General features: G+C 39.6%; 1 long non-coding RNA gene across 2 annotated transcripts; it reads left to right on the top strand.

The window, feature by feature from the left end:
- The first annotated feature begins 24,261 nt into the window (after window positions 1-24,261).
- On the top strand, window positions 24,262-56,937 carry LOC128150544 (uncharacterized). 2 transcript variants are annotated; one of them, XR_008238085.1, is made up of 6 exons: window positions 24,262-24,438; window positions 29,829-29,915; window positions 45,462-45,574; window positions 53,109-53,313; window positions 54,059-55,309; window positions 55,414-56,937. It is a non-coding gene; the product is annotated as an uncharacterized LOC128150544 (long non-coding RNA). The 2 variants fall into 2 exon arrangements; XR_008238084.1 differs by lacking the exon at window positions 54,059-55,309 and having other exon boundaries at window positions 55,481-56,937.
- The last annotated feature ends 15,152 nt before the right edge of the window (window positions 56,938-72,089 follow it).

The raw sequence follows: 72,089 nt of genomic DNA, 5'->3' as shown, positions 1-72,089 counted from the left end.
TTTGTAGAATTCACCATTCAGTGCTTGCTTAATCAATACTGGTGAGTAGTAACCAGTACACCTTGTAATCAAGAAGGGCTTCAAGATTACCTAGCAATTTTTATATAGTACTGACTCTATAATAGACAACACAACACTTGGAACAATGTACCACAGTCTGCTTCCTTGTTTCTTTTCTGTTAAATGTTAGTGACCATTTCAACAGTTTTAAAATCAGAACAGGTAGCATTTGCCTGTAACAAAGATTATAGATTTCCCCACTTACTGCTTTAGACTGGATACTTTCAACGCTTCTAGCCATTCATTTCATCTGTTAATGTCCTTTGCAGCAGATGGAACATATTAAGTCTATCATTTGGTGAATATGTTTGATTAGCAGCTAAGCAATTTCTATTATTTTCTTTACACTTATGATCTCTTCTTTCAGTACAATATATACATCCTTAAAACATGTTTTAGCAAATATGCCAGGCTTCCTGCTTTTTGTGGTAGCCTATTGGTTTGAATGGTGATCTAGTTTACGATAGATATCCAGAAGTCCTGAGCAGGCTTGATGACAAGATCTCTGTGTGCTCTGATTTACTGGCACATTCTGACCTTTTGCGCCCATGTTGGCTTTCCATGGGCAGCAGATTCAAAACTCCATGTGGTCCACAAAGCTTGGCTGAGACAAACAAGTATTTTTGAATTCTTGCACTCTACATCACTTTGTAATCCTTACTTTCTGAGTATTAATAATAACATTTGTTTATATAACAGCTGCAGGTATATGAAGGAAGAGAACATCTGTTTGGCTGTGCTTTATGAGTTTTTGTTTATGATGATGTAGAGATTCATGATAATTCTATGGAGCTTTCACTGTAATTTTCATCAACAGCAATCTCCTGAGGCTACCAGATGTTTTGATGCCAGATCTTATCTGTGAAGACACCTTAACTTTATCTTAGTTCCTATTTCCATTCTGGGCTTCACATTCCAGTGCTTTTAATGAAACAAAGTTTTTGCATACCACAGTGTTTCAGTTGTATACAGTAAATTTTTACATAAAGGAAGCAATTGGAAACTGTCCTCCTTTTAACAGTGACTAAATAATTCTTCCTCCTTTTAAGAAGTACTTTGTGGCTTTCTCATGAAAGGTGCTACCTATGTGACAGCAATAGACAGCAAGGTACCTGAGAAGCACTTGATACAGGTTTTGAAATTTTCATGGTGTTGTTACAAGCAGGTACGCACCCAGTTTCCCCAAAGTGTTGAAGATAGAGGGACAGATAATAAGCTTTTGTAAATTTTTCCTAACAAATGCAGTGTTCTATACATTTTCAAACATATGCTGAAGACTAAGAACAAATCTAAATGAGGGGATCAGCGGGGGGATAGGGGCCGGTGTCTCGGGCAGCAGCTGCTGGAGCCCTTTGGCAGAAGAGGGTGGCTGAGGCAGGGCTGGGGACAGGGATGTAGGTGGTTGGAGAAGGTGGGAGCCCTTGGCTGCGTTTCTCCCTGCACTGGGGGAAATTGTGGTGATTAAAGACAGTAAGGAGGAACCTGGAGTTTGCATGGGCTCCTTCAGATGCTGCTTTCTGTTATACCTATGCTCCTTCCCAGTCATAAATATCCTTAAGCAGCTCCACGCTCTGACCATCCCAGCTGCCTCCCTTTGGGCACCACCCTCTCTGCTCCTAGTGGCTTCTTGACAGCGTGGTTTGCCCCTGATATATTTTATAGTATTGTAAGTCCTCCTATCTACCAACAGAGACTCTGGTCTGCTGGTGTTATGTCAGACAGAGCCTAAAGTGAGATGCAGGATGACTTAAACCAAAGGAAGCTTACCTGAGGCTCAGGAAGGTATATTTGGAGCCTGGTGCCAATGGAGCTGGTTTTATTTATCTTTTTGAAATAATTGAGAAGCTACTCACACAGTAAAGCACATCTACTGCTGCCTTACAGTCAAAGACATTCAGTCTATCAAGAAGACATTCAGTATAGAAACATATCTTGTCCTGTGGAACTTATATAGTTATTTTCATAAATGTATTCATTTATCATAATGGTAACACAACACCTTGAGGAAATGACAGTACACATACATTTGTACTGCTCAGCAGAAGATCAGAGGTATTGGTATAAATCAATAATTTTTAGAATGTAAAGCAATCAGATTGCATTTTACTACTAATGAAAGGTCTGCAGACATGATCAAGAGAGTAATAGAAACCTAAATTTAAATGTGGGGTGATTTTAAAAATTGCTGTGTAGTTGCTGTGTTGTCCTCATTTTACTGCTGTGCTCTATACTTGTCTGTCTTTTTAGCAGTTTGATCCATCATTATTCCACACCCACTGTAAGCTAAATAGAGATAAAAATACTGAATCTGTGCAAAAGTTGGGTTTTTTTCTGTCAGAAAAGCTAGCAATAACTGCAAGAATATTCATCAATTTTGTACCTTCTTTTGTAATTTGAAATGTCACCCAAAACTTTACTTATTTTCAGAAATGTGAGGGATTTGGGGAAAACTTCTGTTATTTTCTTCTGTCAAATGTAACAAATTGAAAAGTGAAGCAAAAAAAAGTCATTTTTGTTCATTATAAAAGTTAACTATTGTAACTGTCTTAACTACCTGGCAATGCATGTAAATTTATTTATAATAGGTATGAGCTAGAAATAATTAAAATCTAAAAGTACTTTGAGCAATTTCATAAAACATAACGGTTGCTAAGAGAACAAGTTCTTTAAAGTAACACATTTGTATTACTTTAGATAGGAAATGACTGGGAGTAAGAATTTGTGGCAAAGGAAGTTAAAAGACCTGAACTGTAAATGTAGCTCTGTTGTTTAGTACATGATGATTACATTTTACTGCAACATCTCCAGCTGAAAAAACAAGACTATTAAATCCGCACATAAATTGAAGACCTTCAAGATTGCAAATAGCAGTGCCTAAATAATTAAAGGATATTGGTATCACTATGCACCTGCATACCTTGAATTCTAGGGTGAGAACAAACTGTGAAATCTTCCTTCCAAATTTCACCTGTTAAAGGTAGATCTAGCAGAGGGTCAGTGTTGTGAAAAGACAGGTCTGATCTAGAAACTTAAATTTTTAGTTAATATGTTACTAACTAACACAAGGTGTTTTGAAATAATATCAGATTTCCTTCTGACTTAGTCCAAAAACTGGTACATTGTCCTCAGTTTTTGTCCTCACAGAAAGCTAAATTTGGAAAGTGAATCACCTGTTTCAGGAGGAAGTGATTATTTGTCAGAGACTGTGTGTGTTCCTTGAGATACAGCTAGATGCTTCACATTGATCTAAATGCATTTATCAGTGAAGGTATCATCTATAGCACTTCTACCTGTGCAAATGGTGTGGAAAAACCTTTTCCTTTTCAAGCTCAATAATTTTCCACAGGCAGTGTCAGAAACTTCCTGTAATTTCACAGTTTTCCCCAGTGGCCAGGATTTACTGACTCTGCTGAAAAGGGAGACTCAGAAACCACGACAGCAACGTGTCATGCCAATGAGCTAACATGACACCAAGTTCTCTGTATCAAAACGGAGGTGAGGTAGTACAGATATGTGCGCCGAAGATTAAGAGATGGTAATGGACAATATAATAAAAATTTGACTGGAACAAATAATCCAATTTTTTAACTAGTCAAGACTAACCTAGAGATATCAAAGCTTTCAAGTGCAGCTTGGGGTTTGGGGACTGACTGATTTCCAGGGACCTTCTGTTTTGTTTTGTAGCTCTCTCGCTGATGAGGCGCATTATTCATCTTTGTCAGTGTCAAAATCTGTATCAGCCTCTGCAGTGATCAGGCCGTGCTTGTTGCAAACTCGATGGAGAGTCACCTCCACCTACAAAGCTGGTAACGTCCTAAGCTAAGCAGTAGTTTTGCAATGAAATTACACACATTGTAAGGCAGTAGGTGCCCTCAGATGTACAGCCTTCCCTCTGTTTCTGCTCACAAAACAGGAAACAACTGGTATGTTCAGAGGCAAAATAACAAAATTCATTAAAATTGTCTGTAAAAAATAGAATTGTACTCTAAAAATACGGTTAATGGAAGTGAATGAGCTCTTTAGCTCAGAGGCCGAGTTTTTCTAGCGTGTCATTTGTACAGGGTCTTCTGTATGAAATTAAATGCCCGACTTACATTGCTTTTTCATTGCACTTCTTTAAGATGTCAAATAGGAAAAATAAAGGGCAATTTTGAAATCTGTTCATCTTTAAATGTTTAGTAGGGTTCCACTCCCCATAATGTAATTGAATGTCCAAATATAGGTAGGAAGGAGGTAAAGATTGTTACTCTATAGCTTAAAAATAAAGATGGAAAATGCAATAGCAGTTTTGCTAAAGTCTAAACTTTTACAATGAGAAAATAAAAAGGACTGTTTTGTTTCAACCCAGATCCAAAGACTTTGATTTGGTTAGTTAATTGAAAATGCTTAACATCAAATGTTATTTCCTTGCAATTCCCAGGGTGTTGTTTGGGAGTGTACTCTTCCCTGTGAGCTGAACTCCCCAGAGGACTACACAGCTCAGGACATAATGAAGAATTCCCCTCTGAACAATGTGGTGTTATATGCTCTGAGATGAGCATAATTATGGAGAGAGAGTTTGATGAGGTGGCTTGCACTTCAATTCCTGTAAAGCATTACAATTTAACATACTTAAAATGAAATGTTGTGTATCAGCCCTGGACTGAACTGGAAGCTTTCTTTTGCTCAGCACTTTTGAAATGAAACATTTCAGCATACGTGAACTAAAACTATTGGAATTTTTTACTGTGTGAAAATATTTGATATTCGAAATTTTGTCTAGGCAAAGAGCAAGTGTTGAAATACACAGCTTCTCCTGGGCTGGAAATTTGAAATTTGGTTAATGTTAGGTTGGGAGGAAATTCTTGCTGGGATATAGTCTGAGCTTTAGCGATCCTACAAAGTGACTAAAATGTCTGCTGCAACATGTCTGTATTTGTACTTCTCACTGTCGTACAGGGCAAAGGAGGGGAGTACTATTCAACGTTAATGAGATTATGTTCCTCAGGAAAAGGCATTGCTGGCTCTGGGCTCAAACGTTGATGGGGCTAAATGCAGCATTTCTTTAAGCCCATAGGTGGAAGGGCGAAAGCCAAATTTTTAGGATGAACTGTTAGGCTGGTGCTGAATATTCCCTGCAATATGCAAGACTTCCCTCAGACCTGTCCTTTGGAGCAACCCTGAGAGGATAAAGTCATTTTGGAAATGTAAAAAACTGAGTCAGCATCAGAATTAAGAACTGACCCCAAGGATATCAGATTCTCATTGGCTATAGTCACCACTAAACTGTGCACTGGCCTCATCAGAAGAGGCCATGACTGCTAAATATTAATAGAGTCCCAGGCACTAGAGCAACTGAGATTATGGCAAGCAATATCTTGCCTTTATAAACTGGAACAATTATATTCTAAAGTATCAAGAAAAGTACCCTTGTTTAAACTGTCCTCAGGAATACCACTATATGTTTCAGTAACTTGATTTGTGATCCGTACAACCAAGAAGCAATGTTCTGATTTATACGTGTCGAAAACAAATTGTATTAATAAAATGACGCTTTCTACTGCAAACGTAGCTGGTTCCAATGCGTTGGTAAATGCCAGTTGCTCCAGTCTCAAATGATGCAAGTGAGCATAAGGCCATTGATTTCAATGAAGTTATGCTAATTTATATCAGCTTAGTAATTTGGTCCCATATATTCCATAGTTAGAGAAAAAGAATACAGATTTGTGGAATTATTTTCTTTCATATCTCCTCAATTGCTCTTCTTTGCTGGATTTATGAGAAATTGACTCATAAACCAGTCTGAATTAAATTAAACGTAATTACTGAGTACTACCTTTGCATCTGCAGCTCAGAGATTGTTTTAATGAATTATTCTGCTGGTTTTTCAGTGTAAGTCTACCAGATGCATCATCATCTGTGAACCTCTCTGTTTCTTCCCACACATGAACAAATGGATTTGGGAACACTGTGTTGTAATAAATGGGCCCTAAACCCCCAAATTCTCCACTGGAAGGCATGGGCAACCAGGTACATTGTTCACCAGTAGAATTATTAGAACGTGCTATCACTGACTTAGAGACAGCTGCCCAAATGAGCAGGAGGAATAATCCTACTTCAGTAAATACCAACGTCAAATGCAATAACTGTTATTTACTTAGGATAATCACTTTTTTTTTTCTTGTGTGAATATAAAAATGGTCAGCCAGAAGTTGAATCTTGGATACATGCTGAAGCAATTTTTTTTTATGATCTGTTCACTGTAAAAAAATGACTGCAACTAAAAAAGATTGGACACCATAAATCTCTGCAAAGCATTTTTTTCATGAGCTATATATTCAGTCATTCAGTATTTGGAAAGTTTCAGAATAGTCTTGATGCTATCACATTTAGTTTAAAATATGCCTCAAGACAGACCTGGCTTCATTTCACGTAGGAAAAATATTCCATAGATGCAGAGAGTTTCCATAGATTCAGAGAGTTTACTCTCAGATAGATTTACCCAAATATTCAACCTCCATGGACCTTCTCCAAGCTTCATCCCAATTATTTGGATTATAATTTTGGTTATTACAAATTTAAATACTCAATTCCAAGTCGACTTTTGAAACAAAAATGGAAATAAGACATATAACTGAATTTTAAAATATGAGGTGCTGAAAAAGTACTTACCTTTTTTCATGATTGGATCATAGATATTCAAGCACTCAAAATCAGGTTTTTACAGGTTTTTGCCTTACGTTTGCTACCATGGTAGCTCATCATACTGTATGTTGTAGAGTTTCACCTGCCCTAACTTGTGAGCTGAGCTGCACTTGCAAGCCTTTACAGAACTCGTATGCTATTATAAAAACTGGGCTACATTTAAATTATAGTGTCAGTTGGACTGGTCAAGAATAGCTTACCAAATCGCTGTCTTTAAGCCAACAAGCTTTGTAAAATTATATTGTTAAAATCTGTGGCGAACAAAAGGTTGCATGGCATTTATTTAATGGATGAGCTGTTCAGCAGAACCACCTCTCTTTGGGTGAACAACCTGGCCTGTATTAGTTTCGCAGCTTTACTATAATTACATTATTGGCTGTAATACAGAGTTCAGCAAAGCAAGTGAAAAACAAAATCGCATCAAAAGAGAACGTTTAAACTAGAAGGCAGTCTTTGTATTAGAAGTTACATTCATTTCCTTTGGCTAAATAATTCTTTTGTGATAGTCAGTTACATATAAAAATAGCCTAACAGAGTAAGCTGTATGAATTGTGGAAGCTGCACAAATGTTATCACTAGACAATAAATAATTCCCAGAGAATGTACCAAGACAAGATAATTCACAGTTCTACAATTTTGACATATTTTGCTAAAAGGGTGTTTTGTAGTAAAAGTTCACTGTAGTCTTGCTCATTTTAAAAGAGCATTTTTACAAAGCTAGACTCATTTAAGTTTTAAAAATGGTGGAAGATAAAATAGTCACAGAATTAAAAAAAAATATTTGCTACGTAATAACACAATGAAGACAGATTATGTTCATATTTTTATTGATTCTTCTACTCATTTTTCTGTGAATCTGAGAAGTGTTTTCTATCTGATGAAGCTGCTATCCCAATGTGTTGCAACATAGCACGCCAGAAACAAGCAGCAAAAAGTGAAGCGACCCCAAAACTACTATCCCCAACCTGCTAAAGACATGCAAAGATATTGAAAAAAAGGAAGAAGCTTTGTTTTGTTCTCTCTTTTTCTACTGGTGAGAATAAAATGAAATAACTTTCACAGTTGTGTTATATGTCAGAAACTCAAGCCAGATTTTGGAAAGGCTTAGAAGGTACGCAACAGAATATAGTTTGGAATAGATGTGGCATATTCAGTGACTGTGATCACACAGATAGATAGATAAAAAATGCTCCCTCATTTTCCAGACAGCTTAAGCAACTACATTTCACTGAACGACAGTCACTAATCACGTAAGTGAGAAAGAACAGTCTAGAACTATTTTACAGTTAGGGTAACATGGTAATATTTCTTTCACATGCAAGTCTACGAAAACACATCATGATCAAAATAACTTTAGAATAAGTAGATGCCAGTGCATTTCTTGAAGATTGTATGGTGTCTGGATTTTTTTTTCCTAACAAATGCATGACGAAAATTCACACTGGTATCAAGAGCTGAGGGAAGCAGCTCTCCTTTGGAGGCAATCAACTATATATCAGCTCATACTTGGACTGCCTCTTTTGCAGTGTTTTAAGGATAAAAGAGAGGTCACACAAAACGTGAATGATGACATGCATAGGTTTTGTAGGTATAGGTTTTGTATATCAAATAATGTTTACACAAAGGCTGCCCCGACTCATTTAGTACCTTTGGTGAAAGGACGTGAAGAACTGTTTCCCCTTCTCTGGCTTGTTATTTTTTTTCTGTCAGTATTTTTTTCATATGCATTTGAAATGCTGGTTTATCTACAATGCTTTAAGAGAATTAAAATTCTCTGAATAGCTTGTTTTCCAGGGATGCCGTATGATGCATCAAGTTACGACTGTAACAACATCCTCTCCATAATGCAAGACTACACAGGATCTGTGTTGGATGATTCAGTAAGAGGTTTATTTATTTGTTTTTATCAAAGTAATGACTGACATATAATCCATCCCTAAGTGTCACTGTTGGATGTTGGTTGTGGAAGTGGGTTAACTGAGGTACAGTCAAAAGCATCCACAAGTAAGAAGTGTCTGGTCTTAATCTAGTGAAGTGTGTCCATTAATTTATCTGGCTTGGGATTCAATCTCTGTAAGCAGAAACAATATTGCAACACCATGATTAATTGCAAGTATGCTTGGGATAATCATCATCTTTATGTAAGACTTTTGCTTACCCTCTGCACATTAAAGGCCTTGCATAGGCCTTATTTTCATCCTCTTCATGAGAATCCCACCCCACCTGGCACTTCTAGCCTGTGTATTTCAGGAAAGTAAAGAGTCAAAGCTTTGTGAAGATGCCCAGTGCTCTGGGTTGCCTCTCTTGTGCATCTGCAGATAATCTTTCGCATGATGACCGAAAGAAATGATGATCAAGTAAGTCTTTGCACAGACCAAATCCTGGCAAATTTGAGCAAACTGAGATTACCAGCTAAGGTCTTTCCGATAGCAGACCCACCATGAAAGACCAAGCGTGATGCATATCTTACTAAGACACTTGAAGATGGGGATGTGAAACTTGTTAAGTCAGCAATTGAAACTTGAATAGGTGATCGGGAGAAAGCAGTGGATATATATTATTAGAGGACAGAAACTTACAAGATTTTTGTGTTATTAAGTGATAAAGAATGTATTTAATACAACAAAATGTATGTGATCAAATGTATGTGATCCTAAGTCCAGGTCATTGGATTAAGGTTGGCAGTAATAAGAAAAATTCCTTTGTTTGAAGGACTGGAAAATTTTTGTTGAACATTGTGTCTGAAATTGGGGAAGTTGTGTATCTGACACAGCTTTAAAGTAAAGAAACATGATTCTTCAGAGAAAGAAGAATTCTCTCCTTGCTCTTGAATTAGCAATTGCTTTAATTAATATTTTAAATTTCTTCTTTTACTTCTGCTTGATTTTCATGGTAATATTAATTGTGAAAACAATTCCTTTTTCTACAGATTTGCAGTTCGTATAATGGAAGTGTGATCTGGAAAGACTTTTGGAATGCGGGATGTGCCACCCACCTCCTCTATGAACATGTTGGTAGTCTCCAGAGAGGATAAATGAGAAAAAAAAGTAGCTACTTCCACTTGCTGCTCATAGAGGCCAGATGGCCAGATGTCTCAGTCACTGTTTGTGGTGGACAGTTAATTTGAGTCAGTGACATGCTGTGCTAGAGCTGGGTAGGATTTAATAGCCTTGTTTCTCCAGGGAAAAAGGATCTGTGACCCCATCTCTTCTGTGCGTGCCAGGGTCTAGTAGAGGAAGAGCTATGGCTGAGCACTGATGTGCTTTGGTAACCTAAGCACAAAACAGAAAAGAAATAATGTTTTTGGGTAGTGACTTACAGAAACCCTGATGTCCTGGTTTCAGCTGGGATAGAGTTAACTGTCTTCCTAGTAGCTGGTACAGTGCTATGTTTTGAGTTCAGAGCGAAGAATGTTGATAACACTGATGTTTTCAGTTGTTGCTCAGTAGTGTTTAGACTAATGTCAAGGATTTTTCAGCTTCTTATGCCCAGCCAGTGAGAAAGCTGGAGGGGCACAAGAAGTTGGCACAGGACACAGCTAGGGCACCTGACCCAAACTGGCCAACGGGGTATTCCATACCATGGGACGTCCCATCCAGTATAGGAATGGGGAAGTGGGGGGCAGGGATTCGCCGCTCGGGGACTGGCTGGGTGTCGGTCGGCGGGTGGTGAGCAATTGCACTGCGCATCATTTGTACATTCCAATCCTTTTATTATTGCTGTTGTCATTTTATTAGTGTTATCATTATCATTATTAGTTTCTTCTTTTCTGTTCTATTAAACCGTTCTTATCTCAACCCATGAATTTTACTTCTTTTTCCAATTTTCTCCCCCATCCCACTGGGTGGGGGGGAGTGAGTGAGCAGCTGCGTGGTGTTTAGTTGCTGGCTGGGGTTAAACCACGACACCTGATCACGAGACCCCTGAGCTAAGAGAAACCACTTGCCTACTGCAAACCATGGCTGTGCTGCTTCCCAGCTGGTTATGTTCAAACAGTGAGTGTCCCCACACTTAGCTCATGGGTCTAAAAGCACAACTTATTTAATGCAGAAAGAGTACAAGCAAATCTCATTGTTTTATTTTTTGAGTTGTTCTTGGCCTCCTTCACAATTTACATCTTTTCTGTACAAAGTCAGGGTGGGATCCAGCTGCTCCACGGACAAGCTGTTGTATGGCTGGCAGCACAAAGCACCAGGGGCCATGCTGGTAAAGAAAATTTCTAGCTGGTTCTCCCTGGTTATCCTGGCAGGCTGCGCATTTGCCTCTTTCAGTAAGTTCAAGTTCTTTAAATATTTACTTGGCTTTTTTCTTTCCTATTAGAAAATGGTGGGGCAGTTTGTTTCTAATATCTGCCAGGATTTCTTCAGCTTGTGATGTTACCTTTCCTTAAATTACTAAGCACAATCTTTATGGAAAGAGATGAGGAAGAGGTCACATTGGTGTCAGGCTGAACCAGAACCTCAGGTCAAACATCACCATGTTGGCGTTGAAGCTACAGGGCCATCACGAGGTCGTAGTTTAAAAGTGTCTCTGAGGAGTTACACTCTTAAATCCCATTAAAAATTAACAGCTCTTTAAGCATCTATCTTTCTGTGGTATTTTGGAAACTGTAGTGTTTTGCAACAGGAAAGGGAGCTATGTCCTTCCTGCGCGAAGGACAGGGCCAGTCGGGGGGCTAGTGGGGAGAGCAGGAAGAAGATGGCCAGCACCATCACAGCTGAAATCCTGCCCCCCTAAAAGAAGGTTGCTGCTTCTGGGAAAGGGATATGGCGTTGTGAGCTCCCAGGAAGAGAAGGAGCCCAGAAACAGCTGGGAAGAAAAAGCAGGGATGGTGGCAATGTGGGATGATAACTGAAACCGTAGGAAAGTGGGAGGGGGGAATGGCAGAGGTGTCCAAAATGAATGGTGAACAAGTGGAGCACAGGAAATTAAGTTGGATGCTTCCTGGGCAGAAGTAAACTTTTGATGATCTACTCTGAGTAGTATTAGACTAGCTGTCAGTCATTACTGCAAAAGTTCTGAAGACTACAGGTTGAAAAGGCATTAGTGCTAATTTTATTTTGTGCACTTAGAAGATTTTAAATATATATATATAAATGCAAAGACACAAAGAATGCATATATCTGTTTGCCAGATGTTTATGCTTCAACAGTACAGTCAAGCTATTGAAACCTTGATCTCCTTGACCACACTAATTGAAAAATGCTTAAGCTATGATTTTGAGTCTTTGTTCATTATATTAATGTCAAATGCTTCTTCAGTAATCACACAACTACGTGGGAGATGGGGGAATTCAGACATATGAGGTTCAATGATTCCTGTGAAGAAAAGAAAATAGTTTTTCTGGTGCAGATGTGACCAAAGATTAAAAAGTACCACAGCACATGCAAAATTATGATGTTCTGTATTTATGGCTGGGTTAGTCTTGGCAAATAGAAAATAATACCTCACTGAGAGCAGACCAAGTACTGGGATCAGATTCATCGGTATGCTCTGGCGGCTCGGTGCTCCATCGAAGTGTACAGCTGGTTTTGTGTTGTCGGAGCAACAGAAAGCAGCCAGGAGTTACAAGAGAAACTGAGCCAGCGTGCGCTTTTTAATTATTATTTTTAAAGGTAAAATTAAAAAAACAAAACAATGTCAAGCATCACAAAGCTGACACCTGCTCTGTAGTCAATTTGACATGACAGACTGACTTCTCAGAGGCTGCTACGGTTATTTCAAACCAAGCTGCTCTTGAGCATAATTACTGTAACAAGTGTCCAGCCACAGGCCATATGCAGGGCTGTTGTTCACCGCCTCTCTGCTAGCAGCCAGAGGCAAGCGAAGCCTGACTTACGGCCAGGAAAGGAGCAGTTTAATCCCTGGATTCAGTAAGGCAATTTCGGGCTACAGTCCCTGCTGTTATTCTGCCCTTTCTGTGCTGCTTGAGGGAGTTCCACCAGCGTGGGGCAATTCAGGGATACATCTAAGTGCTCTGCCAGTCCCCAAAATGCTGATTTAATGGGTACTGAAACCATGGCTGGGAAGGGGTTAGCTGCTTTGAAAGTACTGACCTTGGTGACCTGCTGAGGTGAAGGTGGCACCTCGGTCGCAGCTTTGGTCTCCTGCATCCCACATGCATGCTCTAAAGGCAATTTGTGATTATTTGTGGTTATTTACAGCTGATTATATAAATTAAAACCTGTGATAATATTATAGCCAATGTTACTGCCTTAGCTGCTCAGGTTTTCTCTCAGAAATCACTGTTGCCTCACCTGCCAGTGGAGATCCTTGTGTGTTTGCTCAAACTTGCTCCAATTCAAGTGACTTTGCCTGCATACGTACTGTGTTTTGACTGGATAAAGCAACCTAACTCATTTTGACTAAAACAAATTACAGACTGATTGCCTCAGGGAGGTCGGTCAGCAGCTGTGACTGAAAAATGTCTTCCAACTGAGGTCAGTCGAGAGCTTTAGCATCTTTAACTGGCACACTGGCCAGAAGACAATGTGTGTACAGTGGCTTGGCAAGCCTTCTGGGGCACAGGCTGTTATCTGGTCATCTGCACTGTGCCAGCCGCCAGCCTCTGCTTGGGATTCAAAGCCTGGCTCCAACAGAAGTAAAGGCAAAGGACGTGGTTCCAATCATCAAGCAAGAATCTGCCTGTGATTAGTTCTTACTTTGTCATCCCTTCAATATTAACTTACCTCCACACAGAGAAGAGCCAAAGAGAACATTGCCAAACTGCACTGAAAAAATGCAGTAATGGGAGCTGTTGGTAACTGTATTAGGACTGGGGGAGCAAGAGAGCCTAGAACCACTGCAAAGCAAATCCCCAGAACAGGAACTTTAGTTTGATCACCACAGCAGTAATGTCATCTCCTGTAACAGATACCTGAGTATATGTTTAAGGGCTTTTATGAATTTTTTTTTTTTCCTAGTTAGTTGGATCCTTTTGTTTAGTTCTTAGATTTACAAGGAGAAGTACACATTTAAGAGCCCGACTTTCTTTACCCCTGTAAAGTTCATAGACCCAGTTTTATAGTGCACTCAGTACCACCCTCATTAGGTGAGACCTACCATGGACATTGAAGAAGTGATCACACTGTAAATCAGGCCCTGTAAAGCTGGCAAATAGAGAAAATCTGGTTCTCTCTCTTGCAGTTAACACTAGAATAACAAGGATACTGATATGGGTTGATATTTTTATAGGCATGCAGACAAGAATGTTAAATCCCTCATTTTATTTTTCATTTCATTCTCACTGATTAGTGAAAATGGAGGGTAGATATGACCTAGTGAGGCTTCAGATCGGATCAGTAATTGAGACAAATTCCAGACATGAAAGGACAGCCTGATGTTTAGAAATTATTAAGGGCTGAAAAATTCATGCTGTGAGGGAGCTGGAATAATACAGTTCTCTGGAAAATAAACAAAAACATGAGAAACTGCTTTCAGAAGTTCTGCTGTGAGGTTGATTGTGCAACTGCCAGTTTTGTAAACATTTAAGTTGTTTGAATGAGTGTCTTGACCAAGGCAAACGGGCAGCAAAGGGCAACTGATCTTGCTTCCAGCTGTGTGCTGTTCAGTGACTTATTAATTGGCTTTGTAAAATTTAAATTTGGGGGTTATTTTTAACTAAGCAGATTGGAGTTATTGCTGGTATTACTACATAATGTATGCAAATGAACAAACATTACCTTTCACTGTATACAATTTGTGAGTGGTTTCGTTGGTATTTTATGATTAATTCTTCTAGTACCAGTGTATGCAGAAAGTCATGCCTAAGAGGGGTCCCTTTATTTTGGGTTTTGCTTTCTGTTTTCTTTTGTTTTTCCGTAGTTAAGCTGAGGGAGGGGAAGTCAGGCTCCACACCAAGCCCTGGTGAAAATGAGTTGACAGTGTATTTATTCTTTGATGCACTTCAGAGAAACATCAACAGGAGCACTTTACTCGGGGAGAGCACCTTAGCAGAGCTTCTGCAAAGCAAAAGTGTTGCAGTTCTCAAGGGAGACGATTAAACGGGGGGCATTAATCTCTTTCAGAAACAGAAAGCACTTGATATACTGCAGCAGCTAAGGTTGCTGAGACGTTTCTGCCTCTTCCCTGCTGCAGGTTTTTTCCTTAGTTCCCTCACGTAGTAAAAATACCCACCGCCTTTCGGCAGGTGCAATTGAGCCTGGGAGAGCTAGAAGTTCAGCTGTGTTGGCCAAACAGAGGGGCTGGTAACCTGCAATGGCAAAGCAGGTCATCTGGTTGGTGGCCACTTGGCTTCCGCACCATCAGGTGCAGCGTGGTGCCTGTTTGCAGAGCACGGGGTGCTGCAGTAAGCGGCACTCTTCTGCTTCTCTGCTTCCTGACAGGTGTTACCTGGGAAAGGGCTAAGACAACAAGTCTCAATACACGTGCTAGCTGCCTCTCTGTTGCCATGTGAGACTGAGTCTCGCTGTTCAGCTCATAGTGTGTTAAATCTTATTTCTCTGGAAATACCATTCTTCCGGGATCAGGAGAGAAAGCAGCACTAATAAAACATTTTTCTTTAGCCTTACCCCTTCTCTTTCACTTCTACTACCTTCTTTGAAGTGTTACAGTTTGTCTAGGGCCTCTTTATAACTTGTTTCTTAATAGGAAAAGCAAATCTCTGCATAATGCTGTTCCTATTTCTCTAACAATCAGAAATCTTCTAGCCTTCCCGACACTACAACGCAGATCTCCATCATAATTACAATGACTTCCAAAAGTGTTCTCCTGCTGCATTACATCAGGGTGTAACGGTTTAAGGAATATAGAAGATAGATTATTTAGCCTTTTTGCACAAGGGTTGTATGACCTGTAGAAGATACAGGAACTGAACTGAGACCTTCATGATCCACCTCCTAGTAATATTTTCTTTCTCGCAGGGCTCTGAGAGATACTGTCAAGGAGAGATACTGTGGGAGATGTGCTGGCTTAAATTTTGCTACAGTACATGTTTAGTTCATTTCTCAGCATGTTGCTGCTCTGGACTGTGGCAAAGACCCAGACCTTGTACTCCAGAGCAGTCCGGAGAGGGAAAGGCAGATACAGGACCTTAGCCATTTGGTTGAGGGGGCAGTCAGATCACTTTTCTTGATTCACTCTTGTCGTCAGGCTTATCAATCTACTTCATGATATAGCACTAATACCTCCCTAGCATTTTTAATAATTAACTTACAAAGTTCATCTACATGCCTAAAATCATGCAAGTAGGTATTTAAGAAAGATTCTTGCCTGCTGTGAAACTGCAATTTAATAGAAACAAAGAAACTGCAGCACAGCCAGCTACTGGTAACCACGGGCAGCTTATGCTGTAGGCACTGGGAAAGTCAGGGGTTGCCTTAAAACAACAAGCTGCCTGGGAGGGCAAAATGATCACACGTATGGATTCAAATACCCCAAATTCATCCTACTAAATTATAAACTTCAGAGGTTAAAGAAGTTTATGAATATGAATTGAATATCATACAATAAGTGGAAATACGGTATAACACCAGTCTCTGAAGCTAGTGCAGACTATTGAATATGTTTTCCGTCTTTGGAGGCTGAATTATTAGCTTGTTTTTATCCTGATGACATGATGACTGACAGATGGAGTGAACATAGCTAAAATACTTCCACAGTTACTAGATTACAATGAATTCTGTTCATCCACCTTCACATTAACTTTGGGTTTGTTTCTCACAAACTTTCAGCTCTTGCAGTTTCCTGAGAAAATGTTTCCAGACAATGGATTTCAAAACACATTTCTGTAATTTGCCTGAAAGTGCCCATGCACTCTTCTCCCTGGGTACCCAGACAGCATTGTGCCTGCATGCCTTGCTCAGGGCCAGCCTAGCAGGGAGGAAGAGAAGGCCATGAGTAGAAAAGAGACTCAGGAGCCAGACTGGATAATCAGCTGGGCATGGGAATATAATGCCCATTTACAGTGGGAAAGAAATGTGATAGGTTTCTCTAGTCTGTAAAGCAAAGACAGGAGGGTGTAATTGTACAACAGTGGTGCTCTCTGGCTTTACTGCCTCTGAACCTGAGCAGCTGGGTGAAGTTCAGGATGCCGTGATCAATCCATATTGTAGAGATCTAAAAGATAACCAAATCAAAATATATTTGATGCCATCACATCATGAGTGCAGGAAAGATCTAAACTGAAGAGTACCTCCATGTATTAATGGTGCATTAATGCTCACCTCTTGTTTTACTTGCAGGAATCCAGTCTGTCATCTCTGCTTGTAAGCATATTTCCACATTTTTGAAGTGAAGCCTAAAAAAGGTTCAAAATTACCGAGTTTTTCAAATAAAAAAGTGTGCTAGAGGTACTTAGTACCTATTTTCATTTATGCTCTGTTTTTCATCTGTGCTTTGATAAGCAGAGCTAACACTTAAAAGTGACAGTGGCCAATCCCATTTCCTTGAAAATCAATACCGCAAGCCCTGTTGCAGTAACGTGAATTCAGGGTCAGGGTTTTAAATTCCATAAACCCCAAAAGGGCTTCTATGTTTAATTTAAATGGTTAAAATGGTAGGATTCAAAGTTTTATTTCTTGTAGCACCACCAAGTTCTGATCAGACATTATAAATTGTCCATAAAAACCTGGTTAGGTGTTTGTAACTAAATTGAAATGTGCTTCCATCTTCTCCCCACAGGTCTTTGTCACTTTCCTCTGAAACTCCCTGCTGAAGTAAATTTTTACTTCATACAGAGAGAATGAATGGAAGCATCTGTTATACTATTATGTTCATTATCTGCATACATATTTATATTTAAAATATTTTAAGAGGAAAAAAAGCCTAGCAATTCTTTCATTAGCTCAAATGGTGCCACTTATTCTTTCAGAAGTGACTAGCACCCATTCAGCCACAAAATGGGTGCGTCCTTTGGTGACAGCCAAGGGATATCCTTGTCAGTGAGTGCTTTGGGGACAATCTGACTCAAGAAATTCTTTTGCCAAAGGCGAACCAGGCCATTCTTATTGCAAACATTTCTCAGACATGGAGCTGGTCCTGGAGAGGATTTCACTGACATCCCAAGTGAAAGGGGATTGAAAAAAAGGAGGTTTTGACTGCACCAGAAAAGGACGCCAGGCTAAAGGTTGCAGTGAGAGGAGGAAATGAAAGTTCTTTGTCTTCAGTTCATCCTTAAACCTCTCATGAATTGTCTGCTGGCAAGCAGCTGCACCTACCCTGAACTACCTGGGCCATCTCCATGAAACACGCAAACCTACCTCCTGTTATATTCTAGATGTACACCTGTAACAAGCAATTGGTAATTTTAGACTATGGTGGAAGTAATGGATTTAGGATGCCTTACAGGAAAGCTTTGCATCACTTAAACATAAAAGCCCTGCAAAGTTCATATTTGCTATCTTCCTCTACTACATCTCTTTCACCTGACTGCATAAATCCTGCTGCTTGTCCAGGGGCCAGGAAGCATTAGGATTCCAGATCACAGCATGTAGCACACCATATATTCACATAATCACGGTTGTATATGAGGATGCAATCCCATTCTGATAATATCCAATGTCTGTAACGTTTAGATTCGTTTACTTTTTCATCTTTTCATTTTGAGATTCTTTTAAATAAATTCATGTAAGTCACCTGGAAATGGAGTACACTGAATTATTTAGCTCAATGCATTAAATGTTTTAGTCTGGATGAATTTATTAATCACTGTTAGTCCCTATGAAATACTTGACAATTGTAGCAAATAAAGATGTATTATGCAAGTAACTGAAGCTGAAGTAAAAAATATTGTTTGGTTTTGTAACAATTGTACCAAGGGATAATTCATTGTTGACGTCATAAATAAGGGCAGATTGTTGTTTTATGTCAAAATGATGCTAAAGTTGTTTTGCTATAGCTGTGTTCTTCATTGCCATATCTATCTCCTTTTCTATCTCACCATCCAATTACTATGTAGTAGTTGTAATACCAAGAGAAACAGAACCTCTATTGTACCCTGTCACACTACTCTTCAGCTCCTACTGGGAAGAAAATGAAATGGGGTAATATTAAAGCATAGTAGTATTTTTATTTTCCAAGTAGTTCAGCGGGACTATTCTTGCTTTCTGGCTCCTGTTCTACAACAAAGTCAAGAAAACCTCTGTTGTGTTCTCATTTCTAATTGCAACTCTCTCCACTCTCTACCTTCTCCCAGTGGTGACTGCAAAACCTTTCCGTGGCATTTTACAAATGTTCACAAAGAAGAGCAATATTTAGAGAGTCTTTAATAAATTTTTCCTTTTTCAACCCTGCCGTCTCCCTTGGTACAATTGACCTGTGCTAGGGCTGTTACTGGGGGATCAGGCTGTATTGGCTTTTTGTGGCAAGGTTTTGGTAGCGGGGGGGTTACAGGGCTGGCTTCTGTAAGAAGCTGGTGGAAGCTTCCCCTGTGTTCGAGAGAGCCCATACCAGCCGGCTCTGAGACGGACCCGCCGTTGGCCAAGGCTGAGCCAATCAGCGATAGTGGTAACGCCTCTGTGATAACATTTTTAAGAAGGAAAAAAAAGTTGGGACAGATGGTAAAACGGCAGCCGAAGAGAGGAGTGAGAACATGTAAGAGAAACAACCCTGCGGACACCAAAGTCAGTGAAGAAGGAGGGGAGGAGGTGCTCCAGGCGCCGGAGCAGAGATTCCCCTGCAGCCCGTGGGGAAGACCATGGTGAGGCAGGCTGTCCCCCTGCAGTCCATGGAGGTCCACGGTGGAGCAGATATCCACCTGCAGCCTGTGGAGGACCCCATGCCGGAGCAGGTGGGTTCCCGAAGGAGGCTGTGACCCCGTGGGAACCCCGCGCTGGAGCAGGCTCCTGGCAGGACCTGCGGATCTGTGGAGAGAGGAGCCCACGGAGCAGGTTTTCTGGCAGGACTTGTGACCCCGTGGGGGACCCATGCTGGAGCAGTCTGTGCCTGAAGGACTGCACACCGTGGAAAGGACCCATGCTGGAGCAGTTTGTGAAGAACAGCAGCCCATGGGAAGGACCCATGTTGGAGAAGTTCGTGGAGGACTGTCTCCCGTGGGTGGGACCCCACGTTGGAGCAGGGGAAGAGTGTGAGGAGTCCTCCCCCTGAGGAGGATGAAGTGGCAGAAAATAACATGTGATGAACTGACCGTAAACCCCATCCCCGTCCCCCTGTGCCGCTGGGGGGCTGGTAGAGAATCCAGGAGTGAAGTTGTGCCTGGGAAGAAGGGAGGGGTGGAGGAAAGGTGTTTTAAGATTTGGTTTTATTTCTCATTACCCTGCTCTGGTTGGGTAGCCAAAAAGGACTGTAGTGTGTTGACCCTGGCTGGATGCCAGGTGCCCACCAAAGCCGCTCTATCACTCCCCCTTCTCAGCTGGACAAGGGGGAGAAAATATAACAAAAGGCTCGTGGGTCAAGATAAGGACAGTTTAATAAAGTGAAAGCAAAGGTCGCGCACGAAAGCAAAGAAAAACAAATGATATTATTCACTACTTCCCATCAGCAGGTGATGTCTAGCCACTTCCCGGGAAGCAGGGCTTCAGTACGCGTAGTGGTTGCTCCGGAAGACAAAAATGCCCCCCTTCCGTCTCCCTTTACTTAGCTTTTATATCTGAGCTGACGTCATATGGTATGGAATATCTGTTTGGTTAGTTTAGGTCAGCTGTCCTGGTTATGTCCCCTCCCGAGATCTTGCCCTGCCCCAGCCTGCCATTGAGGGGGGGGCAAAAATGTTGGAGAGACAGCCTTGATTCTGTGCCAGCACTGCTCAGCAGTAGCCAAAACACTGGTGTGTTATCAACACCTTTCTAGATACTGATGCAGAGCACAGTGCTATGAGGGCTGCTATGGGGAGTATTAACTCCATCTCAGCCAGACCCAATACACAGGCTCAGCTGCAGAACCCAAAGAGAAGTTAAAGGAAGGGGACGGGGCACGTGGAGTCATTTTTGCTATCTTGGTACCCTTGCTGCCATGAGGTTAGTATGGTTTTCCTCAGGCAGAGCATGAGATATCTGTGGAAGCTGTTGCTTTTGTGAGGCAATCTACTTTTTTTTGAGGAAAATTTGCTAATTTTATAATTTCTATCCTTGGATTGCAATAACAGATGGTGAGGAAAAGAAATATTGCAGTTCTTAGCATGCCAAGCTAAGGCTGATCTTGGCTCTGCTCAGCTTGCTTTATCTCAAAACCACCTGAGAAGTGGCAGTAAGGGAAAGAAATCATGAATATGTACACTTGAAAACATTTTTATATCACAACCACTAGGGATCACCCAGGATGTACAGTCAGAAAAAATTGGTGGTATACAAAATACTCACTCTTACATAGACACTGATACCAAAACACACAAAACCCCATGGACTGCTACATAAAGCTTACTCAAGGCTTTCTTTGAGGCCCAAGCTCCTTCTAAACAGCATCTTTACTTTTTACAACAGGAAGGCAATCCTGGTAAGGCAAAGCTTCTTTCAGCCATGGAGTCTGTAAAACCTCTTGATTTTCTGTGTCTCACTGACACCCACTTCACCCTTTCAGGTTGAATGGCTTTGCCTGAAGGAGCTGGGGGAGAAGGAAGGGCTACACAGTCCATGAGGAGGGGTGGAGAGATGGTCTCTGGGTAGACCTGAACACCTGTCACTCTTTTCTTACACCAAAGAAAGACCATGAAAGGGAATCAGCATAAAACAAAAAAGCAAGAAAGAAAACTGCAGAGGACTTGTTTCTCATGTTTCTCTTGCAAATTCTCATACAGAATGAGAAACTATAAAAAAGCCAAGCTCTTGTGGTAGGCACTGCTTCTCACTGTCTATCCAGGTCCAGCTCCCAAGCCTAGCAAGAGCTGGGGAGGTTTTAAAGTGGTGTCTACTCTGCTGTCCCAGAAGCATGCTATTGCTTATGCTCAGCAAGAACATTTGAACGGGCTAAAATACACCCAGAACACCACAGATACCCCAGACCTGCTTCTGGGTGTTTTTCTTATTCAATATGGTACAGCCGCTCACGGAGAGAGTTCAGAGGTGCTAAGGCTGAGGAGAAATAAATCTGTACTGATACAGTGTAATTCACCTTGGACACGTGGAGTTTTTTCAGCACATCTTGGTTTCTATTTTTAGGTATAAGCTCAGAAACTACAATTGGTAAATTAGGTTAGTCAAAATATGCAAGAGAGAAAGAAGGACAAAAGAAGCCAATCTTATTTTAGACTCTGTGTTCTTTTTTTCCCATTTCATACACATTTATGATTATCATTTTACAAGTATTATAATATATTCTTAATGGCTTACTAAAAGGGATAAACTTGTCCTATTTTGGAGGTAGGATATATATTCAGGGGGAGCACAAAAAAATCTTGTTCTACTGCTATTCAACTTATTTTTGCTGCTGAGCTCCCCTGCTGTATCTGAGAAGGAGACTTTTCAAATGAATTCACTCAGATTTCCCTATAATCAAAAGAACAGCATGGTATTTATTTCATGCTAATCATTTCTATGACTTACACATGGAGCTAATTTATTTGCAGAGAGTGACATGTTCTTAAAGCCTTTTTGAATACAGGCAACGTGGAGAAAAGATTAACTAGGTCTGTGGCAAGAAAAATTTCTGTAAATATTTCGGTGAAGGTATGTGGCAAGGAAGGTATTTCTTATGTTGTTTAAAATAATTGTAAACTGTTAGTCTTCCTTATATATCTCTTGAGCAGGACTGTTTATATTCATGGACTTCTAAAAATATGTTGTACAGTTTCAGTACATTTGAAGCTACAGGAAGAAATTTGCTCTAGGATGTATTGTAATTTAGTATAAATTGCTATCAGTATGGAATGGTCTTTTATTATTAGCATAACTATACTGAATCAAAGCTGCTTTTTTTTCCCTCTTAACTTGGGGTAGATATCTATTAAAATCAAAGTGTGATATGCTCCTTTATGCTTGCTGCTTTACGTCATGTTTAGCAGTAGTTTCCTGGAATAAAATGAGCTCTTCCCAGCCAGGCAAAAGCATTGTTACTGAGAATGATTGCAATGCTGAATTTTGTATACAGAGGAAACTCACTGAGGTGAGAGAAACCAGTTTAGTGCCTGTGCCTTCAGCCCCATGTCGAGATGGACTGTAAGGGGCTCAGTCAGTGTCAGCTATAGCTCTTTTACCCATGCAGTTCACACTTCCCTGAGTCTGTTGGGCAGTGGGAAACTGGTACGGGTGGAGTGTGGATTTTCATTCTTGATGTGGCTATCTTTCCACTCATGGAGTATTTCGAGCTGTATCGTTGTGAAGAGAATGTGGCTGCAGGTGCTGTTAACTACTCCCCCGTGCACCGAGGTGGCAGAGGTTGGGCTCGGAGCCTCCGCCTTGAGCAGTGGCTGCTGCCCCACGACTCGTCACGTAGCATTCCAAAATGTGCAAGCACTTGGTTGCATAGCTAGCACTTTTAGATGAAAATGTTTGGATCTGCATTAAAAATAGCATCTCTTCTGCCCAAATGAGTAGAGTTTTTCCTAACTCACAGGGGAGCATGTTAAGGTTAAGCCTGTTGTGACCGGCAAGAATGCAGCGGAAGTACAACCAGAGATGATAAAGCTGAACTTGCCAAAATGGTGACTCTTCCAAAATGTCTTCCTATCCTCCTGGAAAGAGGAAAAATATCATGCCACTTCTATTGCTTGTTGATGTACTAATTTTCCCAACGTGTTGGCCCTATTTCTTTTACATTTTTTGTTCGTCTATCAACTCTACCATCATCTTGAAGGTAAGGTACTATGTTTGTGCCGGGGTTTGAAACTTGAATGTATAATACTGGCACAGCTATCTGTACTGGAGTATTTCTAACTCCTAGTGCAGTGCAGAATAATAATTCATTGAACTAACTTTATGACAGCCACAAAGAAACACAGATGCTCTGTGTTGCTTTCTTAGGAAGCATTTAAAGATCCTACAGGGCTTTGCAAATTCTAGCTTCAGCCTCACATTGTAAGCTAAACTCAACTTTTGAAGAAGTGTTTTTGTTTGTACTCTTTCCAACTAAAACACTCCCCCCACACACACACTTTCATTGCTGTTAGCAGCTGTTGTATTTTTTAGCATGTGCTCCAATCTTTCAGAAGAAACAGAATTTGTGAAATTCTGCCATGTGAGATGAGACATTAGGAAACGAGCAAGTAACTCCAATGGGGATGGAAATGAGAGGGATTATACAACTTTAATTATGGCTTCTTCACCAACTGACCAGTAAAATATTGATATTAAAACATAAGTATGAGCTGCTTCACAGGTTTAGCCATTGTGTTCAGTTTGCCTGCTGTCTATGGTGTCTGGCCTGCTGTGAGGCAGCATCATGGCAGCATATTGCTTTGAGAGAAAAAATTCTTTTGTTTAAGCTGGTATCAGAAAGTGGCTGAAGATGTATGCTGCTTCCATCTGTTTCAAACTTCTCAGATTGGACAGGCACCATTTCAAATGACAGCAGATGTCCTAGCTAGCAAAAGAATATTTAAAATTATGAATTATGCCACGTAACCAGGATTACATAACTAACATAAAATCACACAGATCTTAAATCAGCCATCACTTATCACAGACACATGTGCTTCTTCATTAGATGACTTGTTCCATGAAACAAAGAGAAATACTCCATTTCATGGATTATAACGTCACTGGTATATAACCTCTCTTTCTAATGCTTTCTGTGAAATCTCCTATTCAACATTTTCCTCATTCTATTCTGATTTTTCTAGCTCAGGTAAGTCAGATTTGGCTTTCTGGGGTATGAAGTAAGCTCTTGTTCAGATGCTGGATCTATGACTTTCATTTTCCTAGCTTTCACAGGTTTGTTTTGTGGTGTTGCTATGTTGGTGTCAGAAATACATAGGTATTAAATTGAAGCTTCACAAAATCTCCAGGAGTGCATGCTAGATTGATTTCAAGTAATTCTGAGTTTCCCTCTTTATTAGTTTTTTATATCCCTCAATTTGGCTTCAATTCAGGGAAGCACTCAGGCAAGTGCTTAACTCTGAGAATGTGTTTAAATCCAGCTTTTTTTTTCAGTGGAAACATAGGCTCATGCTAAATGCTTTGCAAAGCAAGAAATTTTGCCATTTTCCCACAGGGTGTCCCCCATATTTTAGCTGTGTGCTTGCCTGTTACTTTAGGTTAAGGATTTCTGCATTTCTAGAAGAAATGCAGCAAATAAGTCTATAAGTAGACTGGATGAATTAAAACCTGTTGTCCTATCTTTACTCATAACTTTTATTCCTGTAAAGTAAATAAATGTATTTACAATAGAACCCACATGAGCTTGAACATTTTTCATTTACCTTTAAAGATGGGATCACTATTTAAGTAGCCTTTACAGTGATACTTTCCCAAGGGATGCTATCTTCCTGGGATTAATAGATCATCACTGAATCTCACAGGATTGTGCAAACCATTTCTGCATAATTCCAGTTTATTCACATAAAATTTGTATGTGAGAGTTGAATGTAGGTTACACGTTCTCTTCATCAATGTTAATAGCTAAGCCAGCAGCAAAAAAGGCTCAAAACCAGATATGGAATATTACATAGTCTCAATTCTTGCTATCTCTGGAACCCTATCTTAAACTTAGTTTTAAGTAAGTAAGTCTTCAATTAGGAGAATTATGTATCCAAACCAAGTTCAATGGATTCAGAATTGAGAATTTTGCTGTAATAAATCAGCAAGTTCTTTTTTTTGTACTAGCAACATTCTAACTACCAAAAAGAGGGAAAGACAGCAGTCACTATTTTTTTTTCTCTCAATGTGATATGGTGGAAAACAAAACATGTTTATTTTCTGTATTTAAAAATAATCCAAAGTTCTGAATAACATTTTTTATTTCTTTAATCAGTTCTGATGGGACTTAGTTGGAAGCCCCGAAAAACTAGACCTTTCAGAAATTATTTTGCTGATACATACTGTATCTTTTATCTTGGTCTGTCTGTTGTTAAATTGCTAAAGCTATGTAGATGATTATCAGAATAGTTATTTCATAAAATTGTACTTGGAGGTATAGAGCTATACATGAGATACCAACATTGAAAACAAATTCTGTTGACAAAATAAAATGATCACATTTAAGTAAAAGTGTCGCCTATTATAGTATTATTAGTAATATTGTAAGCACTGATTGTAACACCTCAAAAATGAGTTGGGAGAGCTGGCAGTGAACTCCATCATATCGACTGGAAACATCCTTTCAAAAAAGGGAAAATGTGGGCAAGCATACTTATTTATTGACTTATTTAAGGTGAAAACCAATAAGAGTAGAGGGCATCAAAATTCCTGCAGAAATGGACCTAATTCTGCAAAAGTTTTCCTATTCTATCATTTGAATAGAGAGGGACCTGCAGCCTCAGTGCTGTGGCAGTGACCATTCAGGTAGATAACTTCCATGCATACAGAAGAGGCAGGGTGAGGAAAGGACATGAATAAAGGCCTCTGGAGACCTTCTGAAAAGGTAGAAGCTTGTTTGTATGAGAATACTAAATAGCTATACAGGAATAATTATTCTGATGTAGTTATTCTAGATTAACTGCCTTACACATTCCCTCTGTCTAGAGCAATAGTATAGACATGAGGTGCCTCAGGGAGTTTTAGCTATTAGACTCTAAATGAACCTCCCCTCACTCCTGACTAGTGTCTCTAAGCACACATTTCTTGTGGAGACCATATAAAGAACAACAACAACAAAAAAACCCCAAACCCCTCAGCAAAGAAAGTAGTACGATTTTATAAGCATTTAGCTGATAAAGGGCTGCACGTTAAATAGATGTTTTTGATGTAATGACATGTTAGGTAGTTCTTTTAGAAAATATCTTTAGTAGGGCATCAGAAACAGGAGTTTGGGGCATGGTATCGCTCATAGTTCTTGAAGATGATGGAAAAGCATATTCAAAGACTGATAAAGGGATTAGACAGCATGCTTTCCTAAGTGTTAAAAAAGCAGAAAGAAGCAAATCCTTCCCCAGATCTTTTAGAATAACTTGTGATTGCAAAAATGAAAAAGTTGCAGAAGGGTACAGACTTTCTTTAAAAAGTATACATGCAATTTACAGGTGTAAAATACAATTCCTGTTTAAAGGTTCCATAAATGGACAGTTGTGCTTTTTTTTTAATTCATAAGCTACAATTTTATATATATAGCCCCTCATTTGGTTGAGTGATTATCAGAATATTTTTCCTAGCAATTAAGAACATTCTGTGAATCTGCACAAATGCTATTTCACTGCAGTTTTATGTGGGTGACACAGCAAAATTGGTTTTATTTGTACAGATGATTCTTGAAAGTGATTTTGCACATTGATTGCATGTTCCTGTGGGCAAGGACATGCTTGTTGGTCTCTTTTTGCACAGTCGTAGCATTTGTGGACACACAGTAATGAACTGAGAGATTGTGGTCCAGCCTCATTCTGTCTAATTTAGACACGTTATTAAGGCACTTGTGGTGAGACTCCAGTTACCCTATACTCTGCATGTAGTCACAGAAGAGGGACAATTATTTCTAGGTGGTAACTCATCTAGCCTACTCTGGGGCCTATCTTGAGATGGGTTGCTCTGTCCTATCTCTCTCCTCCAAGTAATGAGGAGCTGGGGGTGCTGAGGGATGAAGGCATGGAGAGCAGCGCTGTGGAGAAGGACTTGGGGATACTGGTGGATGAAAAGCTGGATATGAGCTGGCAATATGCGTTTGCAGCCCAGAAGGCCAACCATATCCTGGGCTGCATCAAAAGCAGCGTGGCCAGCAGGTCGAGGGAGGGGATTCTGCCCCTCTACTCCGCTCTGGTGAGACCCCACCTGCCGAGAGATATATCCTTTCAAGATTTAAAGGATGCATGGTGCTTGACTGAAATTTTTCTTGCTTACTTTAGCCATGTTGCATCACAACCTGAACAAATGCAGCTGGAAGGGCATCTGACAGCAAATACGATGCTTGACTACTACCGAAGGTTATTTGGAGACATATTGGCATTCATACAACCCTAAAGGCAACTCCTGAAAGATGTTTGTTTCTGTTTTCTGGAATCAGAATGATCGATGGTCTCACCCAAAATGCAGTTCTTATACAGGCATAGAGGAGCCAGGAGAAAAAGTAAGATCTTGAAGACAGAAAGCAATGTGGAAGCAGATTACATGACACATTTTTCTTCCAAATATCTTTTATGTCCCACTGGCATTGGAAGGTATAGTTGCTTAGTGCTACAGAAAATGATAATGTGCTTTCTGAAATGTTTTCTCTGTTATATCATGTTCCAGAGAACCCGATGATGATTTTTATTGTCAGAAACTGGAGAAAGAAATTGCATCTCCTGGAAGTTACAGCTATTTTCTTTCACTTTTTTCCCCTTTCTGACTTAACCATTTTCTCTCATCTTTATTTAGTTTTTTAAATTATTATTTTAATACAGAAAAAAAGTCACAGATTTCAACTTTGATACCTGAGGTTCCACAAAATACTGCAAATTAAGAGAAGTGTGGCTGAATGAGTCCCCTGGGTATGGGTTAGTAGCACAAGGGACTTGTGCAAAAGGATTTATCATTGGGGCCACAGCCAGCAGTGACACCACTGCCACTGAGAGAGACTCCTGCTCCACCTGAGGTGGCAAAGAAAAATCAGAGCAACTGGAGAAGCATCTCTCGGTCTGCCTAATCAGTTCTTCTACAAGTCTGCTGTCACCTGCAGGACACGAGGAGAAAGCAAATGGCAGCTGGCCAAAACTCTGTCAAGAAGAGCAGATAAAAAAGCAAGTGAACTGTGGTGTGGGGTTTTTTTGTTTTTTTTTTTTTTAAATGGGCTTTTCATCATTCGGTTGTCAATGTGTACTTTTTGCAAAGTGTTTTTACTTTGAAAGTCATCTTTATCTAAAGTTTCAGACAAGCAAAGGAGATTCACTTCTTTAGAAATAGGGAGGCTTAGTAATTCTTTAGAGTTTTCTGTCAGAGGCTTGGTCTTTGAATACTTGTCTCTGAGATTTAAATAAAATTATAAGGGATGTCTAACTTCTGGGCTACAAACTGGTATCAGTGGGGTTGTCATGCATGAAATTATTATTAAGCAGAAAGATTTTAGAAGACTGATAAGAGGGGAAAATAATGGGACCACAGCTGCATGGCATCGTAGCTGACAGTCTAGGGTGATGCCGACAGCAGGAGCCTGCCTGCCGCAGAGGCAGTGCTGGAGGCTGGGTGACTGGGGCAGGATGCCGTGGTCAGCCACAGAGCAGTCTGACTCTGGGAGGAAATGAATTAGGGAAACAGTTGACCAAATGCCCCCAAACTGGAGCAGTGTTTTTCGATTTACATGTGAAGCAGGAAAAGGAAAACTTTTCTTGGTCAAATTGCCTATAGAGTACAAAGGCTACGAAATTGCAATAACGGTTTTAGAAAGCTAAAAATGCTAAGCGTCTACTGCCACAAAATACTTTAAACATTATTACACTGCCAGAAATCTGTATAAAACTGTTGATTCTTAGTATACAGAAATCAAGGATTTTTTTTTAAAAAGAGAGAGAGAGAGGGAGATACCCATTGCTTCCTTTTCTAGTGGGTATAGCTTGTGATTAAAAATAACATAATATCCAGAAGCTATGCTAAGTTCTTGTCGGATATGGAAAGGGCTGACTTTCGACCCTCAGCTGTAGAGGGTTTTCCATTAGTTTGCGTCAAATTAGAATTCAGTTTTATCCCCTAAATGGTAGGTACATGGTGAAGTTTTGCCATGTTCTGACACTTTTAAGGAAAATGCCTGCAAATTTAACATACTAACTTCTACACTACAAGATTACATGTATTGTTTAAAACTTCTCTATTTTCTACAAGTCAGAGTTTAGATAGGCTTGTTACCTAGTCATTTATGGTTCATAACTATGCTATTTTACCCTGGGATGAAGTTTCTTTATGGTAAATATTTAACTAACCTTGTAAAGTAATGCCTTTTGCAGTACAGCTATTTTCAGAAACAGGACAAACATTTCTCTAATTCTATCAGATACTTGCTCAAAAAGTTTTTTTGCCCCCCCACCTTTTTAATTACTATTTCTGGCAGAAAGGGGTAGCTTAAAAGAATCCCCATCAAAGGAGAGAATCTGCAAGTCTGATGTATTTCCTCCTTCACAGGAAGAACCTGTCCAAACAAAAGTCCAGTCTTGTCAATGCAAAGTAGATGGTCTCTCTGAAGTTGTGGCTGCTTGTAAGGAGGTGCAGGTATATGAGTCTTGGATTATTTTGATACTATTGTAAACTAATAGAATAAGTGAATTTGGCAAATCCTCAAATCCAGCATTTCCTGTAGCCCCTTCCAGGAAGAAGTCCTGGAGTGAGTGTTACAGGCAAATCTGAATGCAGTAGCTGGCCCACTGAAAATTCAAAAGGCTTACAGAGTTTAAGGATTACTACAAAGTTCCTATGAATATTTCACCTACCAGCCTGTCTGACTGACAAATACTACTGACACTTTTAGAAATTCATTTATTCAAAGAAATGCCATCTCATTATGTGAGAAGTTTATCTAATAGATGAGTCTTTTTTTCAAGCTGGAACTTTCATCTGTAATTTTTAACTAAGTGGAAATGCTTTGCTGGTTGGAAGACAGTATGTTGTTTACTGGATTTCTCAGCATGAAATTACAACCAATATGAGTGTTGTATCCTTGCAAATAATCGCAACAGATTTAATATGGTTTTTTTTCACTAGACAATGGCTTCACTGAAGTTGTGGACAGTTATGGGTGGTTTAGAACATGGTCCATGAAACATTTGGAATTTGTTATCTAGCAGTAAGCCATGCCTCTGCAAATCTCCCTCTGAGCAGGTTCACTCCAGCTGTTATGTTGCAAGCTGGATGAGACTGAGTAATTTCTTTTCCAGTCAGAGACCACTGAGGTATATCCCATATATTAGAAGTGCCTAGAAGAAAAAAAAAAAGAGCTGTCTAAAAGCCAACATGGATAAGACAAGAAAAGTGCTGTAGGGCTGATCTAGTTTCCATCTGTGACACTGCTGAACCTGTGGTTTTGTGAATCACAGATGTCATACCTCTTAACTTTTGTATGACTTCCGATGTCATCTTCCCCAACGCTCTCAAGAGTGCACTGGGGAAGTATGGCCAAAGTGGAAAGGTGATTGGGTAGGTGCAGAACTAATAAAATAATTGCACCAAGGGCATAGGAAAGTGGGACAAAATATTGTTTTATTATTTATTTAATCCTACACTCCTTTTTTTCCCTATGTTTTTTATCATACTTGCTAAAGAAAAGTTAGACTTAGATGTGGAAAGTCTTTAAAAAGAAGAAAAGAAATACTTTCTCACTGTGTTGTATCTAAAATATGGCTTATGTGAAACACATTCAGTCTAAAGGTCTGTTATTTTTAAAGAAGACAAGTGTTCCCATTGTGACTTACAATAAAAGGTTTGATCTAATTCAGTCCTGACCTGGAACACGCTCTTGCTGGCTGGAGGGCTAAATTTGATCCTGTGTTTCAAACTCAGCTGTAGCAGTGGTTCTGTGTCTGCATTATCGCCGAAGAGGACAGATATTGGGACAATTATTAATAAATAACCCAAGAGAAAAGGAAGACATTACAGGCAAAACTCAAATCTTAATGAAATTACAACAGTTCAGTTTGCAATTACAGTATGGTATAGTAGCCAAGTGGACAAAGCCCAAACATTTACAATGTAATAAAGCTTTATTAATATCACCCATTGTATGCTATTTCAAAATAATATATAGTATATTTCTGCTTGTCACAAGCATCTGGGACCATAAGTGATAATTGAAAATATGGCTCCATTATCCAAAAATTGTTTTCTCCTAGAAAAATTCAGAGAGGAGTTGGAATGTGTTTTAGAAGAAAAGTTAGAGTGGAAATAAACTTTTCAGAAGTGAAGCCTCTTTCTGTTAGATAAGCAGACCCATAGGTTTTCTGCAAATACAGGCAAGTTTAAGGTGTTAAAGATCTGGGATGTCTACAAATCTACTCATACTGCTTTGTGCTTTCTTTATACACAGAATGTTGGTTCTAGAGAAATGGTGGCTAAATAATGTTCCGTATACACCCATTGAAAGACAATGAAAATTAGAGGTTGTCTATGCTAGAAGGTTATAAAACTTTATCTTTCCTGGGGTTTAAGTTGAATGACTGCTTCATATTGATGCAGTTATACTGATCTTTTTATTAGTTACTTGCTGTTCCACTTTGGAAAGACATTTTAGCGATATCTACCTGGTTTTATGGGGACCATGCTAGGCTCTTTATTGATAAAATCAATTCAAGGAATTACAAAACCCTAAAAGTAAACTTACAACTTACTGAAACAATTTTGATGTTAAAGCTTTCAAGACTATCTAACTCTTTTATACTGCTTGAAAAAGTAAAAATGCATAAAAGATTCCACTTATATGGAGCTCTTTAGAGCATATGCATGTCTGATGGGGAGAGTTTATCCAAAACAGGCAGGGTTAAAACCAAACTTTTTGATGTTAAATGAACTGCTACTCTTATAAATGTGTACTTGAGCAGTAAACCACTCATTTATGTAGCTAGAAGGTACTTAAAATTCACATTCTAGTCAGCTGGACAGAAACAAGAATTAGTCCCACAATAGTATGATGCTCTGTCAAGAACCTGAAGGACAATATGAAACTTAAAGTAATTAAAGTTTTACCTGAAAAAATGATTTTCAGTCAACGCAATATTTGGCATTGGTTTAAGAGACTAATAGAAATATCTTAGGCTAATAGAACAAACAACATTTCTGATGTGGCATATCTGATGCTTAAGAACAATACTAGACTATCAAAACATGCAGCATGAAGGACAGAAATATGTAACTCTCCCTCTGTCAGCAATGTTTTCCAGTCTGTTTTTGGCTGTAGCATTCTTTGCAGATGTTGAATTTTTCGGTAAGATGAACACGTGAGAGTCCAGAAAGCTTGGGAATACACCAGCTGAGGAGGGACAAACTCACCTGTTTTACCACCTCACCCCAGCAATACAAAGAAAATAAGGTGAATATTCAGTTGCTTAGTTTAAACAGACTTGGATTTAAGCCTGTGGAAAAAGTGGAACAAAAATAGGCAAGAATATTCAAAGAAGTATAGGTGTCTCTGAGTGTCTCCTACTTTTTTTGTTGTGGATTTTCTTTTTGTTAGAAAATTTTTTAGCTTATGCCAAATAAGTCAATTTACCTGCATTTGACAGCAGGTTTCTGTAAAGTTTAATGGCTTCAATCCATGTGGATACTTTTTTATGCCCTTGCCCTCTTAAAGTGAGTATGAAAGCAATTCATCTTCTTTTTTATTTTTTTTTCTTGAGATTCAAAGATAATTTTCTCCATTTCATAGCGATTGTAGGAAAAAAAGAACCACTAGCTTGCTGTATTTTTCTGTTGCTCCTGCAAAACTCTTTTTTTTAGCAGTCACAGCTACCTCAAAGCTCTGCAGAAGCGTAGATGGTATTCACTATTCCCATCTTAGACTGCTTTCAGTTTTCTATCTGTAAAGCAATGAGAGAGGAGAACCAAGAGGACTCAGTGGGAACAAGATGGGTAGCTAAAGGGATTGTAAAGGGTAGATGATACGAGTCAATAGTGTGCTAGGATGTGGCTGCACTACTTCTTGTGGATCCTTGTTAATATAAAGGGGCTGGCAAGGTTGAGAGGCTGCAGGGTCAAAATAAGTTCTATTCATCCCATGTATTCCACCTTATAAATTGTTCCTCCTCTACCACGTTCCTCAAATATGGGACCTCCGCAACTCCCGTAGTCACCTTCCCCTGTTCCTCATTTCCTGTAAGTAGGGGACTCTTCTTCTCTAACTCTTCATAAATCAGTTACTTGTGTGCCCCCAGTAACTCTCCCAGGTGGGAACAGTTCTGGAAACCTGTCAGGTTAGAGCAGCTCCTAGGATGCACTAACCTCTGCTGGTTTAGAGAAGTGTCTAGCATGTTCTTTTTGAATGCATACTACAGTCAGACTTCTGACATTTTAAGGATGAAGTAAACTCTTATTCAAGGTCTATGTAGGAAGGTGGAAGTTTAAATTCTGCAGCTTAAATCTCGTGGCACTGCTGTGCTGAGATCTGAGTCAACTGCAGACAAGTACACAACTGAGAGTTTCTGCCAAATATGGAAATAAGTTATTACAAATAAAGACAGCATTTTGATATATTGCTGAGGCTGCATCAGGGCATGGCATCTTAATCTGAATTATTGTTGAAAATAAAGAAGAGGAAACTTTCATAATTCTTTCATATACCCTTCAATATTGTCAATACTGCATTCCCTAAGGGTGTTTGTGTCATTTTTGTCCAACCTAATATGTGACCACATAACACTTATCAAAGCTTTAATGGCCGTTTCTCACCTTGTGTTAGTCTATCTATATGAAAGATTATAAAGTTGCTGTAGGGGCTTTTGCATTAGCTTATCTGATTTTGTAAATGCTGTCATCCAGAAGGTTTGACTGTTAATGGAAACAGGAACAATGACTTGACAATGATGCACATAATTCCTCTTGATTTCAGCAGGATTTAGCTACTGAACTTTCCGAGTATATTTGGATTTAGGTTCCTCTCTATATCTTCATTAGTCTTCATTGCATTTAAAAACAGCTCAGGAAAGCATTTTAAAAAAGAAGAGCTAAAAGCTAATTTGGAAAACTAACGCTCTAGAAAATTCTCTTTGCTGTAATATATGTAACTTTATACACAGACTGACCAAAAAAGCAGCAGCCCTTTTGTCTGAACAAAATCTCAGCCAACAATACTGATCTTCTTTCTTTAAGTAACCTATTAATGCTTATTCTGTAGAATAACTACTGATTTGTTTGTTGCTTTCTAAATTAAAAAAAAGGCATAAAAATACCAGTCATACATAAGAGTAAATGAATCTATTTCCCCAATCTTCCAACACTACCAGTCAGAGAGCTGCCTGATGCTTTCACATGAATCATGTACCTGCAATGTTTCTGCTAATCATCATTACAATTGCTGAAAATCTCGGGGGGAGAGCTTGCCAACATTTTCCTTTTCTAAAGTGTGTGTTCTTTCTGCACAACTGATCAAAAGGTATGTGTGGGTGGGATGCAGACAGAGAGAAAGACTATCGCTCTTTCGTACTTGAATTACAAGGAATTTTACTTATTTTCTTTCATCTATGTATTAGCTTGTGCAAAAAGATACTGAAACAACACTTACATTACCAAACCTAAACAACACAGAAGAAAACAAACAATTGGTATACCTATGACCACTTCAGTGTTAAATTTGCCATATAACCTTGACTTTTTTATTTACAGGACTCCTATTTCCCATCAAATACCTAAAGTATACTTATTCCCTCCCATAAAATTATACCTATTCTCCTTGTATATAGCTGTTGACTAACAAAAGGTAATTACACACAAATACAGAAGACAAAATATGTTGGGGAATGAATCTCACTCATATAAATGTCTGAAGAAAAGTTTGAAGGCCATCTGCTTTGCACTCAACAGAGCAGTGTCTGCAGGATGTCATCTTTTTCAGAGATCAGAAAAAAGCTGATTGTGGTGGGTTGTTCTGTAGTGAATAGACTAAATCTGCATCTTTCCTTCCTCACTTATGAACAGGTGTTCCACCTGCCCGGGCATCCCAAGCCACTCTTAAATGGGATTATTCCTTTGACGGGCTCTATTTGCATCTTCCTCCAGCTGTCCAGTACCACTGCTGCTACAACAGACACTTAAGTCTTCACAAATGTCCCCCATACTTACAGCCTTTTCTATATAGCTCTAGAAATAATAATTTGATGAACTCTGAAGATACCAGTATTAGCTGTAATACCTTCCATTTAACACATGACATTTTCTGAAGACATTTGCCTGTTGAGACATTTAGACATCTGTTGGCACAGCTTGTAGGTTTCTAATTTGCACATTCATAAGATGATGGAAATAAGATGTAACTGTTGAGCAGTAGTTGGTTCTTTAAAGTTGTATGTTGTAATGACAATACTCGGTTTCAGAAACACAACAAAGTATTAATCATTCCAAACAACTCAAGAGCAAATCATAAAAGTTTGACATTGTGCATTAGTGCAATGTTAAAATAGTAATTTGCCAACACTGGTAATTTTTTTTTTTTTATTAGAGAACAAGGAACAGGCTGTTTGATATCAGATATACATGTTGTGATTATGGATTATTCTAATGCTTAAATCGCTGGCAATATTTTACCATAATGTATGAGAATACTGAGATTTTACTATAATATTTTAAATTTCATCTACCTGTCACTGTGAGATGAATGTACCATGGTGGGTTTTTTTTTTGCTAGGTAGCTGAATCAGAGGCTTTGGGAAAAAATATTGCTTGAAATACATTATAACTTTTATTTGAACAACATGGCTTCAGGAAATGAAAAATAAGTAACATCTCCTAAGGAAAAAATAGATATATTCTGTCTGACTCCAAACAAATTGTTTTATTTTGCTTTAGAATTATTTTTTTCGTCAATAGTTTTCCTTTAGGTTAATATTTTGAGGGAAATAGTGTAATTTACACTGAAAGATAAGATTTCCGGTTCAAACAATCAAGATGCTCTTCAGTATTTCTGGAATGAAATATTTCAGATCCATCAGACTGCATATTCTAACATTTTCAAAAAATTTTGCTTTTTGTTTGGGTCTTGCTTTTTGCTGGCTACTTTTTTGCAAAATCAATCCAAATTCAGGTTCATGCAGAATTCGGGGATATTTATATACCACATTGCAATCTTCCATTGTTAGTCTTGTTATAGTTTCCTCAAAACTTGCTTGATTTATTTGTTTTAAAAAATCATCTAATTTTATTGCTATCAATATTTAAGGAAGATCACCAACCCATGTTGTTCTTTTTTTCTGGTATAATTGGAACATTAATAATAATTGAGAAAGCTCCAAAACTTTGGATAGCAGTAGTGAGCAATGGGAAGTTTGCTTGGTTTTCATCTTTACAGACATTTAAATTTCAGGGTAACAAATCCAAGTAGAAAACTTCATCAAAATAGTCTCTTCTTATCTCACTTAATTGAGGGAAAATGCAGGCACCTCAAATATTGACTGTAGACTCAAGTGTAGCTGTGTTGTACACCAGACACCCATCCACCTTTTAAGGTCTTTGTCGTGTACTAAGAGAATGCCTTAATAACCCCATCCCACAGAAATAACGTAAAGGTATTCAGCAGTTTCTTGGCAAAGGTGACAGCAGCATTCAGGATGCTTTTAGGAAAAAAATTAATTGTAATGTGTCAAAACATTTTCACTTTGGTAATACAGAAGTATAAAAATTGATTGTTACAGATAGACAATTTGATACCTGAAAGGAGTCAAAGCTCACATGCCATGTCTTGTGTCTTCCAACAAGAAATGCAGTCATAGCATGACAGCTTGACTGTTTATTTGATTCCTCAGTGTCTTTTATTAATGCTGTTGTATTTTATACTGCTGTCTTTTACCAGAAAAAGTGTATAAGAAATCACTTTCAACATTTTCAAGGCATCACACATTAGATTATATGTAAGTAAAATGGCTGCCAAGCATTCGTTATGCAAAACAGTTAGTCTGGCTCTTCATAATGTTGTCTTTCTAACATGTTAGATTTCTCTCCCTGAAAATCAAACACAGGGGGTTGTATGCATGCCTAGTGACAATAATCTCTTTAGTACAAACAGCATTGGATTGCAGGGGAAATGCAACAGTAGTTTAAATATTTTCTTCCATCATTTGTCAAAAAGCTCTTGAACTTCAAAATGCTTTCCATTGCACTGGCACTTAAGTGCTTGATTTTCTTAATTAGAAAAAAGTAAAAAAGCAAAACCAAACCCGAAAAGTTCTTTTTTTAAGTTCTAGCAATAATAGCAAACATACTTCAGTGTCTCCTTTCCGCTTTCAAATTCATAATTTGAACTGTGGGACCTGTTTGAGGAGCTCTGCAATATGAGCATAATACCACGTGATGCAATGAAAATGAACTAAAGGGGAACACTGAGAATAAACAGAACACTTCAATTTCTCAAAATGACACATGCTTGGAGAAAGCAAATACAAACATTGTTCAAAACCAGCACCAACTCTAAGCTCCCCTTTTCAGCCATGTTTCTTGCCTTGTTCTCTGCAGGAGTGGCTTGCTTCTTCCAACACATCATTTATCAGATGCCTTCATTTACTGTTCTTGACACTTCACTTCTCACATGCTGGGTGATTGCTTTATTCCACTGGCTTAAATGAAGGACTATTCAGGTTAACTAATGTCTGAACACGGCAGTTCTTCACTCTGAGATTTTTTTTTCTCGCACTTGTGATCTATCTTCCCAATCTCTTGGTAGCCCCAATCCAAAGTCTTCCAAGGGATCAACACGTGTCTCTTCTAGGAGATGCAGGACTCTTCCTTTCCCTCTACTGGCTCAGTGGTCTGACTCAGACTTGCACCTGTGTCTGGGAAGCCTATATCTCTCATCAGCGATCAAGGAGCACAAGGTACTTCTACTAAGCTCAGGCAAACCATGAGTTTGTCTTAATTGCACCAGGGTAATTTGTTACCTTCTCCATCCGTGGCTCGAGTGAGTGGTGATGCTAGGAGGTATGACAGACTGGGAATTTGAGATGAAGCAGTTTGGAGGCAGAAATCTTGAGTGGAAACTGTTTCACTCTTATGGTATTACCTCGAGCCAGAGAGAGAGAATAACTGCGGGATAATCTCCAGAAGCAAGTTTGCAGTGAATGGTTAATGACCACAGACAAAGCTGAACAACTGTGTCAGGGAGGCAGGGAGGAGCTGGCTCCATACCAAAATTTTTAAAGTAGGAGTCCAGGGACTTTTTAAGAGTTGTGCCTCTGTGCTCCTTTGCGTGTGCACAGATGAGCTTTTATCACATAACCTAACAAGAATGACTCAACACATTTTATTCCATGAAATGATGAATTCCTATTAGTCAAAAGAGTAAAGGACATTGCTATGCAGCAGAATTTGCTATTGCTTTGCTGCCTCACTGGTGAAATACATTTCTGTGCTTACATTTCCCTCACTGAACTTTAAACATGCAAAAATTAACCTTTCATCTGGTGCTACTCTGTGCCAAGAACAGGGGAACTGTTTTAACAGATAAATAATGGATTCCTCAGCAATGAGCACTCCTGACTGCAAACACATAAAGAAATTAGGTTTAATTAGTGCTGTTTACAAGTCATTACCGCTTTTAAGCTGTGTAAAAGCTACAACTTAAATAATTAGTTTATGTACTAATAGTCTACTGGTGCCTGCCTCTTGTATCTGTTTACCCTGGGAAGGCTGACAGCAGAGCATGCTGCTCGCAGTAACTCAGCCACGGCACAGGTTCGCCTGGGTCATCTCAGGCCAGAGAGCACAGAATAGACTCAAAGTGCTGTGTCTCGCTAAAGGAGGGGAACCTCAGTCCATCCCACTCCTATCAGTTTCATGCCAGTGCCAGCAATAGATGCCCAGAGCCTGGAGAGGGATTACAGGTCAGCAGGAGAGCACATGGAGAGCAGTACAAAGGAATTCCAGGCAGTCAGTCAGTGTCATCCTGGGGCCCAACTTAAATGCCTCTATGCAAATGCACGTAGCATGGGGAATAAACATGGGGAGTTAGAGACATGCGCACGCCTGCAGGGCTATGGTCTTATTGGCATCACGGAGACGTGGTGGGATGGCTCCTGTGACTGGGGTGTTGGAATGGAAGGGTACAGGCTCTTTAGAAAGGACAGGCACGGGAGACAAGGAGGGGGTGTCACCCTCTATGCAATGACCAGCTGGAGTGCATGGAGCTCCCAGCTGGGGATGGATGAGGAGCCAACGGAGAGCTTATGGGTCAGTTTTAAAGTGAGGACAGGGACAGGTGACATTATAGTGGGGGTCTGCTACAGGCCACCCGACCAGGAAGACTGAGCAGATGAGGCCCTCTATAGACAGTTAGGAGCATCCTCAGGTTCACAAGCCCTGGTCCTCATGGGAGACTTCAACCACCTCGATATCTGTTGGAGGGACAACACAGCAGGGCATAAGCAATCCAGGAGGCTCCTGCAATGCACTGATGATAACTTCTTCCTCTAAGTGATAGAGGAGTCAATGAGGAGAGGTGCTGTGCTGGACCTTGGTCTCACCAACAAGGAAGAGCTGGTGGGGAATGTGAAGCTCAAGGGCAGCCTTGGCTGCAGTGACCATGATATGGTGGAGTTCAAGATCCTTAGGGCAGTGAGGAGGGCATACAACAAGCTCACTACTCCGGACTTCAGGAGAGCACTTTGGCCTCTTCAGAGATCTGCTTGGTAGAATACCATGGGATAAAGCCCTGAAGGGAAGAGGGGCCCAAGAAAGCTGGTTAATATTCAAGGATCACCTCCTCCAAGCTCAGGAGTGATGCATCCCAACAAAGAGGAAGTCAGGCAAAAATGCCAGGAGGCCTGCGTGGATGACCAAGGAGCTCCGGGACAAACTCAAACACAAAAGGGAAGCCTACAGAGGGTGGAAGCAAGGACAGATAGCCTGGGAGGGATACAGAGAAATTGTCTGAGCAGCCAGGGATCAGGTTAGGAAAATTAAAGCCCTGATAGAATTAAATCTGGCCAGGGACATCAAGGGCAACATGAAAAGCTTCTATAGGTATGTTGGTGATAAAAGGAAGACTAGGGAAAATGTGGGCCCTCTCTGGAAGGAAACAGGAGACCTGGTTAGCTGGGATATGGAGAAGGCTGAGGTACTTAACTTTTTTACCTCAGTCTTCACCAGCAAGTGCTCCAGCCACACCACTCAAGTCACAGAAGGCAAGGGCAGGGACTGGGAGAATGAAGAACTGCCCACCGTAGGAGAAGATCAGGTTCAAGACCATCTAAGGGAGCTGAAGGTGCGCAAGTTCATGGGACCTGATGAGATGCATCCGCAGGTCCTGAGGGAACCTGTGGATGAAGTGGCTAAGCCACTCTCCACCATATTTGAGAAGTCGTGGCAGTCCAGGGAAGTTCCCACTGACTGGAAAAGGGGAAACATAACCCCCATTTTTAAAAAGGGAAAAAAGAAAGACCCAGGGAACTACAGGCCAGACAGTCTCACCTCTGGTGCCCAGCAAGATCATGGAGCGGATCCTCCTGGAAACTACGCTAGGGCACATGGGAAATATGGAGGCGATTGGTGACAGCCAACACGGCTTCACTAAGGGAAAATAGTGCCTGACAAATTTGATGGCCTTCTATGACAGGCTTGGTGGATAAGGTAAGAGCAATGGATGTCATCCACCTGGACTTGTGCAAAGTGTTTGACACCGTCCCGCATGACTTCCTTGTCTCTAAATTGGAGACATGGATTTGACGGATGGACCACTCAGTGGATAAGGAATTGGCTGGATGGTCGCACTCAAAGAGTTGTGATCAATAGTTCGACGTCCAAGTAGGGAGCAGTGATGAGTGGCATTTCTCAGGAGTTGGTATTGGGACTGGCGCTGTTTAACATCTTTGTTGGTGACATGGACAGTGGGATTGAGTGCACCCTCAGCAAGTTTGCCAACGACACCAAGCTGTGTGGTGCAGTCAACACACTGGAGGGAAGGGATGCCATCCAGAGGGACTGGTCAATCCCAAGCACAAATACAGGCTGGGCAATAAGTGGAGTGAGAGCAGCCCTGCAGAGAAGGACTTGGGGGTGTTGGTTGACAAGAAGCTTAACACGACCCAGCAGTGTGTGTTTGCAGCCCAGAAGGCCAACCGTATCCTGGGCTGCATCAAAAGAAGTGTGGCTAGCAGGTCAAGGGAAGTGATTCTCCCTCTCTACTCCACTTTTGTGAGACCCCACCTGGAGTACTGTGTTCAGCTCTGGGGCCCCCAACATAAGGGCATGGACCTGTTGGAGCAGGTCCAGAGGAAGGCCACGAAGATTATCAGAGGGCTGGAGCACCTCCCCTATGAGGACAGGCTGAGAGAGTTGGGGTTGTTCAGCCTGGAGAAGAGAAGGCTCCAGGGAGACCTTATAGCAGCCTTCCAGTACCTAACAGGGGCCTACAAGAAAGCTGGAGAGGGACTTTTTACAAGGGTGTGTAGTGATAGGACAAGGAGTAATGGCTTTAAACTGAAAGAGGGTAGATTTAGATTAGATGTAAGGAAGAAATTCTTCACTATGAGGGTGGTGAGGCACTGGAACAGCTTGCCCAGAGAGGTTGTGGAAGCCCCATCCCTGGAAGTGTTCAAGGCCAAGTTGGATGGGGCTTTGAGCAACCTGGTGTAGTGGCAGGTGACTCTGCCATGTCAGAGGTGTTGGAACTACATGATCTTTATTGTCCCTTCCAACCCAAACCATTCTATGATTCGATGTTTCAATGATTCTAGGGAGTATTTAAGTACAGATTTTTTTCTTCCCCTTGGTGGACAGCAGGCTGTGAACAATTCTGTGAAACCATATGTTTGGGGTCCTTTTTCATTATGCTTGTCCCTGGCACTGACCCAGGCAGCCACACTGATGCTTTGAGGTAGTGGAGCAGGGTGTGAAAGGAAGAAATGGTGACCTTTTGACTCAAATTCAGGAAAGCAAACAGCTATGGTGACTTAAAACAATCCTCTTCCCCTAGTAACCCACCTTCCTCCTCACACCCAGTTAGGGACATTTTGGAAAGGAAGGCAGAAGCAGATGTGTTTGTGTGCCTTGCTCACTGCAGCTCAGCCTGTTGGACTGCTGCAGTCTCAGCCCTGCTGGTGGTTAAAGATCACATGTCAACTGGGAATATCTTTTCATTTTTTCTGCCACTGTTATGGCAGTGGTGTTTGGCAGAAAGGTGGCATGGACAGATGGGACAGCAACCTCCTGAATTGCCCTGTCTAAATTCACAAGATTCATCTGCCACAGCCCCCCATGACTGTGATTACTAATGCAATATAGGGCTTGAGATCACTCAGAAGTTCAAAATATTCTGCTCAGTATGTCCAGCTAACTATTTTTCCGTCTCTTCTTCTGGCAGTCATCTGGCATCATCACACAGATATGTGTATCATCAAGATAAAAATTGTTTGATTTTCTAAACTATTTAAACTGTTCAAATAAATTACCACTCTGTAAAAAAGGAAGTCTGGCTGGCCTATTTCTCATAGACACACATCCTAATTGTTCCACTGTTTTATTTTGGTGATTGTCAAATTCAAGAACTTCCTTCAGTACACAGTTTGCTGGGGCCAACACAGAGGTCTGTTTTTGCAATGACGCATTTAAGGTAATAGATAAAAATCCAAGATCATATGTCAGAGATAGAATGAGGGCTTTTTTTTTTTGGTGGTTGGACATTACGAAGAATTAAAATATAGAAGTAGAAGAGATGGAGAAACAGAAGCTGTCAACAAAAATGACAACAAGACAGAGGAGGGTTTCTAAAGGCTGTGCCAAAGAAACAGTTGGAGAGAGAAGAAGGGAATGAAAACCAGAAGATGGTGTCATGGGCACCAACAGAGAATAATATTTAATGAAAGAGTGTTTCTGATGGTACTAAGACATCTGACAGGTCCAGATGGATGAAGCTGAACAGCTTCTGTGGTTTGGTGAAGAGGAATCCATGCAGATTTCAACAAAAAAAATGGCTTTTGATGTGTCTGAACTGTATTGGAAAATGCCTAAAATGGAACTGGAAAATAAAGTCTCCAGGGGAAGCAACTAGAGCAGATTTACAGTTGAGAGATAAAAGATGGGATGACAGCTATAGAAAAACTAGAGCTGTGCTGATATGGGTTATTAAAAAGGGTGAAAAATAACCTGTGATGAGGTAAAAACCAGAAGGGCTGCAGTGCAGGGATGCATGAATGGGTTAACCTGTGGTAAGGCAAGCTGTTTTCATTTATAAAATCTATGACCACATGAAACAGCCCTTGGACCAAGAACTTCCGAGTAAAAAATTTACCCATCAACGAATGAGGGAAATATGTCTCAGATTTCTAAATATGTGCCAGTTGGCTTCTTTGTTTCTCCTATGTAGCCTGTTAGTCGGTGAGAGATTATCACAGTGGAGTTTACTCCTGCTTTACATTTAGAGCCTGGTGTGTCTGTTAATGCATCCATACATGGAGAAGTTAGTGAGAAGAGAAAGAGAGAAAATAAATGAGGGTGCAAGGGAGATCAGGAGAGCAGCTGAGTCTCTATGGCAAACTGGAAGGTGAGAGAAGAACAGTTAGGACATTTCTAGGTCTGTGACAAGAGAAAAAAGAAAAGAAATGTTGAGGAAAGGAAAGGCAGCTAAGCTGAGGAGACACAAAAAGCCCCAGATAATGTTGGGGATGTGTTTTGCAAAAGGAGCTGTGAGGCTGGGGAAGGTGGGTCAGTCCAAGGCAGCAGGGGTGCAGGAGTTGCTGCATCCTGCTCTGCCAGGCTGGGAGAGCTGTGCAGCCCAGGCATCAGCGGGACCAAAGGAGCGATGGAGGCCGTGCTGTAGGCAGACTAGCCACAGGATTTCAACCGCTGATACTCTAAAGTGTTAAGCTTTTATATAGATATTTATATGTATACATTATTATTATTGAAAAGTATTAGACACAGCACTGAGAGATGATAAATTTCAGGGAAGCTCAATTCCGACTTTAGAAAATGAACGTTAAAGATAAAACTCAGGCAAGTTGAAAATGAAGTAAAAGTTTAGCAATAACCCTTCCTTGACCTTCTGTCCACATAACACAGATGGTGATCTAAACACAAAACCACGTGCAGAGGGTAGACTCAGGCCTCTCATTCTAGGGACACAGGGTCAAGAAAGAACTGGCATAGTCACGTAAGTAGGGGAAAATACTTTTCACTGTGTTTAATAGGAAGATTTCAAAGTGGAGGGGTCCATAGTTCACAAACATCAGTTGAAACTTGCAATACCCTAGAATCTGACAAGCAGTACTGTCTGAATACATATGTAAATAAATCGAGGTCCAAGAAAGTTAGGACATATAGTTTTAGACAGTTTTAAGTACTAGATGATAAAACTATGGTTACTGTGATGTAATTAATGAAACTTTTGCAGGCACATGCTTCCTGTGGTCCTGGATGCTTCTGATTGCACGAGTAACGTAATGTTTGTTTGCTTAATACATTACATCAGAAAGGGAACAGCTTCTGAAGCAAAGCACTCTCTATTCTTTAGTGCTTTCCTGTTATTCTGTTACTTTCAGTAACTTCTCTCATGTTTTCTTTTATTTATTTTCATCTCTAAAATTAATTCAGTCCACAATATGGAATTATTCCAGAGTGCTCTACCATTTGGTTTTGCAAGGGGTTATATGAACCAGTCAAGTATGGCTCAGAAAACATGAACACTTAAAAAAAAGAGGGTTTTTCAGAGCACTTCAATTTGTCTAAAACATTTGCTTGAAATTTGCCAGAAATAAAAATCTGTGTCCAGAACCTTTTGCAATAAGAAATCTGTAAAATTTGTCAAACACTTTGACTAGGTGAAAGTGAAAGCCAGAGCGGCAAACATAGAAGCACGCAAAACCAGCTCTAATAGCTTCAAAGTACCTTCTTGCATGTGCATATTCTTGTGCTTAAGTTTCTTCTTAGAACAAGCCCAGCGTGAATACAAACAAAAGACAAAGCATTGATTTTCATTCAGGGAAAAGCTAACACATTCCATGTCTAACAGGTATCTAAGATAAAGTCCAGCAGTTTTGGCTCGTATTAATAGCTATTTCTGTGTTTGATTCCATTTAGGTTACATTTTGTTTTAAATTAATTACTTGATTTATAACTTGCCAAATATTTGTTTTACAGACCCGGTATTTCAGGACCTCAACACACCAGAAATATCCTTTAATAATGTTTTCAAGTTTATAAATAGCGAACACAAACCCTGCTCCACACTTCTACTTCAATCCAGACAACAGGTAGGAAAACAGTGGGTTTGTATTTTGTGATTTTTTGGGCTCACTTATGGCTAATACCGTCCTCATTGCTCCACATTTCAGAAAAGCATAAGGGCTAGACCCATTTATCTTAGCCTTAACTGCACCTCCAGATACTACATCTAGCATTTAGTAGAGATCAGAGGATGACAGGCCATTTTGATAGCTAATACCAATGAAATAAAAATTTATCCAGTTCTCCCACCTTTCTCCCGCATGTCTTCTAATTATACCTCCTACATATATGAAAACAGAAAAAATGATGCAGGAGCTGGTGGTTTCCAGAGTGGTAGTCAGAACTTTCATTAACTTTTTAAATTAATGATTTTGCAGTTGTCATCTTGTAGGTGGCAGTGCAAAGCAAGGCTCACATGTTGTGTGATACAGTAATTAATGACTTCATTATAAGAAAAAAAGAACTCATTTAAAATTAAACATGCATCCTTAATCCTGATTTTCTTAACTTTTGACTGCCTGTTTTTGCACATTAGTAATATTCCTCTGTTAGATAATGTAATGCACACAGATATGAGAGATATTTGGTTTTGGCTGGTTTCCTTGTAGAATATAGTCATTCCAAGCAATCTATAGGAGGAAACACTGGAAATACAATCACAAGACAGCAAAACAAAAAAGCCGTTTTGTCATTTTTAATGACATCCACAATGAGCATGTCGTTGAAATTGCAATGAATAGTCCCATAGTTTTGTCAGAGAAACATTCAGCAAGAAGCATTGCACAAATTATTTTTTCAGCATTTAATATACGCAAAATATCATAAATCAAGCACAAGTTACTGCCAGACAATCAAGAGAATGAAAACTACATTAAAGAAATGCCATATGTAAATAAAGCAGATTGTCAGTGGTTCTTAAAGATATGTTGTAAATAACAGGAACATTTGTTCCTGTATTGCTCACTGTATCCAATACTATTTAAATGTGGCTGAGATTTCTTACCAGGTGGTATACATCTCTTCATGTAATATAATTCAAAGTGACCATTGGGCTAGACACTTTGCAAAAGTTAGGACAGATCTTCAGTAGTCAAAGAACTGTACAGTCTGAAGAGCTGATAATCTGTTAAACCAAGAAACTTTACAATTGCAGACAGCATTATTAAGAATGGGTTCAAACTATTCTTGAAGGAAAATATGAATGGCTGATAGGATAGTCAAGCTCAAGGTCCATTTGCTTTTCTAAAATTGTTGCTATAACTAGTGTGTCAGTCACCCTGGACTCTGTCTCTAGTAAGGATGCACAGGTGTTAGCCTATTGTCTATAGCAGCTGCACAATGTATTGGTTTAAGCAGTTTCAAATTTGTCCTTACATATACTGGATTTTCATTAAAATATTGATATGGCAAAAGTTACTATGTGAACCCTGAGAGCTGAACTCAGTCTTATACCAAGCCTAGAGCTGTACCTTTAACTGAATCATACACATATATATGTATCAAATATTAGAACCAGTATCAAGGCTTATAAAAATGCATGAAATATACATCAATAAAGCAGGATCTTTGAACCTAGAAGGTAATAGATGGAGTTCATCTGAGGAATTTGAGTGTAACTTTAAATTACTAACTTTATGAATTGTGGTCATCCCAGTAGCTGTTTGGTATTGGAGACTTTAGAGAACTGGTTGCTCCACCTACCTCAGTTCTAAACTAATGGCTGTGCTGATTCTAGCTATTTATTCATAATCTTCTTTGGCAAACAGGCTCATTCCCTTTCTGTCATCCTTCCTGGAAGGTAAAACATTTTTTTACTCATTTTTGAATGGTATCAACCACAGCAGAAGCTGAGTAGGAGGACAGAATGTCTAGATCATTTTGACTTTTCTTTTTTATCGTTTTCTTGATTTGTAGCCTGATTTTGCAACCTTTAATCACATGAGAAATACTGATCGCAAGATAGTATTAATATTGAGACAACTTCAGGTGGTATTCATGAGTACTTTATACTGGATTCTTCCTTTAATCTTTCAAATAAAATTAAATATAGAAATACCACTCCTTTGATAACAATGTTTTCCTGAAGTTTCTTTCCCTTTTTCCTCTATCAAGATGTGCTTTGCTAAGGCTACTACCTTGTTCAGCTATCTCATATCAAGTAATGTCACTAGCAGCTATTGCATACGTTGTGCAAACAAACAGTTCAGAAAATTAAATATTATTTTAAAATGCACATAACTTATCAGTGGTAGCTCAGAAGCAGTGGCAGCAAGCACAGAAACAGTGTTTGAATTAATTAGAATTATAGCCTTTGGGTTTTGCGTGTGCTCTTTGAATTCCAGGAATGTCTTTACCATTTCATCCTAAATATCAAAGGTAAATGTGAAATCTTACCATTTTTTCTTTCAAAAGAGGTACATTTTTACAAACTTTGTTTCATATTTTGCTGTTCTTTTTCAAGTATTCCAGTTTATCGGGGACTGATGTCGAGGTATGGCTCAGCTGATACTTCACACACTTCTTTTACCTGTATGACAAACTTAGATCAAAAATTGGTATTTCCCTATTACCACTGATAGCATCTAGTCAGCACATTGAATATTGATCTTTGAGAAAGGAATCCTTAGACTTTGGATAATATCAGTGCAACCATCTTCCTTTCTGATTTTAAAAATTCCCATGCTATGTAATAACCAGGGTTACCTCCCTCTTCAGGGTTCACAAATGTCTCCAAGAGAACTGCACCGACCCCCTCTGTCCGTGATTTGTCCAGACTGGATTTTTATTCACATACAGTGACAATAACAGTATGGAGAAGGGAATTCCTCCTTCAAGACAGAAAGAACCCACTACTGTCATGGGGTTAATTAAACACCATCTGTGAGCATCTGCTTTACTGGGTGTGATGCTAGGGTTTGCTGTATTATGGAGTGGAAGGACTGTCTCACAGAAGGGTGACACTGGCAGCTTTTAAGGACTGTGATTCATCTGCTTGACAAGGAGCCCTCTGAACATCTGTCTGTAAAGATGCATCACTAAGGATAGTTCCAACATAGAGGAGGACCATGACCCTAAAATATAGTAGTATTATTTGTACTTGTTATTGGCTGAGTATCCAGGTCAAACTGTCTGCTCTTTATGAAAAAATGGAATGTGTTATTTGGCACAGTGAAGTACAAATAGATTTGAAGTTTTTTAAGTTGCATCTCTAAAGCCTATAGAGCAAAGTTCACCCCAATTCACAAGGCATTCTCTGCTCAAGGCATCATATGATCTCAACACAACAAACATTTTTGCTTGCAGGAGTTATAAAAAGAGGTGAAGAGATTTTAAGGTTATCAAAACAGAACTTACTCCACATTCAGATATTGTGGTTAGCTAATGACAGCTCGCTCCAAACTAGACATATAATGACAACAGGGCTTAAATGTTGTAAACAAGAGTGAAGTTGCAACTAGTTTTCTCTGCTGTGCCTTTTTCATTTATATAGGCACCAAGAAGCTTTAAGTACCTTGACTGCTGTAATGGTGTTCTAGTGCAGGCAGACTCCAGTATAAAAGGGAAAAAAAAATTGCACAGAAATTTTCTCTGGCAAATCCACAAACTGCTAGAAGAATTTTAAACAACTATGTAAAAATAGGTTAGAGAACAATTTGGGCAAGAGAAAGTCTTGACATGTCAGATTGTTGCTAGGAATCTGCTGGGCAAAGAAAACTGTTCTTTCTCTACTTGTCTGCATCTTCATTCTATGGCTGTAACTAACTAGTGAACAAACCCTAAAATATTAATGATATGGTCATTGAGAGAAATATAATAACAGAAATATATGAAATAAGCTTTGCACTTTTAGGAAGATTTTTATTTATTGAAACATTTCATGTTGCACTGATTTTTTGAAAGCAGGACACTTTACATGCTGTCTTTTATACTCATAAGGTGGAGGAGAACAGTGAAGGGACAACAAAGCTTTGTAATCCTTTTGAGCTACCTTGGGCTAAATTTTGAGTCATCCTTTCTTAATTCTATGAGACTGTTTTGAAATTGAATAAAAGTTTTGTTATAAATGTAAATGGTATAAAACCTTTGCTCGAAATGATGTTGAGCACCATGTTTAAATGCATTTTTCCTTGAAATAAGACTCTAAGCAATGATATAGTGAGATATATATATGGACAACTCAAACTCAGCTTGCTACCCCGATCTCATCGGTTTGCTTAGGACTTTGGTACCTTCAGTTCCTGTACAGCAGTCATCACCAGCAGCTCTGGGCTCTCAGTATGATTTTCTCCTGCATGGTGTCTGTTGGTCCCCAGGCAGGAATGTAGTGTCTGATCCTTGAGGATCAGACGGCAGCTCAGCCGTTGTGTCGAGCAGGGCACTAGTACCTAGGAGTTAGGTGCTTTTGTTCTGTTGGGGTGTGAAGTCCAAAGCCGACAGGGCTGTCTGTCGTGCCCATCCATATTACTTTCTCTTTCTTACAGTCTATGTGCCAAGTGTCAATGTTGTCTTGGTAAATTTTCTAACAAGCTTTCTAATTAAATGAAAATGAGGTTAGAAAACTTAATGTACAACTTAAGGATATCTTCTTCTTGTAGTAGCTCTGCCATAGGTGCAACTGTTTTCATGAATAACAAATCCTCCCTTGGATTTCATATTTAGAAGAAGGGAAAATGCCTCTACATTTGCTGTTTTTCTGTTTAAATGTTCTGTTTAGTGTCACAGAGTTCTGGTAAAAAAGATTTTTGGAGACCAATGCTGTAGACATTTTTCAGAGAGGTTGTTCAGAATATGCAGGCAGAAGGTCATTAAGGAACTCAAGTAAAATGCCTTTTCTCAGTGGCCCAGCTTTGCCTGCAGTAGCTTTATCTCTTAGTACCCTATACAGAGATGATTTCTTACAGCCCTAGATGCCAGAGTTTTTGCATTTCCCAAGTGAACTTCAGTTTATGTTGCTCCCACAAGCAATGCCCCATCTGCAATGCTGCCACAGTCTGACACACTGACTTCTGCTTTCTATTAATTTAGTCAATCCTTTCCCTGACCTTCCAGACAAATGTCAGGCACTGTTTCTTCTACTTGTACTAGATTGAGTGGTCTCTGTTTTTTGCTTAAGGAGTCTTCCTTTTCCGATGTAATAGATTACTACCCTTTATGATCAGTTTTCCTATATTTCTTAGTGAGTGGAGTGGTCTTACTTGACTTGTCATTGCTGGCACTGGCCCATTTTCTGCCATTACCAGTGGCCCTGTGACAATACAGATTTTTCATTTCCACTGTAAAACCAAAGCAGATGCTAAAAAAAAAAAAAAAAAGAAAAACAATGCAGTCAAAAGATATTTTGCTAATTCTTAATATGAAGTGTTCTATTTAACTTGAAAAGGCATCTTATCTTAAAAGTGCCAAAAAATTAAAGCAAAGAAAACGGGTCTTGATTTGCCAGCCTTCTAGAGGAAGTGGCAGTTATGCTTCTCCTTGATCTAATAGTTTAAGCAGTCACATTATTTCTGGGAAACTCAGGTACCAAAATGTTCTGTCATGAGTTAAATATCTTAAAGACTGTTCTAAAACACCACCTGTGGTCCTTTCTGTTGGATCTGCTCCACTTTGAATAGACCACCGGGTATATATATTGTAAAAGGGGAAATTTCAGTCTAATGGGTAGGACCATAATGAATACAATCTTGGCCTGTGCTTCAGCAAATATTTTTAGATGATGTGTGTCTAAGTATACGTGTGTATATATATATATATACACAACTTTCCATGTACATGCATGTGCATATATATGCAGACAATATACCCATATATGCATATTAGAATATGTAACACCCCCCCCCCCAACTTACATGTATAAACACATAAAAATACACCTATGCAGACACATGTACTTATAGGTTTTTATATATTGCATGATAAATTATGTTTCATGCTTGTTTATGTGAAGGCAGATCAGGAAGGTGGTTATCACCCCTCTGCCCGTGGCAGAATCACTGCAGGCTCACAGATGCTGCTCAAACCCCTTCCCAAGGTGGGAAGGGCAGAAGCTGACATCTGCACTCACACTGGGTGCTCTGATAAAGTACCATTTCTAGAAGTGCAGAGTCACTCTTCTGTTTTGTGAAGTCAGTAAAAATATTTTCCAATAAAGCCATGGAGTAATTTAACCTGAGTTTGGCAATATTCAGCCCAATACTGCTGCACTGGAGCATCCTCACTTACTTACTTAAGGAAGGATCAAGAAGAGCTGCCATATTATTTGTATTCTTTTTCATTTCATCTTATTCACATTATTTTGAGACCCACTGGCAATCCGTACGTCCCTGCCCACTAAACTCGAGCTCCCACTGTTTCACCCTATTGCAACCAGTTTTTAATGATCTTTTCTGATGGGTAAACCTTAGGACCAATATTTTCTCTTTTGTACTGTTTTAAGCATTGCCCTGGTGAATTCTCCTGACTTGTTTTCAGAGATTTCATTCTCTCCTCTATCATTAAGACTTTAAGAGTTCTTCAGTAACTTCACATTTTATCCTCTTCTAGGAATAAAACTATTTCCTGAAACATAGGGCAAAGTGCTTATTTTTTAATGTGCATGAATCAGAATGATTCCCTTAACTGTGAGGTATTACAAATGCACACTAACACTGAATAATGAGTCATTGGTTTGGTCATTATCATACTATTCCTTCAAATCTTTTTTTTTTTTTTTCTCCTTTGATACAGAATCTTTAAGGTTGTGTGTATAAATATGATTGGTGCCTGTCATGTAGTGAGAATTAACACAACAGGATTAGTAGTTTGCAGTCATTGAACCAGCGTAGTTCAGTGTAGTTACATGGAATATTAAATTCATTGAGTAGATGATTGAGAAATCTAAAAACCAGAGTTTGCAGTAACATCTAGAAATGTCACCCAACTTACAATACATATGCAAGTATGTATTCATACAACCTCAGTGACAAACAGCTCTGAAAATGAGCTGTACCGCTTAACAGTACCAAGTGATGGCTTGCTGACTAGCAAGTCAGTTTAAAAAGAAGTCTGACTGCAATGTTACCTTTTTGGAGAAGGAATTGTAGTTCATTATATTAGTAATGCAAACAGCATGAAAACAGAATTTGCTCTGAATGAAATGACTATGGTGAGGCAGGACTCAGTCATGCCTTTGAGGCAGTGAACTACAGCAGGAGCACTGCGAGGTTACCAGAGGCACAATGCCTGATAAATTTTCCAGGAAATCAGACTGGAACTGTATGCTCTGAGGATGGTGCTCTGTGATTCGAAAGGTCTGGGTTCAGTTTCTGGCTCTGCTACAGATTTCCTCTAGGCAAATCACTCACATCTTGCTGTGCCTCAGTTCTCCATCTGTAAAAGGGAGATAATGATTCCCTGCCTTGCAACGGGTTTGTGAAGATCAGTTCATTAATGTTTGAAAGGTGCAGTGCTGGAGAGCATATCACCGGAGAGCAGGCTGGGAATACAGCCTCATCAATACCCCCTGAAGCCTGTGAAGCACATGCTCTGTTGGGGAAAGAATACTCTTTGTTTTCTCTTCCCCAGGTTGGTGAGAGTGGCTGCAGTCTTCCCACTTCAGACAGTGCACAGGCTGGGGAGAACTTGCAGTGAAGGGAATTGCCTGAACGTCCATTTGAAGACAGAAGATGTGAGAGGAGTCCTCTTTCTGGTTTTCTTACTCTTGTCTCTATCCAGGTTGTGCCAGGATTTTGTCCTTGAGACTTTTTGATATACAGAACTGGCTGACATGGTGAGAGGTTTATCTGCTTTTTTTCCCCTTCTATCTATCCATGGCAGAATGCAGCAACTCTTGCTTGCTCAATAAGCAAACAAAAAATGGAAACTATTCCCTTCCCCCCCCCGCAGTGTTATTATTCAAACAATGTTTAAATGACAGCATTTTTAAAAACTGTAAAACTGTGAAGAACTACAAGATTAACAGAATTACTATGTTATCCAGGCCTGACACCTCTCATATATCGCATATTCTAAAATAAATGACCAAGGAAAATGTTACATCTGTTACCTGTTGTTAGGTTCCAGAACTGAATTTCCACATCCTCCCTCTGTAAGTTTTAGTCTTCTGCCCTCAAAAGCAGCCAAGAGGAGGTGGTGGATTCTCTCAGGAAAAATCCATCCAGAGACAGTGAGGGGGCATTAGGCCGTGGACACTTGCAATACTTTACCCCAGAGATATTACACTAAGTAGTAGTCAAAAGATCCTTTGTGAATAGTATTTGTCAGGAAAGGGCCAATGGTAGAACGAACTGTCTGCAGTAGCTTTGTGCTATTTTAGACGAAGATAAAGTTCAGCCTCACAGTCTCTCTCATGAAACGATATTTGCTGTAACCTTTTAGGGGTGAACAATTTTATCTGAAAACATTGTGAGAAGGCAACGCTGAAGTACAGAGACTCAACAACATTCAAATTCATGTGGTAGTCTTTGTTTCCTCAGTAAATTCAGCTGTGGGAAGAATTCGTGCCTTTCTTACAGAGAATGGTCCCGTTCCATGTGGTGATCATCCTGCACATAAAGTCTTTCAGTGCAGAATTTGTTCAAGCTTCCAACTTATATCGTGTAGAAAAATGTCAGGTAAGTGAAGAGATGAAAGTGAACACATCTTGACTAAGGTGTTAATTAGTTTGAAGAAAAAATTACTAGTAGCATGCCGACAGCATGTGGGTGGTTTCAATGATAGCTGACAGCTTCTCTGGGAATATTCCCCTTTTTCCCTTCTAAAAGATGGCCCCAAATATCCATTTTTGGAAGGGTATGGGTTTGTGAATATTGCATCTGTGGTTTCTAGAGAAATTAGTTTAAGGAAATGTAGTAATATTATAGTATTTAAATTCCTTGCTTGTTGTAAAAAATCTTCGTAATTGGTGCTATTATATAAACAGGCCTGTGAGATTATTTGAGAACATCTATTTCTTTCATTGATCTCTTAGCAGAGGAATAAAATCTTGCAAACCATCAGTCTCCACACCTTGAAAATGCAGCTCTTCTACATGATTCTTGTACCCCACTCGTTAATAAAATATCAGAGTGCCTTCTACTCATATTAAGTGACAAGATTAACATCTATCAGCTGCAGTTCTTTCTCTTTTTCCCCTTGACGTTAATGTTTCTTTAAAATAGTTTAATTGAGATCAATGGGAATAGTTGCAGAATGAGGTGCAATTCAATGTGATGTGAGAATTGGGGTTGATATAATAGGGGATAAGTGGGATAAAATGAGAACAAGTGACTTCTTTGCCCATCTGTGCACTAGAGAGCAAAAAAGATGGATTCTGTATTCCCCTCACTTCTCTCTCTTCTGCAGCCACTAATCAAGCTGTGTAAAAGCAAACACAATGGAAGCAAGTTGCATCTGATGGCAGTAATGCAGTATGGGATCCTTACCCTGCAGCCTGGCTTCTGTTCAACACACCATTTAGCCATAGTGGGAGACCGGCAAGACCTGTGTTTTTCATGTACTTAGAAAAAAAAAGAACAAAGACCCTGATGTTATATTGTTTAGGTTTTCCAGTATTCCTGGAGTGGAGGTCTGTGCTCCATACAAGCACTGGCTGGGATGGTATTCAACCATATGCTTAGTCTTTTGTGCTGTGGATATATTTTTCTATGTTTACTTATTCATAGATGAAAAGAGTGGATCAAAACAGGCACAGAATGTCGTGCAGCATGGCAAGGAGTCTGAAGTAAGGCGCTACTACAGGCAGGCAGGGTGGAATTTCATCCTCGGTGCTTACCCATCAAATTATTTCTTTAAAACTGCACATGATATCTGTCAGGGTGTTTAATGTTAGTGAGCCAAGGCAGATTATGTCTTTTTTTTCTCCCGGTAGTCACTGAAGTTCAACACGAAGCACTACCCCGGTGTCAGAAAGGTAAGTGAAAGCTGCTTTCATTTAGGTCTCAGGCAGAGAAGTCCGGATGGGGCCAGGACCACGGCCCAGCGAGGGGCAGGAGGAGCAGCTCCACAGCCCAGCTGTACCCAGAGCAAAGCCTGCAGCCTGACCACCGGCGGGGGAACCTCGGCCATGTTAGCAGGTCTACAGTACCGCCTACAAAAAGGATGTCAGCTCTTGATGTCTAAGACAACTGCTAAAATAATATTTAATACTGAGCTACATAGATATAAAGACACTGGAAATCATTTTACGTGTAGATCTTCATCCTCCCTCTTGACAAGTGAATATGTAATTTCCCTGGCTGAATTCTCCCACACCATGTGCACGGAAATGCCTGTATGTCCAGGGATTTCTGTAGACAGCTAGGAAAAGCAAGTGTGAAAGACTGATAAAATTCATTCCCTTCTTTCCAATAACTTTCTCAAATTCTTCTCAGCAATCGTACACTTTTAAAATTGCAATTGTCACACTGTTTTCAAATAATACTATTCAAATGCTAAAACATTCTGTCAACAATTTTATTTCCATTTCTTTTCTCTTTGCTACATTATGCCCTGAAAATGTATCTCTGTCTTCGTGTCCCTTTTTCTATTCTTCTTCAACTTTAAATTAATTCAAAAACATATCAGTAGAGAGGAGAATCTTAAAATAACAGGGCTTCACATGTGTTGTATAATGTCCCACTTATCTCTCATCTGGTATTCTTCACTGAGGCTTTAGCATCTAGATTGTAAAGAAATCAAAGTGTCACCTGACTTCTACGACTGCTGAGCACCAGCCTCAGAGTAACAATCTTTGATTCTCCTTAAATTCAATTGCATTTGGGTAGTTTAACTGATACAACACTTGTACTTTGCTTGCGGCACCTGTTTTGAATAGTGTCTCATACATTTTGATATAGTCATCTATACTATTTTGAAACAAAAATCTGAAGTGAAACACTTAAAACATTTCAATGTTACAGAGGCATTTAGCTATAGACCTGAGTAATAAAGAGAATAAAACAAAAAATACAAATTAATCTTGCTCCTCTAAGCCCTGATGATCAGTTCCTTGCATTTAGGCAAATGAAACTCCTATTGAACTTGGAGGTACATGATTGTTGGGTGGACGTGTCGTAAGTGATAGAAGGCATAAAAACCTAGGGAGGCAAGTGGGCCTACGGAATGATTCCTGCTCAGTCTTTCAACAGTTAAAAATGGTATTCTTTAACAGTCATTTGAAGTAATAATAGCCCACCTGAGTGGGCTCTGTCAAATTAATATGTTGTCTAAATGTGAGCCATTGTGTTTTACTCATGATCTGTGAAGAATTATATCATTGAGTGTGTAGATCAGCTCTGTTGCCTAGAAGTCTGCTTGAAGTTCAAAACTCACCTTTTCTGAAATGTTTTTAATTCAATATAATGTCTTAGTCCATCTACTTGAAATTTGAATAAATGAGCTTCTTAAACACCTATTTTGAGCCCGCCATTTATTATTTACATGTTCCGTACTGAACAAGTTATAAGCATAGTATTTTTTCCAGTTCCATTTTTTAAATTAATGAGTTCACACTTCAGGATTTTTTTTTAGTTACTCATACAAATGTGGTTGTTCCAATTTCTTTTCACCATTACAAAATTGTTTTCTAAAATATAATACAATGGAAACTGTCATTCATTTCCACCGGAACATATCCCAGATGGTAAAATTAATTTCACCCACCTAAAAAAGTGTAATAGGACTTTTCTGAGTAAGTTTTGACAGTTTGGAAATTTATCCACATTACATTATAAATGTCATTTTGCTCTGTGAGTAACATCCCAGCATGTTTACCTGTAGTTATAACCTCCACCTGGCAGGAAGAAACAGCATCAATCCCAGCTGAGAAGAACTATTCCAGAAAGGGGATGCTGAGGGCAGGAGATGGGGATCCTCCTGAAGGCTAGTCACAAACAGAGGTCCCGGGGGGACCCACTCTTGATGTGGGTGGGCTCCTGAGGTGGCACTGAGCCCAACAGACTGTTTTTACAGAAACCCACATTAGCTGACGGGGAGGGGAAATCCCTGCTTCAAGCAAGTAGGTGGAAAACTAGTTGGTCTTTCAATGATGATCTGCCCCAGATGTGAGAGAAGTAAGTTACTATGTGAGCAAAGAAGCACCGAGACATTTGTTCCCAGCTGGAGTCATAGAATCATAGAATCATAGAATCATAGAATCATTTCGGTTGGAAAAGACCTTCAAGATCATCGAGTCCAACCATTAACCATGCCCCCTAAACCATGCCCTGGAGTACCCTGTCCACTCGCTTTTTGAATACCTCCAGGGATGGTGACTCAACCACTTCCCTGGGCAGCCCATTCCAATGTTTGACAACCCTCTCAGTAAAAAAATTTTTCCTAATATCTAACCTAAATCTCCCTTGCCTCAACTTGAGGCCATTTCCTCTTGTCCTATCTCCAGCCACCTGACAGAAGAGACCAACACCCACCTCACTACAACCCCCTTTCAGGTAGTTGTAGAGAGCGATAAGGTCTCCCCTCAGCCTCCTCTTTTCTAGACTGAACAACCCCGGATCCCTCAGCCGCTCCTCATAAGACTTGTGCTCCAGGCCCCTCACCAACTTGGTTGCCCTTCTCTGGACACGCTCTAGCAGCTCAATGTCTTTCCAGTGTTGCTGCGTCTTTGCAGGGGGGGCCTGGCCGTGCAGCGGCTGTTCGCCTGTGGGGTGGGTGCTGCTGGGCAGGGAGGCTATGGGCAGCAGTGCCCTGGGCAAGGGGTTGTCCAGGCTGCTTGGGGAGTGGTGGCACCAAGGTTTAGTGCATCCATCTCCATCTCAGTCACACTCACTGGTCTCAGAGGACTAAGGTTTGCTGGAGCTGTACAACGGAGGTCCAACAGCTGGTTTCTGAGGTTCCTATAAGCCCCTGAGGAGAAAGGAACAGGACTCACTGCTGGTTTTGAGGTCCACACAACACTCCCATGAAGCTGCATCTGTTAACAGGCATCTCAAAAGCAGCAGTAACCTTGTAATGAAAAGGAAGAAGTAGAAATCCCTGGCAGTAGGAGAGAAGCAGCAATATGCATTGACTAAAATGGCTTAACACTCACAAATGGGCCAAAAACAAGTAACAGCAATCAGACATAAGGTGGCCACTCTGATGAACATCTCTTCCTCAGGCTAAGTGATCCCATTTACTACAGGGAATTTGTTTCCTTCATGTGTTTTCTTCATAGAATGGTTTATTTGCAAAAAATCCTTCTGCATGGGTAAGATATAAATAATTACAACCAATGCTCAATCTTTTATTATTTGTGGAATAGAAGATATTAAATATAGCTATGCAATTTAATATTTATATAAATTACCTACCTATTATTTATGTGCATTAAAGTAACTCTTTCCAGCAAGGGCTTGTATAACCTTAACCTGTAAGGCCCATGTGAATTTTCTTCAGAATCTTTACTAGGTAGTTATTGCAAAAACATAGGACCAGTAGCTGGGTCAACTGCCTAGGAAAGTCATGGGGAGAGTTTCACATAATGGGAATTCCTATCAATTTAATACTGTACTTTGATACTGGAGAAAAGAACAGAATTTTTTTTGTTTCCTACGAAGTGATGTATACTTTTGATGTGAACCATCTGTCAAGCCTGTAGCTGGACCTGCCTCAGATATTCCCAAGAGTCACGCAACTTCTAAAATAGGAAGAGTTGTGGAGTGAGTTAGACATATTTTGACTCACTGTAAAAAGCAAGAAAATTTAGAGGGAATTGCAGGCAGTTGGTAAAAAGTTAGTAGCATAGGAAAGTTGAAATTCCCACTTGTATGAGGTGGCAGTACAAGAGGTCATTACTTAACCTGATTCAGGGAACACAGGGGCAACCCTTACCCTCACTGTGAGCAAATAAATAGGCTTTTGTTTCCATCCACAGAAACAGGCTTATCTTTTTACAAATTCTGTGGGTATTCATCTCTCTCTCTGTCTATGACTCATTCTTTATAGACATTTAAAAAGCTTTAATCATCTAGTGAGGAAGACTAGCTAATGCTGCATAATTTAAGTGACCAATCACACATCATGGAAAAAGCCAAAGTAGCTGGCTGAAGCTGGTTTTTCAAAGCCATTTATAGATTCCAGTTTTCAAGCCATGAGTCAAGCACTTCTGGAAAAAAAGAAAAAAAACCCTTACAAAAAAAAAAAAAAGAGACCAGAATTCAGATCAATCTCTGCATGAAATATTTAGGAATGGCAAAATGTGTTGAAAATTTTGGAGATTTATCTGGAATGAAAAGAGGAGTAACGGTCCCCTGGAAAGTTAAGATGAAAACTGAGAGTACACACCCAACCCTGTGCTGAGCACTAGCAAATAAAGGTAGTTTGATTACAGGCGTCATAGGTGCAGTTAGCTATGAAGTTATGAATTAATTAAAGTTTTCACTGCTACTTTCGCTGACTGAAGGAAAAGATCAGCAAAACATACTGATTCTTCCCAACATCTTTGGGTTGGAATTTGGGAAATCTGGATTCTTGCGTTGGAGCAATTTTGTTCCAAACATGCTTTCGTCCCTACAAAAGGTGAATTACAGCCCCTTTGAAGGCATGGAGCTCAACTCAGGACAAACTATAAAACTGGATGTCCTATGAATACACAGTAGCTTATATTAAGTTACCTAATGGGCCACTGGGTAGAATCTTAAGCTCTTTGTCTGTATTTGCTGTCTCAAGAAATGAGGATAATAAACATAATAATACTTTGAGGGCTTAAGCAATAGGACTTCTGTGATGCATGGGACTTGGTGCTGGCAGGGGTCTTCTCTCACGGTGTCATTATGGAGTGCACACTGGGTCCTCTGGTTTTGGACATAGAAACAGTCAGTAACCACAGCAGTTATGATTAAAGTCAAAATGTTGTGTGTCTGTTTTGCCCTAGCAACACTTTCACTCAGTGTAAAATAACACATCAATAGTGTTATTTTATAATACTATTGTACTAACTTGTTACTAACCATAGTTAGTGCATGTTACTGATTAATAGTGTTTGTGACAGAATACCATACTAGCTCGGTTGTTGTGTGATACCCACGACAAAGCACATTTTTACAGAACTGTAACAACTGAGCCAATTGCCTAGATCACAGCCAATAAATTATACTGCTGCTACAAACTGAACAGTATTTAACCATCACACAATGGATGTTTGAGAATGAGGTGCTCTAACTCCTGTTGTCATTGCTATTGTTCTGACTGAAGACAGATGTTTAACTATGCCAATATATGTCAGTCTTTCAGCCTAAATGAAGAGCAAAAGTTTTCAAATAAACTGCGATGGAGTAATTAAACTCATCTGCCTGAAGCTCAAAGCAGATAGCTTGTGATTTATGCACTCGCAGTAAATTCCTTGCACAACTTTTCTCCTAGTGCTCTGTTATAGTCTGAGTAGGATTAACTACATCATGGTAGAAAGATTCCTGCCAGGTAGTATGAGTTATGTTGTAAAGCAGAGCAAGCTTCTGTCTGGGAAAAAAAGAAAAAAAGTGCCTATGTTTTTTTAGGGTTTGGATTTTTTTGCTTTTTTTGACAGTTGCTTTTTACACTGCAATTCTTCTTATGGAAAAGTTTCTTAGACATGTACCTTTGGTGGTGGAGCAGCAAACAAAAGAACCTTGAAAACAAAGCAGAAGAATGCTATCAAGGAAAGGAAGTAAGAGATAGTTAGTAGCCACACACCAATACTGAATGTTTTTTTACCTCTGTACCAAAAGTGAAACAAAAATTCAATGAAAGGAAATTTTCTATAGCTGTTATGAAACAGATTATAAAAGATTAACTTGAATTTTCCAGAAAAGTACTGTACCTTCCTTGCAGTAAACGCATCTGCAAAGTGGCTTACTCTTTGAAGCGGTGTTCAGATCTTCCCAATGAAATCTGAGTTGCTTGTCAGATGTGCAGAATAGAAAAGCTGTAGAGTTAAAATGGGAAAGGTTAACAGTCATTCTGACTTTCCTCAGCCTCTGTTTGATCAGTAAGAATATTAAAACTGTCTGCCTTATGCTCTGTAGCATAGTGAGCCAGAGTTATCAGGGATAAAGTGCCAAGGTCCACAAGTTCATAGGGGCAGATAGTAGTTTACCACATCTGAAGATCTAAAAGACCTAAGTAAGACTGATATTATTTTGGGGATGCAGTTAAGAACATGGAATACCTCTACAAGAATATTTAATAAAATCTGTTTTCTTCTCTGAAGAATTATGCACATCCATCTCTCACATATAAACCAGCCTTTAATAAATAGGTCCCAAGTACTTATTCCTACACTGCAGTTAAGACTATCTTTTGTCTGGCAAGACCATAGTTTCCAAAGCCATAAGGTATCTGGAATTACAGAGACAGATGTTTGTGGTAGGGTGAACATGGACAAAATTGTATTATACTGACAATATTAAAAATGTACTTGAGGGAGACAACTTGGGACAAAAATCTTTAAAAACATTTGAACAACGGAAAGCCAGCAACAAATGCTAACCAAGAAAAAGACTGAGCCTGAAAAATAAGAAGAGGGGAAATAAAATAAAGAAAGCTTGTGAAATGATTAGGTAGTTTCTTAATAGATTCATTGTTACACTTTGCATAAAATATTTTAATTCTGATAATCAAATATATTCTGTATATATACAGAAAGATCTGATGGTTCTGGAATTGAAAAGGAAGATATCACTTTCTCACTTAATTTGTCAAAGCACTCTTCAACTTCACAGTTTTATCTGATTCTCTAAACTCAAGGTTAAGTTAGGGAATTCTTTTTTTTTTTTAAAAGCTTTGTTTGTTTGCTTTTACACAGAGATCCTATAAAGCCTTTGTATGGAGGATTATCCTGTGAGAAGTTATCTTATGAAAACATCCATAGTATCAACCATCAGACATAAAACCTCCAAAACTAATTTGATTTTCTGCCTGCCTAAGAATCTTCTAGATCTTTTCTGATCTGAATAATGGAGAAAAATGCTGAAACAAAAGTCAAGCTTTTTCTCTGAATTGCATACAGAATGAGGCAGGAACCTCTTGATCATATAGATATGTATGAGAAGATATATACCAGAAATGGGAGGAAAAAACAGAAGAAACATATCATGTCACAGAATGATACAGCTCTTCAGAGAGACCTCAGTGTTTTGGGTAATCTGATTAAATTTCATATTTATTTTATGTATATAAAATTCATATTTTAATAAATATATATGCATATCTATACAAATACCTACCCCTGCCTTATTATACTAATGAAGGGTGCTTTTGTGGGTTAAATCCACTGTTATGGCCAGCAGAAGCTCTGAGCAATCTTAAAATCATTTTTGATGACGGAAATAGAAATAATATATCTTTTTTACAAGTAGAGGGGGAAATGGACTTTAGCATTGCAGTAGCACATACAACACAGTTGGTTTTATGATCTTATGGTATTTACATACACAACTCCACTTTTTAAGCAAGCAGGATCATCCATCTATTAGACATACCCTGTGCAGTAGTGACCATCTCACCTATTAGTGACAAGCACCTGAAAATGATTAGCTACAACTAACATTAACTCCAAGAGTTACATAGTCACAGAAATATCACTGTAAGGATGACTTAAATACCAATGCTTGCAGTCAGATTTCTGTTAAGTAACATTGCTGACAAATTTCTTTTAAGTACTGAACCAATGGACTACATCTATTTTATAATCTGTTGTTTTAACTCATAAGTATATAATAGTGTTATAGAAATTTTTATACATTCCCTGAATAGGAAGAATATACAAGCTATTTTTATACAGTAATTGAGCTGCTCTTTTTCTGCCTTGATTGTTCTTGATATTGTTAATGAGTCAGGTGATATATGAAAACTCTCAGAATGGAAATGTGTTTGCAAAGTGATGTAAGTGATGGATGAGGTGAATGCAGACCCATTACTCGCCAAATCCCATAATACAATAATGGAGTAAACAATAAAACTATTACAAAATTTATTTAAGACAGATAACAGAAAGTAGGTTTTTTTCTTGGTGAATAGTAAACTTTCAAAATTTGTTGTGCTGGGAAAAAAAAAAAGCTGAATGATATTACCAGAGGTTCAAAAAGCACTAGGCAAATTCATAGGTAAATGGTTCATAATGGATATTGAGGGGAACAGGCAGGAATGTGCCCTCCAACATCCCTAGTACTGCACTTGTGCATGATGGAAGAGTGTAAGAGCAATGGACCCCTGGTAGCAGCTGGGGTGTTAGTTATTTACATTCTCATAAAGGACTAGCAGATAGAGAAATTATACGATTTGGATGCCAAAAAATACCACTATTGTCTAAATACCTTCAAGATCTCACTCTGTGGTTCCATGTGACACTTCAATAGTTGGGCTGCTCAACCACAGGGGTGAATGCATATTGCTTTTTCATTTCCTTTAAAATTGCTTCTTTTCACAGTGTATTTTATTGGATAAAAAAGGCTTACCAGATTGTTGGGTATACTTAAGTGTCTGGCTGTACTTCTGATGGAAGAGTAAACGCTGGGTGCCTCTTGTGAGCTGCTCTTCACTGTGCCAAGTCTTGGTGAACACTGTCATCTTTGTCCTTACCAAGAGGAGCTCTCAGATCAGGAGCAAAGATGAGCTCATGAGGAACCACAATGAAATTGCAGGGTAGGGCTCATCTGTACATTTTACACTCCAAGACTGGTCCTAGTTGATGAAAAGGGAGAGTCCATACATGTTAAACCCAGGAAGGTTCTAGGAGAAGGACAGGAGCACTGCTATGAACCAGCACTTCCAATTCAATGGTGTGCTCAGCCAAAATAGGGTCTTAGGCAGAGCAGTTTATGCATTATGAATATTGGATGATGAATTATCTAGAACTGTTACCTCTGTACATTAAAAACATTTAACAAGCCCCATTAAGGCTTACTTTTGTCCTGTTTATTCCCTTCTGATATTCTCAAACCTGCACTCAGTAGCTCTCACACAAACATTTCAAAACAGCTTCCATGTGGTAAACAGCGGGATTTCCTCCAAGCAGTGTTAAAGGAACCTAAACACAGGCTGATCCTGTCCCTGCTCAAAGGCGGATTACAGAGCAGGTACGTGGATGGGCTTCACTGCAGGCCTCCAACCAGTAATGAAACAATTTTGTAGTGATTGCTATGGTTTCACAAAAGCTCTTGTCTCTTTAGACACAGAAATTTCTCTTTCACCTGAGTCTACAAAAAGGATGTCAAGGAGTTGATCTTTCTAACTGTAAATTCACATTCATATTACTGCTAAAACACTCCTTTGGGTTTTCAAGGATGCCAGACTGTGGACGTAGCCCAAAGCCAAAGACGTTGCTGACCTCTGGAGTGCTGCTCCCCGACCCTGCAGTGCTCCACAGATTTCTCTCTCTTTTGGTCTTTAAAGGTCTGTGGAAGAGCTGAATTTGGAGAGGTAAGGAGGTCAGTCCCAGCGGCACTGGGGGGGTCATGGCTGAACAAGGGATACAGGTTGAAAACATTATGGTGCAAATCATTAAAGACACAGAGAAGAAAACTGAGCATCAAAATGTTAGAAAGTCCGTTGATTTCCTAGGACACAGACAAAAGTTCCTTTGCTTTTAGTGCAAAATCCTCATGCAGAAATTGAAGAGATATTTTTTTTTAATACAAACAGTGAATGCTGTATCCATCTCCATCTTTGTGAGGTACACCCAGATTAAATCAAGTGAAGTCATCAAGTTGCAATGGAATAATTTGCTTTCTGCAGGTTTTGAACTGTGTCTGAATACTCTCTAGAGATTTTTGTCTTTCAGCTATGTCATTAAAGACTATTTTTCTGATGAAAAGAGCTCTTTCTTTAAAGTAGTTTTTTGTCCATTCCTTTAAGCCATAGCCGTACATTTTTCACAACATGTTACCTTGCTACAGAGGGAGATTTCATCATTACAGATTAAGATTAAGCAGCAGGAACACAGAAATTGAGAAATCAAGATAGTACTGTTATACAACTGATTTTAACATTACAAATAAAGAAGAGAAATAGCAGCAGAAGAAAAACAGGCAGTTACCTGAATTAATATTTATTTCACATATTCTATTTACTGTCAACAGGTCTTTCAAGCAATGGCAAAATGATTAACGTCTCCATTTCTTACTGAAAAGTATATTAAATATTTTTAATTTTTTAGTAGAGAGATTCCAAAGCTATGTAGAATATTTCAATCTATTCATGTTTAATGTTAAAATTGGCAAGGAAATTTGCATTGAAAGAATTTTATTCATAATTATTTCATAGGATGGTAATAACAAAGTTTCTATTGCAGTCTTTTCTAGAGTTTAATAGAGTGAAACAGTAGCACAGGCTTTTGCACATCAGCAGAAATATACACGCTCATGTTAAACTCTCCTAAATATATGGCTCTGAAAATTAAACTTCCTGTGTCCCAATCTAATGCCTGTTTAATCCTCAGAATGCATTCGTGCCTATTGAGGTGAGAATTTATAATATGCTGCACTGAGGACAAGAAGAATGCTAACACTATCTGGAAGGCTGTTCACTTTTCTGCATAGCACAGGTTTTAAGTGACCAGACATAAAAGCTAACCAAGAACCCAGTCCCACCCAATGCAGTCGTGCCTCTCTATGAGAGATAACCTGGATCCAAGCAGCTCAAACCCGCCAGCTCCTGTTTGCCACTTTTAAATCAGAAAGCGTCACATTTGAGGTCATTTACGTCAAACACCCATGTAGTCGAATGATTCAGTCCACTTACCCTCTTACTGGACTCAGACTTTTGTATTCAAATTCAAAAGAAATAAAGACTTTCTTCCTTTAGTAGCATGTTTCAGTGTTTAATCATTTTTCATTTTAAAAAATAGGTCTTACATTTTATTTCAGATTGTTTTAAACTTCCAGACATCAGCTGTTGCTAAACCTTTCTCTGGCAGAATTATTTTACCTTCAGAACCACCTATTCTTCCTCATGAAAGAAACAATATCACTTGCTTGTACTCCATATGTATTGAATAGTAATTATTTTTTTTTTTTTTTACTACACAGGGAAAGCTGATTTTATTTATCTGTTTGTTAGAACTTCAATGTCTTCCATGAAATTATCAGAGAATCCCCATGTATTATAGCAGCCCGTGTAGCTTATCCTTGAAGTTGTTAAGTCTGTTGGGACTGCTTCTCACCCAGACTTAGGACAGCTCCTAATTTAATGAATAGAGACACTTTCTGATTACAATGTCTTGGACAGAACATTTGGAGAGTGCATTTTGGTAGAAGAGTTTAAAAAAATCAAAGGAATCATAGAGAAGTTATTTATAAAATCTGAAAGAGACCAATGTAGCATGTTTGCACAAGTACTACAGTGTTGTCAGTAAAAGTTTTCATTTACATCTTCTTTTAGATTGCTAATAACCATTTCTGCAGTTCACAGTCCACATTTTTTTGGTGTGTGTCTTGCATGTGTAACTTCTTCACAGCCTTTACATCCTTGATGGCTGTGCCTTCTGCCCGAGACACCTCAGCACCCGTTGCAGCAAACCTCTCTGGAGAGAGGAATCTGGGATGGTGTGCTGGTTTTGGCTGGGATGGAATTAAGTCTCTTCACAGTAGCTGGTATGGGGCTATGTTTTGGATTTGTGCTGGAAACAGTGTTTGATAACACAGGGATGTTTTCGTTACTGCTGAGCAGTGCTCACACAGAGCCAAGGCCTTTTCTGCTCCTCACCCCACCCCACCAGCGAGGAGGCTGGGGGGGACAAGAAGTTGGGAGGGGACACAGCTGGGACAGCTGACCCCAACTGACACAAGGGATATTCCAGACCATATGACACCATGCTCAGTATATAAAGCTGGGGGAAGGAGGAGGAAGGGAGGGATGCTCAGCGTTATGGTGTTTTGTCTTCCCAAGTAACTGTTACACGTGCTGGAGCCCTGTTTTCCTGGAGATGGCTGAACACCTGCCTTCCCATGGGAAGTGGTGAATGAATTCCTTGTTTTGCTTTGCTTGTGCGCGCAGCTTTTGCTTTACCTATTAAACTGCCTTTATCTCAACCCACAAGTTTTTTCACTTTTACTCTTCTGATTCCCTCCTGCATTCCACCAGGGGAGGAGTGAGCAAGTGGCTGTGTGGGGCTTAGTTGGCAGCTGGGGTTAAACCACAATAGACTTGTTCCTTCAGCTCTAGAGAATTTATTTTGTGAATTTTTCATCTTTTTGAGAGGGACACAAATGGTTTCTCAAAAAACCCGTGGGTTTGTGGTTTGGTAGCCCCACTCTTCTCAGAGATGGTATTCTGCTCTCATTTGATGACTTATGACACCTTCTCTGGACAAGATTTTGAGCAAATCCATAGCCAGCATATCACATGGGGACAAGAGCTGTTTTTTAATTCATTCAGAGCTGTAGTACTGGGTTTACATGACAAGGTTTTGGTAGCAGGGGAGGACCGCAGGGGTGGCTTCTGTGAAAAGACACCAGGAGCTTCTCCCATGTTGGGCAGAGACAGTTTTGGCTGGCTCCAAAATGGAATCACCATGGGACACTGCTAGGCCAGTCAGTGATGCTGGTGGTAGAGCCTCTGTGAGAATTTAAGAAAGGGTAAAGCAGCTGTGAGAGAGGAATGAGAATATGTGAGAGAAAAGCCCTGCAGACCCCCAGGTCAGTGAAGAAGGAGGGGAGGAGGTGCTCCAGGCACCGGAGCAGAGATTCCCCTGCAGCCCGTGAGAAAGACCATGGTGAGGCAGGCTGTCCCCCTGCAGCCCAGGGAGGTTCAAAAGAGATTAGTGCTGGCAGGTTTGGGGTGGTGGGGAGGGGGGGATGAGGTTTAGGGTTTTCTTTGCTACTGTGCTACAGTTCTGTAAATAATTTTGATTTTTCTTAAAGGGGAAAAAAAATATCCCAGAGCTATAACCCCATGCAATCATGTGGACAGCTGGGTAACAGAGGTTACCTGTGCCTGAGTGTCACCAGCTCTAGGGGCAAAACTTCACTGTAACTCATACATCACTTTCTTAACCAAAAGGGCAGATGACAATGGGCAGTAGCAGATGCCACAAGAGCCTGACAAGAGAAAGGGTGCAGGAGGTGTTATGGCAGTAGTTTGTAACTAAAATATTATGAGTTTTGGAGAAAAATACATGAGCTTTCAGTTGTTTTCTGCCAGTAACTCAACATTTTCTATGGAATGAAAAAAAATGTTTTCTGAGTCCTTCTAACAAGAGTGTTTACTGTTACAGAGTTATTGCAGGATTTCAAAATGAATAGCCAGGAACTTTTCCCTGTGATTAGCTGAGAATATGAAGGATAAAAAGAAATTGTCCTGGGACTACTTCAAATATAAGCTGTCACCATCACAATGATGAGAGTTAAGCTCCCATTTCTGAAGGTTATATAAGTGTTGCAAATGTGCTTTCATTTTGCCTTATTATATGAAAAGGCCAACTTAACTTATCCTTTTGGGACTGAGGCATTCAATCTCATTCTTTTTGGTTAAGTCATTACAGACAGCTGAAAGACAGACTAAAGAAATGGATTTTGATAGCAGAGAATATCTTTGGGGATTCTTTTCAAATCACATTTGTAGGCTGCTAATACAATGCTAATTGCTTAAATTCATACCTGAAGGCTTTATAAATTCCACCATTTGCCTTGACTGTTATCAGGCAGTAATGATCTGATCCAAAGCCCTCTGCAGTGAAAAAAAAATGATGCAGCTTATTACCTCTGGGAGAATAAGTTGTGGGTTGTAAATCAAATGAGAGGAGAGAGTTGCAAGTATTTGAGCTGGGTTGCTTAGACTTCGTTGGGCACGTACGTCACATTATTTGTTTCCATTCTGTTATCGGACAGTAGTGTAAATATCCATGATAACAATTGCAAATTGCAGATTATGACTAGTCTAATATGTGATTAAAACACTGTTTCTACAAGCGTTCCTGCCATTTCTCATTTCCTAAAATACTCACAAGGAGGAAACAGAAAAAAGGCAGGAATACTTGTCTTGTGGATTTGTTTACAAGTTGCAATTTTAATATCTGTGGAATCCAATTGCAGTGCTGTATTGTTTGCTAACAGTGTTTTCTTATCAAGCCAAACTGGTTGAATTATTAGCGACAGGCATGGTAGAGCCCCGGGGATCAGGAAATTGATGCCAGCTAGTATCAGCAATGTTACCTGTAAGGAAAGTTTACTGAAAAATTTAACAAGGAAAAAAAAGAGCACAAAATCAAGAAAATAATCTAAACCTAAGAACTATTTAAAAGCACTATGGTGAAGCTAAGAATAATCAGCAAATAGCTGTGGAAAGGTGTGCTTAAAATTGAATCAGTTACAGCAGATTTTCATATGCATGCCAGGTCAGTTTGGGAATACGTTATTTTAAATATGTATAAACCACATGCTGTATCACAAAACTTTCTCTTTCATGGACTGCACTGTGTGTCGTAACCATGTGGGTGTGCATACAGAAGGGTTAAAAGATGGAATTTTGGTCCGTGGATGAACACTGAGTAAGAAATAGATAACTAAAAACGTAGTCAGCACAGGGAACAGATAGTTTATTGTCTATTGTTTGAAATGCTGACCATAGGGATAAGAAAGTAGAGCAAGGTTAGGGGAAGTAGTACATGCAATAATGGAGGAATACAAGGCACCACACATAATTTTGCTTACCTTGCAAAAGTCCTGCTGTTGGTTAGACCATAGTGGACGTGACTGATGGATTACGGCAATCTGCCGCGTGCACAGAGCCCATGAACCAATAGAAGGGATGACTATGGCACGTGCAGCGCGCCTGGCCAGCGGGCGCATGCGCCATAGGCTTCCTATGTTGCAATTGAGGCATGTTTCGGCACTCATTGGCCACGAGTGTTGACACCCATTCCTCCACAAACGTATAAAATACCGGAGTTTTCCGAGGAGCAGTGGGCTGGTGTACGGCAAGGTCACCGTTGCCTCCGTGGGGATGCCCACGTAAAGCTGGCACCTACTGACTGCTGGACTGGGCTCGTGGTGCAAGACGGCACAAGAATGTACAGAATGTACAGATGGTTCATCTTCTTCTTCACAGTCCTTGGGTTGGTATGTTAATAGTTTTTTTCACTTTGTAAAATACCCTTAGCATAATGCATGTGTGTAGTTAATAAAAAGCTTGCTTTTTCCCTTATAGTCAGTGTGTGTGTGTTTACCTTCTTGGGAATCCTCGAAACCACCCTAAACCAGGGTGTAATAGCCTAGGTGAAGAAACCAACATACCTTAGTGAATTTTTGAACTATTATTCATGTATACTGAAATTGTTAGGAAACACTGTCACAAATTTATGGGCCCTGTATCATATGTCTGGAAAGTCTCACTTCAGCAATGATTCCACACAGGGTGAAGTGATAAGAGAAATCACACTTTTTTGTCTTTTTTTTTCCTTTTTTTTTTTTCCCTAAGCCAAGCAGCAAAGCATCATTACACATCCAAAGATACCTAGAAAAAAAAAACCTAACCAGGTTTTAGCCATCTGTATGAAGAACAAAACAAGGCACATGCAGCCACTTAGAGAATAGACTGTAGCACTGTCCAGAATTAGGAGGTGAATCACAGATAAATAAAAAAGCTGACAATGTGACACCTGGATTTATTGCTGTAGAGATCAAAACAAGTGAAGAAATTAAGACTGCCTACAGTGCTTGCCCACCACATACCAGGTTATACCTGCAGTGTTACAAAAGGTCTATGCTTATAATTTGTCTGCACTAGGAAGGATCCATACTTTAAACAACACATCCAAATGTCAGTTTTAAATTTGGAGTGTAATGTCTGCTTTCTCCCTCTGCTTGACAGATAAAGGAAATAATTTTGTATAACAAATGCTCTCATTCTCCTTTACTTATTATTTGAGATCTATCTCCTTTTAGCAAATTCCTGCCACTTTATCTTTGAATGATGAATGATAATTGGATGACAATGCTAAAAAAATCCCTCCACACACTGGAAGGAAACCCATAGCCAGGAGCCCATCACTGTATAGTTTCTGTGATTTACTGATACATGTATGCTGTTAAATAAACGAAGACGAAAGAGCAAGTCCAAGCATCTGTGCTTCATAGTAATTAGGTCACCCTGTTTATGTCTTGGACTGCTCCAGCTAGGCCTCTCCATCGCAGTCTGTTATCATGAGGGACAGCCCGAAGCAATGTGATTGCAAGCCAGGCCATATACTTAGCCTTGAGCCCAACATTATGTCCGTCAGTGACATGGGCATAGCCTAGGAAGCTCCAGATGCTGGCTGGAAAAAGAGCTGAGATACCATAGCCAGGCTGCTTGGGAAAGTCCAGCATGTGTGGTTACATCCTCCGTCCTTTAGCTGAGAGAATGAGGCACAGCTGAGCTAGCGTGTTCAGCTGTCCAGAAATGGGGATGTCTTTTCCTTGGGAAAGGAAAACGGAGTCATTGGAGAGCTCTGTTTAATGGGACTTCACGCTTCCAAAGCTGCTGACAACAAAAGCTGATCTTAGGTATGTTTTACAGCACATCTGAAAAATGTGTCTGATCTGCTCTTGCTTTTAGAGAATTTCATGATTTTTCTCAGGAGAGCTAATGCTCAGAGACGAAACACATCCTTCA

The sequence above is a fragment of the Harpia harpyja genome, chromosome 13, assembly GCF_026419915.1.
Source record: "Harpia harpyja isolate bHarHar1 chromosome 13, bHarHar1 primary haplotype, whole genome shotgun sequence".
NCBI lineage: Eukaryota > Metazoa > Chordata > Aves > Accipitriformes > Accipitridae > Harpia > Harpia harpyja.
This window is presented reverse-complemented; position numbering and strand designations above follow the sequence as displayed.